Source organism: Neoarius graeffei, chromosome 13, assembly GCF_027579695.1.
Source record: "Neoarius graeffei isolate fNeoGra1 chromosome 13, fNeoGra1.pri, whole genome shotgun sequence".
Classification (NCBI taxonomy): Eukaryota; Metazoa; Chordata; class Actinopteri; order Siluriformes; family Ariidae; genus Neoarius; species Neoarius graeffei.
In genome coordinates, this window is record NC_083581.1 from 23,543,887 (window position 1) to 23,615,975 (window position 72,089).

The window sequence follows — 72,089 nt, forward strand, 5'->3', positions numbered from 1 at the left end:
CAAACTCCGCACAGAAAGGCCCTCGCTGGCCACGGGGCTCGAACCCGGACCTTCTTGCTGTGAGGCGACAGCGCTAACCACTACACCACTGTGCCGCCCTGCACCAAACATACTTTTTGGAATTGTGGCCAAAAAGTTCAACCTTGGTTTCATCAGACCAGAACACATTTGCCCACATACTTTTGAGAGTGTTGATTTTTTTTTTTTAGCAAAAATTTAGCTGGGCCTGGATGTTTTTCTTTGTAAGAAAAGGTTTCCGTCTTGCGACCCTACCCCATAGTCCAGACATACAGTTGTGGTCAGAAGTTTACATACAGTGACATGAATGTCATGGTAATATTTGGACTTTCAGTAATTTCTTTGAACTGTTCTTTTTCTGTGGCAGAATGTACAGCATACATCTTTAATAAAGAATTTTTGAAAAACCCTATAATTTGGTGCACAAGTTTTAATTTTCTTTGGGTTTTGTGAAATCAACACGGTCAAGAATTTACATACACTCACTTAGATTATTAATTCAGAGGTGCTGAAACTTATTAAATATCTTATCTCATCAAGGCCAAGGTCTCTTAACTTCTTGTTAGTGATCATGATTGACTACAGCTGGTAGCTTATTTGTGCCTTCATAAAAAGGGTTTCTTTATAGCACTCATTCAATTGACCAGCACACAGTAAAATGGGAAAGTCTAAGGAGCTAAATGCAGATCTGAGAAAGAAGATCGCAGATATACACAACTCCAGAATGTCTCTTGGAGCCATTTCTAAACAACTGCAAATTCCAAGATCAGTTCAAACAATTGTATCCAAGTTATTGTGCGGTGTAGTCACTTTGCTTCAAGAAAACCCAAACTGTCACCCTCAGCTGAAAGGAAATTGGTTTGGATGGTCAGGAACAACCTGGAAACCACCATGGCACAGTCCTGCCATGAACTGGAAGCTGATGGACCACTGTCTACAGTTCAGATCACCATGGCTGCTATCCAAGAAATAACCCCCTGCTCCAAAATTGACACCTTCAAGCTTAAAGTTTGAAGCTGACCACACGGGCAAAGAAAAAGCCTTCTGAAGGATAGCTGTATGGTAAGATGAGACAAAGATTGAGTTGTTTGGCCACAATGACCACCATGTACAGAGGGACACTGTACCAGCTGGTGATGGTGGTAGGATCATCATGCTCTGGGGCTGTTTTGCTGCCAGTCAAACTGGTTCATTGCACAAAGTGGATGGAATAATGAAGGAGGACTACCTCAGAATTCTTCTGCATAAACAATCACAAACTTGAACACGACTTAGGACTTACAACAGGATAATGAACCCAAACACGCATCAGAGCTGGTTGTGGAGGATAAAGCAGGCGAACATTAAGCTTATAACAAGTCCTGACTTCAACCCTATTGAAAATTATATGGACCGTGCTTATAAGTCGAGTCCATGCCAAGAAAAAAAAAATTTAATTGAACTCTACAAATTCTACCATGAAGAGTCATGAAATATCCAACCAGAATTCTGCCAGAAGCTTGTTCATGGTAAACAAAAATGTTTGGTCAAGGTGAAGCTTGCGAAGAGACATTTTACCCAAATATTAGGTGTGCTGTATGTATATTTTTGACCCTGTATGTATATTTTTGACTCTGTGTTGATTTCAGAAAACCCAAAGAAAATTAAAAACTTGTGCACCAAATTCTAGTGGGTTTTTTTTAATTAAAGATGTATGCTGTACATTGCTATGACATTCATATCCAAGATGACATTCATGTTACTCTATGTAAACTTCTGACCACAAGTGTATGAAAAATACAGGATATTGTTGTGACATGTAGTACACAACCAGTACTTGCCAGAAATTCCTGCAGCTCCTTCAGTGTTGCTGTAGGCCTCTTGGCAGCCTCCCTGACCAGTTTTCGTCTTGTCTTTTTGTCAATTTTGTAGGGACGTCCAGTTCTCGGTAATGTCACTGTTGTCCCATATTTTCTCCAATTCTTGATGACTGTCTTCACTGTGCTCCATGATCTATCTAATGCCGTGGAATTTACCCTTCTCCTGACTGATACCTTTCAACAATGAGATCCCTTTGATGCTTTGTAAGCTCTCTGCGAACCATGGCTTTTGCTGGAGGATGCAACTGGGTAAATGTCAGGAAAATCCTACTAGGACAACTGAACTTTATTTGGGGTTAATCAGTCATTTTAACTGATGGCAAGTGTGAACCCAAAAAGACTGAATGCTGTAATTAAATCAAAAGGTGCTTCAACAAAGTATTAGTTTAAGGGTGTGCACACTTACGCAACCAGCTTATTGTACTTTTTTTTTCAACTGTCCTCATGGGGCCATCCTCCACAGGAGCGATGCGATAAGACTCCAACCAGACACAGGGCACCAGGATGGATCAAGCAGGTCCGAGGGGCAGAAGAGGTCAGCATCTCGATCCCAGGACCGACATGTAACTCAGAGGGACAGATTGGGGGGGGAGAACAGGTTGTTAGGTATGCCCTAAAAATGACAAGTATTAAGTCTGTGTGGTAGGCTCGCAGAGACGAGAGTCTTGACATCAGGCATAACACACAACAATGGCATGTTCTCATCTCATTCTCATTATCTCTAGCCGCTTTATCCTTCTACAGGGTCGCAGGCAAGCTGGAGCCTATCCCAGCTGACTACGGGCGAAAGGCGGGGTACACCCTGGACAAGTCGCCAGGTCATCACAGGGCTGACACATAGACACAGACAACCATTCACACTCACATTCACACCTACGGTCAATTTAGAGTCACCAGTTAACCTAACCTGCATGTCTTTGGACTGTGGGGGAAACCGGAGCACCCGGAGGAAACCCACGCGGACACGGGGAGAACATGCAAACTCCACACAGAAAGGCCCTCGCCGGCCCCGGGGCTCGAACCCAGGACCTTCTTGCTGTGAGGTGACAGTGCTAACCACTACACCACCGTGCCGCCCAATGGCATGTTAATATGGTTAAAAAATATCATGACCTGCTCTGGCTGGATGCTTGATTGGGTGATGGGAGCACTCTCCTCAGCAATGATGGGATGCAGATGGGACCCTTAGGGCTGGCCAAGACAATTCAGTTACATTTCACCGGGTCTGGGACATGCGACAGAATGTCTGACGGCCAATTCCCTGCAGGCTACGATAGCCAGTCGAGGTCTCCACCCTCTCCACCAAAAGATTTCCTGTTGACTCCATGTAACTCAGAGGGACAGATTTGGGGGGAGAGAGAGAGAGAGAGAGAGAGAGAGAGAGAGAGAGAACACAGGTTGTTAGGCATGCCCAATGCCACCTGAATAAGTAGGAACAGTATACATATTGCACTGAGTACAAGCAGAGATTCTAGCAACTAACTATGACAGCATAACTAAAAGGGGAGAGCCAGAAGGTAACACAGGCATGAGGGAGCTCCGGGACGTAAAGCAGCCAGCCACTACACCGTCAGCAAACTCGAGTGAGCAAGCGAGTGGGGACTGACAGCATCCATACATCCCAGTTTACCAAAACACTGTCCGAGGACCCTCCAGATCTACTCCTCTACCTCATAAACACCATTAACAAAAGGCTTGACTAAACAGATATGTTTTCAGCCTAGACTTAAATGCTGAGGCTGTGTCTGATTCCCAAACACTACTTAGAAGGCTGTTCCATAACTGTGGGGCTTTGTAAGAAAAGGCTCTGCCCCCTGATGTAACCAGCAGATAGCCTGCACCTTTTGCTCTAAGTAGGCGTGGCGGGTCATAGAAGACCAGAAGTTCACTCAGGTACTGTGGTGCAAGACCATTTAGTGCTTTAAAGGTCAACAGTAGTATTTTATAATCAATACGAAATTTGATTGGGAGCCAATGCAGTGTGGATAAGACAGGGGTGATGTGGTCATATTTTCTAGTTCTAGTAAGGACTCTTGCTGCTGCATTTTGAACTAACTGGAGCTTGTTTATGCACTTATTGGAACATCCAGACAGTAAGGCATTACAGTAATCCAACCTGGAGGTAACGAAAGCATGAACTAGTTTTTCTGCGCCATGTAGTGACATTAAATTTCTTATCTTAGCAATATTTCTGAGATGAAAGAAAGCTATCCGGGTAATGTTATCAATGTGAGTTTCGAATGAAAGACTGGGGTCAATAATCACTCCGAGGTCTTTTACTGCTGCACGTGAAGAAACAGAAAGGCCATCCAGAGTTATTGTGTAATCAGAAAACTTACTTCTAGCTGCATGTGGTCCTAGTACAAGTACTTCAGTCTTGTCAGAGTTAAGCAGAAGGAAATTAATAAGCATCCAGTGTCTAATGTCCTTTACACATTCCTCAATTCTATTAAACTGGTGTCTCTCATCAGGTTTTGCAGAAACCTACAACTGTGTGTCATCAAAATAACAGTGGAAACTAATACAATGTTTACAAATAATATCAGCCAGAGGTAACAAATATAGAGAAAAAAAGCAGTGGACCCAAGACAGAACCTTGTGGAACACCAAACTTTACCTCAGTACGTCTAGAAATATCACCATTTATATCAACATGCTGATAACGATCAGTTAAATAAGAGCTGAGCCAGGTGAGGGCTGTTCCCTTAACTCCCACAACATTTTCTAGTCTATCCAGAAGAATGGAATGATCAGTGCTATCAAACGCTGCACTAAGGTCAAGCAACACAAGCAGCGAGACAGCCCTGATCAGACGCCAACAGTAGGTCGTTTACTACTTTAACCAGAGCTGTCTCTGTGCTGTGATGGTGTAAATCCTGACTGATACATTTCATGGATGTTATTCCTATGTAAATATGAGCATAACTGCTGTGCCACAGCTTTTTCAAGGATCTTGGAGATAAACAGGAGGTTTGATATTGGCCGATAATTGGACAGCTGACAGGGATCAAGGTCAGGTTTTTTAATCAGGGGTTTGATAACTGCTAGTTTAAAGGATTTGGGTACATAGCCAATCCTAAGAGAAGAATTTATTATTTTTAGAAGCAGTTCAATTACTTCAGGTGTTATCTGTTTGAATAAACGTGTAGGTGAGGGATCTAGTACACAAGTTGAGGCTTTTGATGCCAAGATTAATGAAAGTAATACAGTTTCTTTAAGTGGAGTAAAACATTCTAATTGATGATCTGATAGAGTTATATGGTTAACTACAAGGTCACTTTCATTGTCTGACCTTAAATTAGTAGTTTGAATTTGTCGGATATTCTCAATTTTGTCATTAAAAAATTCATGAAATTGTTACTATTATATACTGTAGGTGTGCATGTGTCTATAGTGGACTTATTCCTGGTTAATTTTGCTACAGTATTAAATAGGAATCTAGGATTATTTTTATCTTCTATTAGGGAGGAGAGATATGTTGATCTCGCAGCACTAAGAGCTTTTCTATACTTCAGGAAGCTCTCCTTCCATAAATTCGAACGCTACCAATTTTGTTTGACACCATTTACGTTCCAAATTACGAGTGGTCTGTTTTAATGTGCGAGTGTCATCATTATACCAGGGTGCTAATTTTTTGTCTCCGACCATTTTCCTTTTTAGAGGAGCTACATTATCTAAGGTATGGCGGAATGTTGACTCTAAGCATTCAGGTGCCTGATCAAGTTCTGCAGGGGCTGACAGTGACCCAAAGTTCATAACTCTGGGAGATCATTTATAAAGCTCTGTGCAATAGTTGACGTGAATGTACATTTAATACAGTAGCGTGGTGAGGTGCATATATTATTACTCAGACATAGTTTGAATGAGATAATGATCTGAGATAACTTCAGACTGTGGAAGTTAGTGTGTGAATGGCTGTTCATCTCTGTGACTGATTGGCCACCTGTCCGGGGTGAAGCCTCTCTCCCAAAGTTAGCTAGGATTGGCTGCAGCTTCCCCCATATCCCTGACAGATAAGTGGAATGGATAATGGCTAGATTGGTTCAAGATTTATTTCTGGAATTTATATATTTCTGTCATTCTGCTTTATGAGGTTATCTCATCTCATCTCATTATCTCTAGCCGCTTTATCCTTCTACAGGGTCGCAGGCAAGCTGGAGCCTATCCCAGCTGACTACGGGCGAAAGGCGGGGTACACCCTGGACAAGTTGCCAGGTCATCACAGGGCTGACACATAGACACAGACAACCATTCACACTCACATCTACGGTCAATTTAGAGTCACCAGTTAACCTAACCTGCATGTCTTTGGACTGTGGGGGAAACCGGAGCACCCAGAGGAAACCCACGCGGACACGGGGAGAACATGCAAACTCCACACAGAAAGGCCCTCGCCGGCCCCGGGGCTCGAACCCAGGACCTTCTTGCTGTGAGGCGACAGCGCTAACCACTACACCACCGTGCCGCCCCTTTATGAGGTTATCTATTGTTAAAACAATACCTACTGTTCAAAGCACTATACAAATAAAATTGAAATGAATTTGCAGCATCAAAATATTTTTGCAATTTGTGGAAGCATCAGCTATACAATTCACTGAACATTTGCATATTATGTAACAAAAATACCATGGGTGGTACAATGGTGCAGTGGGGAGCATTGCTGTCTCACAGGTCCAAGGTCCCTGGTTTTAACCTGAGCTTTGGTTACTGTGTGTGGAGTTTTGCATGTTCTCCCTATGTTTATGGAGGTTTTCTGTGGGTTTCCTTCCACTGTCCAAAAAACATGCTGGGAGGTGGAATGGCGATGCTAAAATTGTTGGTTGGATGGATGGATGGATAGTGCAATGGACTGGTGTACCATCCAGGGTGGTTCACCATGACCCTGCTCAAGATAAAGTGATTACTGAAGATGAACAAATGAAAGCAAATATAACCTCCCATCTCTCCCCCCCACCCATGGAGCTGAAATACTGTCATCAGAAGAGGGACACGTACGAAAATGCAAGTATTAAGAATTAAATGAAAAACCTTAACCTTGGTAGACGATGTGGCACCATGCAACAATGGGAAAAATCAAACACCAGTGTTTGAGAAACCATGTGCTCCTTGCTTAAAATCATTTAATTTAGAAAAAATAATGTATTGAAATGGAACAAAGGATTTTGGCCAAACATTTGAGCACATCGTTTGGTTTGTTAACAGTGTCACTTTTACTGGCTGCCTGTATGAATACTGTACATACCGTACATGAAGTTCAAGCCAGTATCTGGATAAATTACAATTTATCTGAAATCTACAGTATAAAATGTTAGCATTAATTAAGATATTGCAAAGTGTGGTTGGAGCAAGGCTGACAAGCAAAAACGTGTCATGAGTAAACTGTTTTAATTGTTGCACTGACATGAGAAAATGAGGAGGAGACAGACAATTCTTCAGTGACTGCTATCTTGCATACATCCAACACAGCAAACTCGCTCTACCTTCACAAGCACTTAAAACATGGATGTGTTTCACACCAAACGGATTTGCATTGCAACGATCACAAAAAAAAACAAAAAACAGTCCAACAATGATGACCAACACAAAGCTGTTTGTTTACTGATGTAAAACATGACATGAATAAGAAGAAAAGAATTCTGGTCTGAACAGATCTTTGTAAGATCCTGTATTTAAGAAGGAAATAAAAATATAAAAGCACACACACAAAAAAAGAATCTGGAGGAGGTAATGGACTGGTGTTGCCATTTAAGCCCACTGTCTGAACAATATAATGGAAGATTGAAGAATAAAAATGTAGTGTGACCACACTGTTGTGAATTAGCAACTGAATTAATGTTACTCAGATTGAGAATACGTGTCAAATTAGAAGAAATACTACATTTCCAAAGAAAGGATTCGTTACTCTGCGGAAAACGCTTATTAATAAACGAGCTACAGAAAAGCAGAACCATCGTGCAGCAGGGATGCTTTTCTTCCTGTAGACAAGTCAGGAGAAGTTGCTTAAAAAAATGTATTTTGACAACATAAAGTTAACAGGCATTAGCCTACTAATGGGACATGTTGAAACTACTTTTTCAGTAGGGCATCAGTAATAGAGGCCTACGAGGTGTAATTATTGATTAGACGTTTACTATGACTTGCCCATCATGATGGATAATAACTTGCAATGCTGACAAATAGTGGGATCATGGTGGGACAGGATGCAAAAAAGAGCTAGTCAGACACTGGCTGCTAATGCTAATTCTACAACAACCCATTCAGTCTCTCTCTCAGGCAGCAGGCTCTGGCGTTTACCATTGCTTACAACTAACGTACAGACATCACAGGGAAAAAAAAAAAAAAAAAAAGAGGGATTTTTAAAAAGGAAGGCTAATTAAAGCAATAAAATGCAAAACAAAATCAGCTGTCTGATCATACTGGTAGCACAGACACTCTGGAGAGTAAGACAGTAAGGTATCAGAACAGGCCAGATGCGTTTCCACTTTTCCACAGTGGCCTATATTGCCTGAGCAATACAATTGTAAGAAACAATCGTAATCATAAGATCCAGGAAGAGTGAAGGCAGTGGCTGTGGGGAAGCATACTGATCAAGAATAATCTGCTGGAAAATGGGTGCCGACTCTCTTCGCGTGGTTTGCATTCTCACTTCAAGATGATGTGATAGCCATCGTTCGTCTCAGCTGCGAATTCAGGAACAGACAGGAGAGAGCGATAACCGATGTTACTAAATCAGGACACGATTACATATTCGATTAATTATAGGTTCTCAGTACCTTTCATTGTGTCCAACACAAAACACATCTCGTCCTGAAAGTTCTGAATCATCTGTGGGGGAGAAAATTAAAAATGAGGTCATACTACAGACGAGCTGGAATGCATTTCTTTGTGCTCAGAAGACACAAAGGAATCTTTGAGGAACATACAGTACTACTATACATGTCTAGGAGTAATAATGAAGGCAATGGAGCTTGAATTCAAGGGAAACTTTGAACTTCAATCGCAAAATATCTACTCATTTTAATAGCTCTGCACCATCAGTTTTCCATGATGTACAAAAGTATTGGAACGACAGGGCCAACGATTTTGCTTTTGTTATAACACTGAAGACATTTGTATATTTAAGTATTTGGACAGTGACAATTTTCATAATTTCCCATCTGTACACCACTGCAATGGATTTGAAATGAAGCCATGGAGATGTGATTGAAGTGTTGACTTTCGGTTTTAATTCAAGTCGTTTAACAAAAACACATGAACCATTTAGGAATTACAGCTGTTTATACATTCCCTCCATCTTAGGCCACATCCACACGACAACGGCAACGTGATGTTATTTAAAAAAAATATCGCCTCCAAATGGGCAACGATCAGTAGAAATCAGGTCCATATGGCAACGCAACGCTTGCTGAAAACGATGCAATACACATGCCACACCTCTAGGGGCGCTGTAAGACGGTCCCTTCGGACACACCAGAACAACCCATACGAAAAAGAACAGTAAAGAACTTATAAGAGTTTACCACTGTCTTAGTAGTAAATCCTTATAAATATAAATAAATATATATGCCATGTATGATTTACTCCTGAAAGTGGCCCATTTTGCATTTTCCTCATACAAATTTTTTATGAAAATCTAGTATGTATGAAGTGAACATTGTGCATGGTTTTTACAGATAATGTGTATGATGAATTACACTGTCTTTGTATGCTTCATGTAATGTTTGTAGTTTTAAATTATATTTTACAGTTTAAAATGTACATGCCTTTTATATGTAAATCCAACACAAACATGTGGATTTACATATAAAAGGCATATACATTTTAAACTGTAAAATATAATTTAAAACTACAAACATTACATGAAGCATACAAAGACAGTGTAATTCATCATACACATTATCTGTAAAAACCATGCACAATGTTCACTTCATACATACTAGATTTTCATAAAAAATTTGTATGAGGAAAATGCAAAATGGGCCACTTTCAGGAGTAAATCATACATGGCATATATATTTATTTATAAATCATTATAAGGATTTATCCTTATATTTATAAGGATTTACTACTAAGACAGTGGTAAACTCTTATAAGTTCTTTACTGTTCTTTTTCGTATGGGAATAGAAGTAAGGACGCATGCGCATAAACTATTATGCGTGAGACTTCATATTAGCCACAAAGTCAGGAAAATCTGTTCGTAAAATTACATTATAATGACCAAATACAATGAAAAGTATTTTTCCAGTCTCACCTGTGAAAGGTAATCCCATGTGATCTCCTTTGGACGGTAAACCTGTTGGTACAGTTAAACGCAGCTAATCTTTATTCTCCGCTTTGACCTTTCCAATATGGCGGCGAGGATGACGTACGCGGAAGGCGGCGTCTTTAATGGTCCGGAATAAATTGAATACTACACGTTGATGGATTAATTTGCTGTTTCTCACCTGTGAAAGGTAATCCCATGTGATCTCCTTTGGACGGTAAACCTGTTGGTACAGTTAAACGCAGCTAATCTTTATTCTCCGCTTTGACCTTTCCAAAATGGCGACGAGGATGACGTACGCGGAAGGCGGCGTCTTTAATTGTCCGGAATAAATTGAATGATACACGTTGATGGATTAATTTGCTTTTCTACGCCCTTTTTTGAGGAATGTATTGTAGGACTTAAACCATCATCTGAAGAGGTGAGATCGCTCCTTTTTTCCCCTTATTTTTGCTGGCGGGATTGACTCTGCCCTAAGGGCTATTCTCTCTCTCTCACTTTGCACCAGGCATTACACAATAAATATTCACAGTGAAAATATTTTGTAAGCGCGTTTCATGAACCAAGTTATAGGATTTCTTGACAACTCGCATCGCATCGCAATGAGATCATTGGCACTACTGGTGTTAAGAATCAGACCATTTCATAAATGAATATTTTGCTGTAGAGCTGCAGTGTTTGTACAATTGCATGTTTTTGCTTCACTATTACTGTCACTATTCTGCTTCTTGCCTTACTACTGTGAACTAACACTGAACATAATAATAATAATAATAATAATAATAATATCCAAGCTCGTGTTTCACTCTCACTAGTGCTCTGTAAGGCTTTTTCCTGGTGATATTCGTTACAATTCTACCTGGCGTGAAGCACTCACAGTCATGTGGTTGTGACGTCATCGTAAACAAATCCGTTTTACTCATCCAGACGACTTCACAACGGCAACGTTGCCAGATCTTTCCACTCTGGAACCCGTTCTCAAAAAGATTGCGTTTTGGGCACCCAAAACGCCGGTGCCGTGTGGACGCCAGGCCTAAACGATAAGCAATTGTATCGGAGTCACCTGAATCCGCTGCCGTGTGGACAGGGCCTTAGAGGCTCAAAAGTAACAGGACACTTGACCGATAAGCAGTTTCGTGGCCAGGAATGGCCCGTTTCCTCATTATTTCATAACAGATTAAGGAAATAAAAGGTGTGGAGTTGATTCAAAGCGTTGAATTTGCATATGGTAGCTGTTCACGAGAGCTCTTAATATGCGGTCCAAAGAGGTGTTGATGCAAGTGAAGGCTGAAAAAACAAGGAGCCCAATCAGATAGATGATAGCATTTTTAAAAGGAAAGAATGCACTGGTGAGCTCAGCAACACCAAAAGGCCTGGAAGACAACTAAAGTGGATGACTGTAGAACTCTTTCCTTGGTGAAGAAAAACTCCTTCACAACATCTAGCCAAGTCAAGGACAAACAGCCAAGATTAACTTAGCAGAAAGATGGGAAGAGAAGAGTACTACACTTCAAGGCTTCATTTTTAACACCACCATAATGGGTTTAACAACTCAGAACATGGCACCTTTAGCGGAAGACCATCCAACCACTTCTTGAGCAAAAGTACTGGAACAGATATTTTACCTGAAGACTAACACTTAATATTTGGTTGCATGCCCCTTGCTTGCAATAATTGCATCAAGCTAGTGACCCATGGACATAACTAAACTGTTGATGCTTTGCCAGGCTTGTGGCACAGCTTCTTTCAGTTGCTGTTTATTTTGGGGGATTTGTCCTTTCAGTCTCCTCTTCAGGAGGTGAAATGCTGCTCAAACGGGTTAGGGTCTCATGATTGTCTAAGGCCCTGTTTACATTATTTCGAATCAGCGGATCATCAGGTTAACGTTTTTAAAACGAGTCGCGTGTACACAGCAATGCCAATACACGATTCGTGTGCACACAGCAACGCCAATACACGGATACGCTAATCACATGACTAATTAGACGGCACGTCACATGATCCCAGTGCATATCGGGCATGCGCAAGTCACTCACCACTTGCAAGTGGAAGGATGGCAAGCGAACACCTTCTCCAGCAGATAAACACACCTGGCTGTGATGTTCATGTTCTCACTGAGTTTAAGCGCCTGAAGGAGGTTGAAATGTGTAAATAAACCTCAGTGCAGCTCAGCGCTTCCTCCTGCACTCCAAATCACTCCGCCCTGAACAGCGAGTGCCCTCTGGAGGGTGCGCACTCCGGCCCTGCGCAGCTCACAGAGCGCGCGAGTGAAGCGCACGAGCAGTGATTCGGGACTGAGCCGCTGTGTGTGTGATCCCAACGCCAGCGAATCAGGAAGGTGGATGTCACAGTGACGTTGTCCAATGACGTCAGCTAGAGCTCAGCACAGCGTATCCGCGTATTCTCAATGTTTACACAGCACCGGACCAGACACGATCTGGATTGAATATGTGGACCCTGGCGGATTCCCGTTTCCCGGCGTTTTAATGTAAACGGACAGTGCATCCGCGAAGAAAACGAGACAGATACGGTCTAATGTAAACTTGGCCTAAAACCTTCCACTCCCCACCCCCATAAATAAAGTCCTTTATTGTGTTGGCAGTGTGTTTTGTATCTTTGTCTTGCTGTATGATGAAGTTCCTCCCAATCAGAATGGATGCATTTCACTGTAAATTGGCAGTCAAGGTTTTTGTAGACTTCTGAATTCTTTCTGATGCTACCATGAAGAGTTAAAAGTGCATATCACGGGTAAATTCAGGAGCAAGATCAATGTAATTCTCCTATTTTATATTAAACTTTGGTCAAATATCTGTAACATTATTCTCTGCAATTTTTTTACCTTGCTCAATACCAGAAAAATTCAGTTGAAAATCAAGCCATTTGAGGCAAATTGGTCCGCCTCTGAAAAAACTTGGCATTTGAATTTCCCGGCAAACATTGACTTTCGTGACGTCATCTGTGGGACGCCTCCTTCTGAATCCTACATCAGCGCTGGTTTGTTTCTGAGAAAACGACCTGGTGATTTTCTGCAAATTTCTTCAACGTTATCACGTAATTATTAAAATGGTTAACAGACGTATCGTAGGAGGGTGTAGCAACACCAATCATGATGGGATTAGTACTCATCGTTTCCCAAAAGACCGGACAATGAGAGAGAAATGGGAGCGCTTGGTCTACACAGGCTGTGCACTGAAACTGCGCAAGCTCGCGCAGCCTGCTGGCGCTTCCGCAGATAACGTCACGAATCTGGCTCCAGACTCCCTTGGGATTTTTCCAGACGCGTTGTGTTATTTAGTTTTTCTCTGCTGTAGCCAGATGGCCTTGTGCAAAATTACCCTTCTGGATAAGTGTGTAAAGGGACATACTTTCATATAAAAAAAAAAAGAAATTGGTCCGGAATATGCCCTTTAAAACTAGTAAGCCTGTTCCAGAAGCAGTCATGCATGAACAAGCCATAACAACCTCCTACCTATTGGGCTTGACCTATGAGCTCATAGATTTCAGATCACGAGCAGATTGTCCTCCTCACTTTGGCCTTTCCATCACTTGGGTACAGGTTAATCTTGGTTTCATCATTCCCTAAAACTCTGTTCTCCAACTTCTGTGGCTTATCTCTGTATTTCTTTGTAAATTCCAATCTGAACGTCTGATTTGCACTGCTGATGAGTGGTTTGCATCTTCTGGCATGACCTCTATATTTCTACTCTTGAATTCTTCTTCGAACAGTGGATTACGATTCCTTCACCATTGCCCTCTGGAAGTTGTTGGTAATGTCACTGACTTATTTTGGGGTTTTTTTTCATAGAAATGACGTTTCTTTTATCAACTCCTGTTATTTTCCCTCCACTGACTTGTTTGATTTCTGGTTGTTAGTACACCAGTGGTTTCTTTCATTTTTAGAACATTCCAAATTGTTGTATTAGCTATGCCCGATGTTTGCGCGATAGCTCTGACTGATTTTCCCCTTTTCTCAGCTACAAAATAGCTTGCTTTTCTCCTAGAGAGAACACTCTGGTATTCATATTGGTTTGTTCTCACAGCATTCCCCTAACTGTATGCTATACATACTGTGTGACAGGGTAGGAAGGGGAGTTGCATTTATACAGAGATGTACGAGTTCAATAATGTAAAAGCTATGTTAGTTTACATTCTTTGAATATGTTGCTTGTGTAGTATGCTAAAAACCTTCAATGACACTGCCTCACCAAAATAAAAAGTTGCCATTTTGATATAAACAAACACACACTTAAACCTTTGATTGGATGGTTACTGCAGTGATTAACGTGTTTCAGCTGGCAACAATTCTTTTAACCCGAACTGATGCAGTGAGTAGCTTCTCATTTCTAAAACAAAATCACTTTTAACACATTAGTACCATTTTTTTTCCGTTTCCGGTTGAGAGTACGTCGTGCGCGTTCTGGCTGCCGCGTCTCACCGGAGCTTCTTTATTTTATTTCTTTTTCTATTTTTTTTTTCTGTGTTTGTGTAGTTTGATGTTTGAGTGTTTTGTCCGCTGGTTGTGGTGTAGCTCCGGACCCAGTTTGGGCGTCGGTTCCCTCCAGGCCTTGGTTCGCCATGGGCGATGCCTGCGCTCCCCCAGGTGTGGACTGCAGTGAGCTCGTTGCTCATTTTACTTCATGGTTGTCCAGCGCGCCGTGCTTTAACGCTCGGCGTGATGTTCCGAGCAATGTTGCTCGGTGGTGTCGCGGCGGCTGTGCAGGCGGTTTGGGACACACCAGCGCTCTGCGTGGCGGAGCTTCTCTGCTTGCTTTGTGGATCCATGGCGAGGTGTTCGAGCGATGTTGCTGGCGGCGTCACGGCGGCAGTGCTGGAGATATGGGACTTGTTTTCGTGCGCCTTTTGGTGGGACTGTGGCTGCTACACCACGAGAATTACATCCTGACCCCTACTTGGTGGACTTTTTACTTTTTATTTATTTATTATCTATTTTTTTTCTTTTGTTTATAATTGTAAAGCGTCCTTGGGTTTTTTGAAAGGCGCTATATATAAATTTAACTTATTATTATTATTATTATTATTAATTATTATTAACAACATAACTTTTTAACAACAAATGCAGTCTTCACAGGTGAAACCTGGGACTCAAACCAAGAACGCAAATTCAGAGCTATTAACTGTTTAAAATCAGTCTGTTTAATTAACACATCTAGATGCAAACGTCATGAAATAAAAGCTGAAATTATGATCCATCCCCAACCCTCATATTCACCTGTTGATCTCGAACCCAAATGTCTTCAGCGGTTTGCAAAAACGAAAGAACTGGCGCTGATGTTCCAATACTTTTGGAGCCCATTGTGTGACCCCATGAGAAACTGTACCTCATCGCTGACCAGCACATGGATGCCTGTGGGTCCCTGCTTGAAGATCTGACTGATCTGGCGTGGAGAGATGTTGAAAAGCTGAGCTAATTTCTCAGTCAGCTCAATGGCTGTTAAGTCCTCCAAGTAAATAGCATGGTACACTATAGAGATTAAACAAGGGAGAGGGGAAAAAAAAAAACTCGTCATCAGCTGTTTTGAGTTTGGTTTGATGAAAATATATATATTTACCCACAAGATTTCCCCATAATCAAGGACACACCAAAAAAGGTATTGCTAGCACCATCTCCGTTCTCATGTTTTTGTTGTTGGTCTCGGGCCTGCTGAGACTCCTGGCACACATAGATGGTGAGTCTTGGGCGAACCACCCTTAATATTCATTAAAGAAAAAAATTTAAAAAAATAAGTAAATAAAGTCAATCATCTATGTGTGCACAAACTTTAACACTAGTCACACTCATGAGTGTAACTAAACTGATACAAAAAAATTAATCACCATGAATAAATAAATAACCAACGCAACAGCTTGTATAGTTACAATCTAACCATAGGTATTAACACACTAAAGTACAGCAGAGTCAAATTTCACTATAACGCCAGCTCGCTGTATATTGTCCCCAACATACAACTCATTCTCACAAAAATGTTGCGTCTGTGTTTATGTACAGAAAACATCACAACCTTCCTTTTAGTGAGTTGAACAATCGTATGCCATCAGCTGGGCCACAGATCTGAATGACGTCCTCTCTAGTTAGTTTCAGCAGGTCTGACCCTGAGGACCATCCCAACAAGAGAATGCATACATTTCAGCAATAGACCTCGATAAAAACACATTATTTTGTGTTAAAGAGAAACATTAGCTAACTGAGAATAAAATTTATTTTAAACGTTAACGATATGACATTTCTTTAAACCCGCAATAAGCTCAACTTAGAGTTGCTGAGTGACAAAAAGCACAGACGCAAGAGCTATGTAGTGCGTTATTCAGCAGGGATATAGACTTACCTGAGAAGTTTGTGAAGAGACGACAGAATGGCGAAAAGCGGTTTCTATGGAGCCACTGCTGTGCTTCTTGTGGTGTTGCAGTGGGCAGCAGATTCTGTTTGTTTGAGATGGAGTGAAAGGAAATGGGTCAGGTTTAGGATTATTATTCCATTCAACAGCACTTTCCCCTTTGCAGACAGACGTGGACTGATGCCTCTTATTTTAACAAGATTTCAGAGTCAATCTCACAAGGCTAACAAATGTGACTGTGAACAGAAACAAACAAACAATCAACGAAATGTTGTTCTCCCTTCGCTCAGCAAAACATTGACAACGCCAAAACATAATGAATGCTATTGGGTTTTACCTGCGAAAACAAAATCTCCTGACAGAGCTATATAAAGCGGTACCTGAGATTACTGATGCATTTTCAAAAAGGCTCATCGCACCTAACATTGACTTGTGTATTTCTGTTTCGTCCTCTTTATACTAGATTTTTATTTAGAAATGTTTAATTTCATCGTAATCCTGTTAATCGTGTTACATTTATTGACTTATTTACTGTTGTGCAGCATCAAAATGAGCTGTGATCTGAGTACAAGTGATTAATCAGTGAATCACAGTTACCACTGTAAAGGTGGTCACCTCTGCATACTCAGATGTCTGAGGAAAGCCTGCATGTTAACCATCATCCTGAAGAGTTTTATACCGTAGGTGTGCTGCTGAACCAAAAGTCACAGGGTGTAGAATATCCGGATATGGCAACTGCATGACAGGATGGTAAAGTACTGGTTGACTGATATGGGGTTTTCAATGGCCGATACCGATATTTAGAGAGCAAGGTGGACGATAATACAGACATCATGTTTTGTTTTTTCATCTGTTAAAATACATCATTTCAATAATAACAAATGAAACAGAATTGTTGAATTTAAATGAACATTTATTTAACACTGCTGTCTGCGAGTAAATCTGCACTTGTGGTTATCTTAGTAGTAAAGTTAAGACATCCTACCTGTCCAGTGTTGTTTAGGTATTACAACAACAACTAATCACACGTACACTTAAGCACAGTGAAATTCCTCCCTGCGTTTAACCCATCTAAAGCAGTGAAAAAACACACATACCCAGAGCAGTGGGCAGCTCCAGTGCCCAGGGAGCAGTTGGGGGTTAGCAGACATGAGGAGAACATGCAAACTCCACACAGAACGGTCCCCGTTGGCCGCTGAGGTCAAACTTAAAACCTTCTTGCTGCGAAGCGACAGTGCTAACCACTACATCACCGTGCCGCCCACACCATTTACAGGTTCGATGGAAATTATATGGAGACAATGAAATCGGCAAAGAACTTGGCTTTTGTGTCATTTAGTAAGCTAGTAATTATTCATGTTAGGGACCTTACCAAGTACTGTAGCTTCATGTGATAATGGTAAGCTCAAAATCTTGCTGTAACCGTCACACTGTCTTCACTCCTGTTCGTAGTCGCTGTCCGACATCATTCGATATTTATCATCTCGCTCCCATGTAAATGTCGGGCAAACATGATACTTTTTTCCTGTAGTGTCAAAGTATTTACCATCCCTCACTACAAAGAAGTAAACCATAGCCACTGTAAAAAATTAGTGAGGAAACAGTGTAAAACAACCTTGATACTTTCTACATGTCTCGCAACGGATATAAGAATACTGGTTAGATAAGTAACGTTATTGAAGCAACAATATTCACAATATATGCTAGCTGCATTTTCTCACTGTAAGACTGGAATCAATGTAATTATACAGACAGTAAACACTATGTTATTAAGAGTGGTCAAGTAAATATATTGAGCTTTGAAAACTAGGAATCGAGTCTTACCATTTCCTTTCGGGTAATGTTACATCCAAGATTGGTGCGTTTCACAGTACCCGATGTCAAAATGGCATCGATTAGCCCGATTAATCAGCTGATTGATTAATGGGGTCGACCACCATTTTAAAAGCACTGGAGAAGATGGTTATATCTGAGAGGATCACAGGCAGTCAACTCCCAACTGTGCAGGACATTTACACCACACATGCCCCTTTTCCACCAAAGCAGTTCCAGGGCTGGTTCGGGGCCAGTGCTTAGTTTGGAACCGGGTTTTCTGTTTCCACTGACAAAGAACTGGCTCTGGGGCCAGAAAAACCAGTTCCAGGCTAGCACCAACTCTCTGCTGGACCAGAGGAAAGAACCGCTTACGTCAGCAGGGGGGGCGGAGTTGTTAAGACCAACAACAATAAGACCGTAAAAGATCGCTATTTTTAAGCGACGAGAAGCAGCAGCTGTATAAACGCGAAGTCATCCATTATTGTTGTTGCTGCTGCTGCTGCTTCTTCCGTGTTGTTTTTGCTTCGATATTCGCGCCAAGGTTTATGCAAACGTGGAGCGCAGGTGGCCAAGTGGTTAGAGCGCTTGACCGCTAAGCGAACGGTCCCTGGTTCGAGCCTTGGCTCGACGGGGATCTGGGGCTCGCTCCCTGTCCACCCAGCAGTGAATGGGGACCTGGTGGAAACACTGGGGAAGTTAAAAGGCGGCGAGGAAAGGAACTGGCCACCCTACCTCACTATGCCGATGGCCCAGGACAAGTGCGCTCTCTAACAGGCACTCCCCCAATGTACGAATCGTATATGGGACTCCCCTTTTTTTTTTATGCAAACGCAGCGACGTAACTGATGTATACGGCGACGTAACTGACGTATATAGTGACGTAATGACGTGGCTTACCTTAGCACTGCGAGCTATGGAAAAGCAAACTGGTTCTCAGCTGGCTCGCAAGTTGAACGAGTTGTGAACCAGCACCAGCGCCGAACCAGCCCTGGAACTGATTTGGTGGAAAAGGGGTAACAGTGCCTCAAAAGTACTGTGCGCTGCACCATGAAGGACTAAAGTCACTCCTTCCCCCATACGTCTCCTTCAGAGCAAATTCATCAGAACACACGTCCAGGGTCAGAGACATCTTCCCAAAAACAGTAAGACTCGATCAATCACTTGCCTTGCCTCATGCACTGCAACCGTCACACAATAATGCTACAGACACCGTCATGGTCTACTGTTTTGGGGTTTTTCACCACAGCTCATGTTTTGGTCATCAGCTATTGCTGTTTTCCACATGCCGACCTATTCGATGTCTGGTTGTTAGTACACCAGAACATTCCAAATTGTTGTCTTGGCTATGCCCATGACTTGCTTTTCTTCCACAGACAGCTCTCTGGTCTTGATGTTGGTTTATCCTTTTAACAAATGCAGTCTTCACAGGCAAAACCCAGCACTTTGTTTGCGAAGAGTAGACATTCAGCACTATTACTTGTTTAAACAATCAAACTAACAGGGCACACCTGGACAACAAGAAACACCCGTTAGTCACATGTTCCAATATTTTTTTTTAATCACTTGCCATAATTTAAGTTGTTTAGTACATCTACATGTAAATACCAGGAACTTGGCTTGGAGGAATTTTAGCCCGTTCCTCTGTATAGAACAGCTTCAGCTCTGGGATGTTGGTGTTTTTCCTCACATCAACTGCTCGTACAACATTTCTATTGGATTAAGGTCAGGACTTTAGCTTGGCCATTCCAAAACATGAACCGTATTCTTCTTTAACCATCTTTGGTAGAACGACTTGTGTGCTCAGGGCTGTTGTCTTGCTGCATGACCCACTTTCTCTTGAGATTCAGTTCACATACTGTACAGACATCCTGATATTTTCCTTTAGAGCTCCATGTTCCATCAATGATGGGAAGCCATCCAAGCCCAGATGCAGCAAAAATAGGCCCAAACCATGACACTACCACCACCAGTTTCACAAATGAGATAAGGTTCTCATGCTGGAATACAGTGTTTTCCTTTCTCCAAACATAACACTTCTCATTGAAACCAAAACATTTTATTTTGAGCTCATCCAGCCATAGAATTTTTCCAAAAGCCTTTTGGCTTGCCCATGTGATCTTTAGCAAACTCTACTTGGGCAGCAATGTTCTTTCTGGAGAGCAGTATCTTTCTCTTTACAACCCTGCCATGCACACCATTGTTGTTCAGTGTTCTCCTCATGAACATTAACACTAGCCAATGCGAGAGAGGCCTTTAGTTGCTTAGAAGTTACTCCGGGTTCCTTTGTGAACTATTACACGCCTGCTCTTGGAGTGATCTTTGTTACCCTTGAAATACTTAGGCGTTTACATCACCTCAGATCTTAAAGAGCTTGCTGAAAAAGAACACTTTTCTCTGAGTTGAGGATATAAAGCATGAGCTTACAATACGAGAGCCCCCCCTCATCTCCCTATTTGGTAGGATAAATGTAATAAGAATGAAAACTCTACCCTGTATATTTATTAGAACCAATTTCTTATGTGATATCTAAGATTTAGCTAAACCTCTATCAAAATTTGTGTGGAATAACAAAAGGCCAAGACTAAAAGTTCCCCAAATTACTGTGGCCCAAACAAGGTGTGTGTGTACCTAATCTGCCGTTATATTATTGGTTATCTCAAGTTAAAAATCTGATCAGCTGGGGGCGTTGTGGCTCAGGTGGATAAGGCGCCATACCATATATCCGGGGACCCGGGTTCGATTCCGACCTGAGGTCATTTCCCGATCCCTCCCCGTCTCTCTCTCCCACTCATTTCCTGTCCTGTCTCTACACTGTCCTATCCAATAAAGGTGAAAAAAAAAAAGCCCAAAAAAAATATCTTAAAAAAAAAAAATCTGATCAGCTGGACTCCAGTTGGGTAACTATGGAATAGGAGGCATGTCTGCCCAAACCCCTTGAATACATTTATTAATATTATGAAAGAAAGAAGGTACGAGGGTACTTCAAAAGGTTCTTGGCCTCACCCAGAAAGTGTCACAGGAGAAAGATTGTTCTTGCATTAGTTTTCAACATCATCTCCTTTAACTTCAGTGTACTTGGTCCACTCATCTTCAAGCTTCGCTATTCCTTCACAGAAGGTGGTCACATCTTGAACCTCCAGATCCTCCTCAACAGCATGGACGACTTCATCATTATTCTGAAAATGGTGACCACGTGAGTGGGATTTCAGTTTGGGAAACAGACAGAAGTCAGACGGTGCCAGGTCGGGTGAGTAAGGTGCATGGGGCAACAGTTCAAGGCTGCTTCTGTCACTGCCTCCTGTGCTGTGTAGATAGGCGCACTGTCCTGGAGCAGGCTTGAAATACTTCCCCTCTCCTTTTTTCTTTGATTGCTTCTTTCAGTTGAGTTTTTGTGGACAGTGATATAAGGATTTATAGTACACAGTGACGCAGCAAAATGAGAGTCACGCCCCTTATTTCTGGGTGAGAACTTTTTGAAGTACCCTCATATCTTTGAAAAATTTTGCTTGACGCAACACCAGGCTTGGACTACCTAGGGCTCTCAGCACATTTTTCTGCGTCTTCTCTCAAAGCCTCCAGTCCTGAATTCCATTGGACTGGACTACAATCTATACACTGTACATGTAAATCAATCAAACATGCTTTCAGAGCTCTGACTTTAGGGTGAATATAATCCATTTTTCCATTACCTGCACTTGAGTTAAGACTGATGAAACTACACCCTGAAATATACATTTATGGCATTTGGCAGATACCCTTATCTAGGGCAACTTACATGCATCTCATTTATACAGTTAAGTGGTTGAGGGTTAATGTCCTTGCTCAAGGGCCCAGTAATGGCAGCTTGGCAGTATTGGGATCTGAACTCATGACCACCTGATCAGTAGTCCAAAATGTTAACTACTGCGACACCACTGAAATGGTGCATGTGTGCTGGTATTGGGTGGGATGTACTAATTAATCAGTTGCTGTTTTCGTACATTTAACAAATGTGCAGTAGTAAACCAAATACTGCCATATGCAATATAGTACCTTAAATATTAAGTGATTGTGTAGATTCCAATAAAATTGTGAAAAAGTAAATTAAATTCTTAGACAAGAACAGCAACACAAAGAATTAAAAAAAAAAAAACTAGAACAACAAGATCAACTGTGAGCTACTGTTCACTTGCGTATCCTCCCACTCTCACTTGTATCAGAATGCAAGCGATCGAAGGAATAGGACACTTATTATGAATGTTGACTTCAACAAATAATTAACCCTGAAACAAGTAAGTAAAGAGCAGTGTTCTCCCCAGGTATTTCAAATAGCATCCTGGTAAACTGTCATTTTGAAATAGCGTCAGAATCCACCCTATACGTTCCGTAAATACATTCAGTCGGTAAACAGGAAGTTGATGTGTGACAGACCTGAAAACGGTATACACGGTATAGAACCCCAAGCTGAAGTTTGGTACCAAGTGGCTATGATTTGTAGTTGTTAAGAAAAAGGGCGTTTCGGACAGACAGAGGTAAACCAGTATACCTTCCAACTTTGGAGCGGGGGTATAATAATAACAAAGGAACACAAAAGCACTCACATCTACTACCGGTGCCACTGGCTCTGGCTGATGATTTGGCGATCCATTCCTGGACACACACACAACCAAATTAGGAGCTTTATGAAGGAAGAGACACAGACAAGCTGTAGGATGACAAAATTTCAATTACATACTGGCCCTTATTTATCAAAGTTGCATACAACAAAACTACAGCACAAATTCCACTGACTGTTTCCTTACTCAAGTTCATCTTTATGAAGCTCTCAGAGAAACAAATGATCTGCAGTTAAATTGTTAAAACCATGTGTGGCAGCAAGGGTGTGGTCGAGCGTCAGCTGTGAATGGCGAGGAGTCAGGTGGAACCAGCAGGTAACATGAGGTACAACCGTGTCTAATTACTGGCTGCCTATTAATGTGTGTTTCCGTGCGTCTTTCAGATAGCCAGTAACAGGAGGGAGAGAGAGAGAGAGAGAGAGAGAGCTGCGTCACCCCATTGAGTATGTATGTATGTATGTGTGTGTGTGTGTGTGTGTGTGTGTGTGTGTGTGTGTGTGTATATATATATATATATATATATATATATATATATATATATATATATCTCCATATCCTTCATCTGTAGCCGCTTATCCTGTTCTACAGGGTCGCAGGCAAGCTGGAGCCTATCCCAGCTGACTACGGGTGAAAGGCGGGGTACACCCTGGACAAGTCGCCAGGTCATCACAGGGCTGACACATAGACACAGACAACCATTCACACTCACATTCACACCTATGGTCAATTTAGAGTCACCAGTTAACCTAACCTGCATGTCTTTGGACTGTGGGGGAAACCGGAGCACCCGGAGGAAACCCACGCGGACACGGGGAGAACATGCAAACTCCACACAGAAAGGCCCTCGCCGGCCACGGGGCTCGAACCCAGACCTTCTTGCAACTGTGCTAACCACTTACACCACCGTGCCACCCTTGCACGTGTGTGTATTTTATATATATAATTTTTTTATTATAGTGTGCCTACATGGTAGTCAAACTCACTGAAATATTAATAAAATGAATACAATTTGAATTGCTGCGCCTGTCTCCAGTTCCTCATTGCCCACTCGCATCAAGTTGCCAGGCCATGTCAACATCATCAGTAATTATTATGGCAGGTACACCAAGCACAGAAAATAGGATCTTGCAATATGTAAATAATGCAGTTTAATCTGCAAATGTGAATCTGAATTAGCAGAATTGGATCACCATCAGCTCATTAGTCCAATTAAGGAATAGCCACATTTGTGCACAAGAGCTACTACAGAGACCTGCACTGGCCTGCTGAAAGGCATATGGCTTTGCATGGAAGTTGAAGGTGGTATCTCTATACGCCATGAAGAGGTCTCTCCCAGAAGCTATTCCACAACCTGAGGACTTGCATGTCCAAAATATATGCTTCTTTAATTTAAGACCAACAAAAAGAAGAAGAAACCTTTGTCACATGCACACTTCAAGCACAGTGAAATTCATCCTTTGCATTTAACCCATCTGAAGCAGTGAACACACACACACACCTAGAGCAGTGGGCAGCCACACTACAGCGCCCAGGGAGCAGTCAGGGGTTCGGTACCTTGCTCAAGGGCACCTCAGCCCAAGGCCGCCCCACGTCAACCTAACTGCATGTCTTTGGATTGTGGGGGAAACCGGAGCACCTGGAGGAAACCCACGCAGACACGGGGAGAACACGCAAACTCCACACAGAAAGGCCCTCGCTGCCCGCTGGGTTCGAACCCAGAACCTTCTTGCTGTGAGGCGACCGTGCTAACCACTACACCACCGTGCCACCCTTTTATTATTATTTTTTTTTTTAGAAGACTTTCATAATGAGAAAGATTTTACACACAAATATCAGGACAAACACCAAACCGATAGACTACCTGGGCACTTCACAAAGATATTTTCAAACAAAACACTAGCCTTAGAATAGGAAACAAGCTAACACTACTATGACTGCGACATCACAGAAACAAGAGCTAAGCGCAATAGCATGTTACTGTAACCATTACAGTCTAGTTGTGTTTTGTTTTTTTTGAAAATCAAATCAAACCTAAATAAAAACAGGGGTAATTACCAGTCATGCAGAAATGTGGCTAACTTGGCAGGAGTGCTGCCCACAGCTTGTCCATGAGCAGTGATTGACACTCCATCAGACACTCCTCCTGCCTCTGATTGGTTGTTTTGAGGGTGGCGGATTATTTCAAGTGGCATTAGCAGCACTAGGTGGAGCTAGTGGGACAATTTTGGACATATCTTATGGGGTGTTACCGGTATGCAGTGGTTAATAGCTCCCAAAAGCGGTCCAAGGAAGGACAACCGGTGAACTGGCGACAGGGTCATGGCTGTCGAAGGCTCACTGATTTGCATGGGGCATGAAGGCTAACCCATATGGTCCAATCCCACAGAAGAGTTACTGTAGCACAAACTGCTGAAAAAGTTCATGCGGACACCTTTCTGTTTTAGCCAGCATTAACTTTTTCAGCAGTTTGTGCTACAGTAGCTCTTCTGTGAGATTGGACCATATGGGTTAGCCTTCATGCCCTATGCAAATCAAATCAATGAGCCTTCGACAGCCATGACCCTGTCGCCGGTTCACCGGTTGTCCTTCCTTGGATCACTTTCGGAAGGTACTACCCACTGCATACCGGTAACACCCCACGAGATGTGCCATTTTGGAGATGCTCAGACCCAGTCATCTAGCCATCACAATTTGGCCCTTGTCAAAGTCGCTCAGATCATTACGCGTGCCCATTTTTTCCTGTTTCCAACACATCAACTTCAAGAACTGACTTCTCTTGCTGCCTAATATATCCCACCCCTTGGCAGGTGCCATTGCAATGAGATAAATCAATGTTGTTCACTTCACCGGTCAGTGGTTTTAATACTATGGCTGATCGCTGTATTCTCCCAACACCTCAGTCAGAACCATGTGGGATCGTTTGCAAGGCCTGATGCTACATGGCATGTCTCCAGCACCTTTAAGCTGCTGCACTAGCAGAGGGTTCAGGACAGGAACTTGACTCACCCATATTTATTAATAACTTATAAGATCTAAAATCAGTTAAATTTGACCTATTATTCAAGTCCGGCAAATGAAAATATAGCACGTTTTCACAATTGCTCATTAGATGAAATAAGGACAGTAAAACTAAAAAGATATTGAACCCTCCATTCCTTTGCTGAAGCAGTGTTCACAAATTTTTATTTAGGGTAATGGTTCACGATTAGTGTTACCTTTGAGGCTACAAAAAGTATATTTGATATCAGATGACTGTTTAATGCGTCAGATGTAGTCATTCATACAGCACTCTTGCATATATCCAAATGTTTTTATGCAACTTTGGTGAATAAAGGCCATGAGTGCTTAATACGGTAGATAACAAATTAGCTGTTACGTATTATAGATTCATCATTTAATAGCGAGTAGAGGCATGTGATCTTACCCTTCATTAGGGAAGCTGTTGTGGGTGCTGCTGAAGCCTGGAGATGGAGAGTTGTTGACATAAGTGGCTTCGGGCCATGGCGAGCACTAAAGAAGAAAACTATTTCAGGTTATTCATATTCAGTTTAACATGAGCGTTACAAAGTCTTACATTTAACTGCTGACATGAGGCAACCAGGTAACTGAAGGATTAGATCTTGATTACCTCAAATAAGCTACTACACTAAAAGCATGGATATAAAACGCACAATAATGATATTTAACCAAGAAGCAAGAAGACACTAATTTCTGTGCTTGGAATAGAGAGGTAGGATGATGCAATATGATCTATACTGTCACCTCTAGCAGCTATAGCTGTACACAAATCAAACTGGGCGGGACAGCAGGGAAAAGAAAAATGAAATTCAGAAATCTCTGAGAAGGCCAACATTTTTCTTTGTTTTGTAGCTGATACTAAATTCCAGACAGGAGGCAGCCAAGTAAGAAGCTAATTACTTTATTAAAAAAAATTAAAAAGGTGACTGGGCTTTAAATCTCTCTAGGCAAAATGAATTCCACTCTATAAAGCAATGACCCGTGTGCAGAGAAATAGCCCCTCCAAAAGTATTGGAACAGCAAGGCCAATTCTTTTGGTTTTTGCTATACGCTGAAGAAATTTGGATTTGAGATCAAAACAGGAAACATGAGACAACAGATCAGAATTTCAGGTTTAATTTCCTGATATGAATATCTAGTTGTTAAACATCAAACATGGCACTTTTTTTTTTTGGAACCCACCCATTTTTCAAAGTGATCAAAAATGTCGGAATATGTGATTGCCAGATGTTTTGTGTTGCCCATGTGTGTCCTGTTAAACAATTAATAGCTCTGAATGTGTAACTCTTGGTCTGAGCCCTGGGTTTCACCTGTGAAGACTGCATTTGTTGTTAAAATGGATAAACCAACATGAAGACCAGAGAGCTGCCTATGGGGGAAAGCGAGCCCTGAGAAAAAGAGGGAAAAATCAATCCGAGGCATTACATAAGTGCTGGGCACAGCCAATACAACAATATGGAATGTCCTGAAACAGAAAGACTGGTATACAGTGGAGTGTCGTTATAATAAGGATCGCTATGGCGGCACAGTGGTGCAAGTGGTTAGCACGGTCGCCTCACAGCAAGAAGGTTCTGGGTTCGAGCCCAGCGGGGGCCTTTCTGTGTGGAGTTTGCATGTTCTCCCCGTGTCTGCGTGGGTTTCCTCCGGGTGCTCCGGTTTCCCCCACAGTTCCAAGACGTGCAGTTAGGTCTTGGGCTGAGGTGCCCTTGAACGAGGGCAACTTCCAACTGCTCCCTGGGCGCTGTTAACATGGCTGCCCACTGCTCTGTGTGCGCGCTCATTGCTCACTTGTGTGCACACGCACGCACGTGTGTGTTCACTGCTTCACATGGGTTAAATGCCGGGAGGAATTTCACAATCAGGCAAAAACCGTTGTAACATGGCCAACTCATGGCTCCCAAAATTTAAATTTAATGCCGCTGCATTCGAGAATTCAGCAGTTTCAGACTCAGAAGAGTGACCTGAAAATGCATTAAGATGGTTTGAATGCAGTGATACTTCTGCGGCGAACGACACGCATCTACGAAACATGCTTTATTTCGTCCAATTACAGGCTCGCACGAGAATTCAACAAATCAAAAAGTTGCAGACTTTTAAATTGTGCTGCGTTATTCACTACGCCTGAACTGGGCTTACTGCACAATAATCGTTGTTTTATTCTTTGAACACTTTTCGCTTACTTGTTATTACATGCAGTTAATTATTACTTGCAGCGCAACATGACCCTTCACGCTCTGAAATCTCCCCCCTCTCTACATGGTGCTGGGTAGATTAACAGACAGAGTGTGAGACATGGTTCAGTCCGGACATGTCAGAGTCGGAACGGTGTCGATATCTCAAGAGCTGTAGGAGTAACAGTGCCAAAAAGAAAAAAAAAAAATTAATAATAATAAGTTAACTTAAGAACAAAGTGTGTTTCACGCTGTTTTGTGCTTAGCAAGCACACTAATAACTCTCCTTACTCTTTTCTCCATGTAGCCATGAGTCCACCAAGTGAATTGTCTGTAAGCTGAACCAGTGTAGTGTGCTTGTATACAGCTTTTGGATAGATGCACCCATTCTTGTCGTTTTCCCGTCATTTTTTTCTCCCATAGAGAATGAACAGGGCTCACGAATCGAATCATCCTGCTTGGACACGCTTCATCGGAGACCCACCAAACTTCATGATACCTCAGGCCAACTCCCCCGACACACACATACAATCGGTTCTGACCCGCACTCATCTTTTCCTTTCTTTTCACTGATCCCTTCCCCCATTCACTTCCATTCATTTTTACCCATTCAAATGAGATGAGTTTCAGGAGAAAAACTTGGTGTCATGTCACGCTACGTGCATCGCGCACAAAAATCTCGTTTTAAATCATGCCACTCTGTTAATCTATCCAGCACCATGTAAAAAAAAAAGATTTTGGAGCACAAAGTGTCATGTCGCACTGCAAGTTGAACCATTTTAAATGGAGATTTTAGAGCACGCAGACACATTTTCTGTAGATCATGTTTATTGTAGTTCCAGTCTATGCTTTCTTTATAGCATCATTGTGGCATTTATACGCTACATAATGCGGCATACTTATTTAAAAACTGAAATTCGGTAAAATACTTGTAAAATTAGCAAAACTACGATGTAAACAGAGAATATAAAACAGCTGTTGCTCCAAGTGACCACTACCTGATGTCATCGCATACGTCACCACCGCAGAAAACCCATCTAACATCTCATCTCATTATCTCTAGCCGCTTTATCCTTCTACAGGGTCGCAGGCAAGCTGGAGCCTATCCCAGCTGACTACGGGTGAAAGGCGGGGTACACCCTGGACAAGTCACCAGGTCATCACAGGGCTGACACATAGACACAGACAACCATTCACACTCACATTCACACCTACGGTCAATTTAGAGTCACCAGTTAACCTAACCTGCATGTCTTTGGACTGTGGGGGAAACCGGAGCACCCGGAGGAAACCCACGCGGACACGGGGAGAACATGCAAACTCCACACAGAAAGGCCCTCGCCGGCCACGGGGCTCGAACCCGGACCTTCTTGCTGTGAGGCGACAGCGCTAACCACTACACCACCGTGCCGCCCCCCATCTAACAATTTAAAAAAAATTAATTTCTCTCAAACACTATTTGGTCTCCGAAAATTAAAAAGTTTGATTTTTGAAATCTGCGACTACTTTTACTTAAAATAAGTCTGAGAATAAATATACTTATAATGAAATTATAATGAGAATTTCCATTAAAATGTATGATTTCTTCAAACACATACCACTGTAACTGGTTTTCCTTGAAAAGAACAACAAGTCTTATGTGGTTTTGAGGTGTATTTGTACTTCTCCAAAATATTTACATGTACAGTTGGAGTTTTTAAAGTTTACATACACAGACGTGAATGCCATGGCAATATTGGGCTTTCAATGATTTCCTTGAACTGGTCTTTTTCTGTAGCAGAAGGATTGTACAGCGTACATCTTTTCAGAAAAATGCAATATAAATTAACTTATGCAGCAAGCTTTTCTTTTAATCAAGACGGGGTCAAAAATATACATACAGCACATCTAATATTTGGTTAAACGTCTCTTAGTAGGTTTCACCTTGGCCAGACGCTTTTGGTCACCATCAACAAGCTCCTGGCAGAATTCTGGTTGGACCATTCTTCTTGGCAGAATTGGTGGAGTTCAATTAAAATGTGTGCGTTTCCTGTCACAGACCCGACCTTTAATCACAGTCCACATACTTTCAATTGGGTTGAGGTCAGGACTTGTTTTAGCTTATTGTTAGCCTGCTTTATCCTCCACAACCACCTCTGATGTGTGTTTGGGGTCACTGTCCTGTTGGAACACACAACTGTGTCCAAGTTTGAGATAGTTTGAGGTTATGAAGAACCTCAGAATTACTCCATCCACTTTGGGCAATGCACCAGTTCAACTTGCAGCAAAACAGCCCCAGAGCATGATGCTACCACCACCATGCTTAACAGGGGGTACAGCATTCCTGTCTGTACCTCTGACCATTGGGGCCAAACAACTCAACTTTCCACCTCTTTTACACAGCTTGTTCAAGGTGGGAATCTTGCACCTTTATTCTGTCTGACGAGCTGCGTAAAAAGTCCAAACATGGAACAGGGGTGAGAGGAATCTGTGCCGTTCTGCCTCTGAGCTATAGCGACTGATAGTAACAGAGGACAGGATCACAGTCTGTGTAAAAGGAGCAGTCGGCATTACGTAACGGAGTGAGAGGTTTTGACACTGATGTTCTTCTTTCCAAGATCAGCGCAAATTCAAACATCTCAGTCGACGGCATCTACAGTCCGAGTGCCTTTCTACCTCAAATCGAGTCCTACTTCCTCACTTTCACCTCCGACATGCTTCTGATTGGAGAGCAACTTTGCTTGCATTTGAAGAGCTGTATAAATGTGCACGGCTAACAAAAGCACTCCAAAACTCAGTTCACCGGCTGTTATCGTTCTGAAAGCAACACTGGTTGGTCAATCTAATGAGTGCCAATCAAACCTTTTTTGTGTTGTGCACAAAGAAGCTATTAGCTGCACTACCAGGAAGTTAAAGTGCATATCCTGGACCAATTTGTTGTTGTTGTTGTTTTTTTAAATATGAAAAGTATGTCCCTTTACACACTCATCCAGAAGGGTAATTTTGCACAAGGCTATCTGTCTACAGCAGAAAAAATAAAAAACGCATCTGGAAAAATCCCAAGGAAGTCTGGAGCCAGATTTGTGACGTCAAGTGCGAATCCGCCAGCAGGCTGCGAGAGCTTGCACGGTTTCAGTGCACAGCCTGTGTAGACCAAGTTTAGCAGCTAGCAATTTTGAACTGAAATATGGAATGGTCACCTGAGCGCAATGTTACTTCACCTTTGGATGAAGAATATAATGAGGTGTCAGAATTGGGGCTTCATCTGTTTGGATTTGATGAAGATTCAAGTAGTGAAGACGACGGAGACAACACCGGGGATGTAAATAATATGGTCGTTTTCTCATAAAGAAACCAGCACTGATGTAGGATTCAGAAGGAGGCGTCCCGTACGCGACGTCACGAAAATCAATGTTTGCCGGGAAATCCAAATGCCAGGTTTTTTCAGAGGCGGACCAATTCGCCTCAAATGGCTTGATTTCAACTGAATTTTTCTGGTATTGCGCAAGGTAAAAAAAAAAAAAAATTGCACAAAATGCACAATGTGACAGATATTTGACCAAAGTTTAATATAAAATAGGAGAATTACATTGATCTTGCTCCTGAATTGACCCGTGATATGCACTTTAAGAGGCCTTAGCAAGTTAAAATATTCTGGAACTACAAGCACTGCTGAATTAATCTGAGTGGGTATATATAAATTTGACTCTCCGTGTACATTTTTGACCCTGTTTTGATTTCAGAAAACTTGTGCACCAAACTCTTTTTTTTTTTTTCTATTAAAGATGTACAATCATTCTACTGCAGAAGAGAGAGAAAAAAAAAACCCCACAGTTCAAAGAAATCACTGAAAGCCTGATACTGCCATGACATTCATGTCCATATGTGTAAACTTCTGACTTCAACTGTATGTATATACCAATCCAGGGTTTCCCCTAAAGCATCATATCGCAGCGGCCCCACTACGCTTAATTTATTGACCGATATGCTTAGTGACATGCCGCTACCCTTTAAACCATCGCCGCGACGCTTACAATTTAGACCTATCAGGGATAACATTAACACAGAAATCGTGCATTTTTACACAGAAAAATGCCAAACAATGCATGTTCAGAATTTTAATGCGTCCCAGCAGAGCCGGCCCGTGGCCTAGGCAATATAGGCAAATGCTAAGGGCGCTGCGTCCATCCAGGGGCGCAGAAACGGGGGGAGAAAAATTATGACTTCCACTATTCTGAAAACGAGTTAGCATTATAATGTCTTAGCCTAATTTAATTGTACAGCAAAGCATGTAGTCAGGGTGCGATTTGTCAAAAAAAGCGGGGTGGGGTGTGGTGGTGGTTGTTAATCATGAAACAATAAGCGCTCAACAGTAGTTCGCCCTGTCTATACTGTGTCTTCGGGCGCGGAAGTGCGCATCCGCGGCTATTCTCTGTTTTGGCCATGTAATAGCCTAAGTGCAAAGTGTGCCCAGGGGCGCCAAGGGCGACCAAAACCCCACCAAAAAGGAGGGATGGAGTTATTGAATGGAGATGTTACCAAGTGCATCAGTGGTGTACAGTGTTTTCAACCACTGTGCTGCCGAACTCTAGTACCGCGGAACACTAGCGTGCTGTGAGAGATCACCAAGTGTACTGTGGAAAATTATAGAATGACTGTATATTGTAAATATTGGCAACAGCGTTTTAGTTTCAGTCAACATTTTCTATTGGTGATGTGCCTTGAGATTTTTTCATTGAAAAAAGTGCGCCCTGGCTCAAAAAAGTTGAAAAACAAGTGTAGCCTACACAGTAGTGGTCGGTGATTTCCTTATGCCTACTAAAAATGCACAATGATAGGTTATAAGGGGGGCGGGGGGAGCGGTGTTCATCGGGGAATGAGAATGGCTATCCACTGCAAAAAGTAGCCCAGACTACAAGTGCTTAAATGAAGAAATCCAAACTCTCGGGTGCGCAAGGGCGCAAACGAAGGCTACAGGAAGAAACAAATAGAGCAAAGTCGTAAGTCTGATCTAATCTCTCATATCATCCATTATAGTGGCAAATTAATATTTTAGACGCCTGAATCAATGTCTGCCTAGCTAACTAGATGTGAACAGCAATAGACTTCAATAACAAAGTACCCATAATAGCACTTTTGTTTGAAAATACAGCCCATTAATGTCCTAACAGGGTGCTTATTTATTATTGTTTAATTCTTATTTTCTTTTAATTCTTTTAATTCTTTTAATTAATTATTTTAGAATAAAGATAAAATTATTTTATGTAATTTTATTTCTCTATTGTTTACTGTTTTTGTTTTTATTCTGTAAAGCACATTGAACTACCATTGTGTATGAAATGTGCTATATAAATAAACTTGCCTTGCTTAAGTTTGCACAATTTAGAAATGTAGAATTTTTTATTCATTTAATTTGTTAATTCTTCAGAGATGACTTAACTTTTAATAGCAAAAAAGAAACTAAAAATAATTTCTTGTTTATTGTCCATGCACTACACTTTGAACAGGGTGCGGAAGAGTTTTTGCCCATTATATGGAGATATGTATTGAATTTGTGTGGTCATTTTACTTTGTGACACTTTATGTTAATAATGATAACAATAATAACAATAATGAAAAAGATAAAAATGACTTCTTGTTTATTGTCCATGCACCGTACATTGTTTAATAGTAATAGAATAGAGTGATTAGATTAAAGGTGTTATTTAGATGTTATAAGAGGGTTTTTTTTCGGGGGGGGGGGGCGCCAAAACTCAATCTCGCCTAGGGCAGCCAAAGACCTAGAGCCGGCCCTGCGTCCCAGGACGCAGGACTCCTACCTGAATTTTTCCTGACTGCTTTGGCAAATCTGTTAAGATTACGTTGGTGAACAAACAAAGCAAACGTGAACAGAACGAAAAGGTCACAGCATCGTGGTCGCTTTTACATGGCGTCATCGCAACTCCGGATATCTGGATGTGGGCTTTGGACGGGATATTTTATTAAACCTAATGCTTGGTGAGCTGAGCAGCATGTTTGTTATGTACTGATAATGTAGACTCAGCTAAAGACCATAAAATACGCGAGCTCTTGGCTCTGGCTTGTTTACTGCTGTTAGAAGTCCATGTTTGAGCTTACCGGTCATAATAAGGTAATTCTTTATCAGGAATTTCCCATAACATTCCGGCACGAAACCTGCCTCGAAATATCAGTAGGCATCTGTACTTCTGCCTGCCTTTAGCGTTTCCATTTCCAGTGTATTTAAAAGTCCCAAATACTAAATAGTTCAGGGTGTCGTAGTGTCCCAAATCCGGTAACTGGTTTGCCAAACACTTCAAGTGGAATAAATACATTTGTGGGTAAATTAAGAAGAAGCCTTAATTTTTTTTTCTTGTCTAATGTAAACTCAAGCACAGCAAAATTCCTCCTCTGCATTTAACCCATCTGAAGTGGTGAACATGCACATGAACACGCACAGAAAGAAAAAAAGTGTGTAGAATAAATAAATAAGTTTGTGGGCAAATTATATGGATCTGTGATGCCTGTATATTTCAGCTTTTAAATGTAACACGATCTGCTGGTATAAAATAAATTTATCGTTTCAGAGAGATTGTACTGACTGCAGTCGTCTTGATTATTGCACTGTTGCCAAATATGCCATCCACACTATTGCCAAAATCTAATGATCAGTATTTTGAACAACTTGTGCCATGTTGCATCACCATTCACTTTCTTTGACGGGAAATAAACTGCAGTCTCCTTTGAGTTGCAAGTGGGTATTGTATTGGCTTATTGCCTCGCCTGGGACGGAGTCCACCAGGGGGCGAGGTATTATTTTCGGCCTTTTTTATTTTATAAACGATATTACGGGAAAACGACTGGACAACCTTCATGAAACTTTTTCAGGACAGATGGGCATTGGTCTCAAACAGAACCTCCAACATTTTGAGGGTCATCCAGTCAAGGTGACCAAAAAGGTATAATAAATAAATAAATAAATAAAAACACAGTTGTGATTGAAAGTTTATGAACCCTTTAGAATTTTCTATATTTCTGCATAAATATGACCTAAAACATCATCAGATTTTCACACAAGTCCTAAAAGTAGATAAAGAGAACCCAGTTAAAGGAACAGTCCACCGTACTTCCATAATGAAATATGCTCTTATCTGAATTGAGACGAGCTGCTCCGTACCTCTCCGAGCTTTGCGCGACCTCCCAGTCAGTCAGACGCAGTCAGACGCGCTGTCACTCCTGTTAGCGATGTAGCTAGGCTCAGCATGGCCAACGGTATTTTTTGGGGCTGTAGTTAGATGCGACCAAACTCTTCCGCGTTTTTCCTGTTTACATAGGTTTATATGACCAGTGACGTGAAACAAGTTCAGTTACGCAAATTGAAACGTAGCGATTTTCTATGCTATGGCAAGTCCGCACTATAATGACAGGCGTACTAACACCTTCTGTGCGCTTCGGCAGCGCATTGATATCTGAGCTCCGTATCAATGCGCTGTCGAAGCGCGCAGAAGGTGTTAGTACGCCTGTCATTATAGTGCGGACTTGCCATAGCATAGAAAATCGCTACGTTTCAATTTGCGTAACTGAACTTGTTTCACGTCACTGGTCATATAAACCTATGTAAACAGGAAAAACGTGGAAGAGTTTGGTCGCATCTAACTACAGCCCCAAAAAATACCATTGGCCATGCTGAGCCTAGCTACATCGCTAACAGGAGTGACAGCGCGTCTGACTGCGTCTGACTGACTGGGAGGTCGCGCAAAGCTCGGACAGGTACGGAGCAGCTCGTCTCAATTCAGATAAGAGCATATTTCATTATGGAAGTACGGTGGACTGTTCCTTGAAACAAATAAGACAAAAATATTATACTTGGTCATTTATTTATTGAGGAAAACGATCCAATTGAGGTTTTTCACCTGACGTCACAGGGTCACGTGACGCCCCGGTGTCCGCCATTTTGAAGGTCAAGCTAGCTAATGTCAACAACATCATAGCTGGTATGTTACTGTAGCAATGTTTACGTTCAGTCATTTGGATGACTGTTAAAACCTTTCAGTCTCAAGTTTTTCCTTTACTGTATTTACTAGTTTACTGTAATTATGATCCGGCAGCTATTTACACCGGATCCAGTGTAAATAGCTGCCGGAGCGCGCTCCGGCTTGCTCCCCCTCAAATTAAGCAGCGTGATGGGTTTTTAACGACATAGGTATACAGATCATGTGGGCCGAAGTCAGGTAAAGACAAGGGCTTCATGTACTTCCGTACGTCAGTGAACAATCCTGGTGGAAGCAGGTAAACGTCGTTCTCTAAGCCTGCTAACCTCAATTTTTGCAAATACCTCTCCCTCTGCTCGCCCTGTAAATGCCCTACGTCGCTGGATAGTGAAGGTGTTTTCTGCATCTCACTCCTTTTTCTTTTATGTTTTTCGTTTGTCGCCTTCAAACTGATTCAAGCCGTGACGTCCAAAATGGCAGCCTCACATGACTTGGTCACGTGGGTGAAAAACCTCAATATTACATATCTGTGAGTGGCAAAAGTATGTGAACCTCTAGGATTAGCAGTCAATTTGAAGGTGAAATTAGAGTCAGGCGTTTTCAATCAATGTGATGACAATCAGGTGTCAGTGGGCACCCTGTTTTATTTAAAGAACAGGGATCTCTCAAAGTCTGATCTTCACAACACGTTTGTGGAAGTGTATCATGGTACGAACAAAGGAGATTTCTGAGGACCTCAGAAAAAGCGTTGTTGATGCTCATCAGGCTGGAAAAGGTTACAAAACCATCTCTAAAGAGTTTGGACTTCACCAATCCACAGTCAGACAGATTGTGTCCAATGGAGGAAATTCAAGACCATGGTTACCCTCCCCAGGAGTGGTCGACCAACAAAGATCACTCCAAGAGCAAGGCGTGTAATAGTCAGCAAAGTCACAAAGGACCCCAGGGTAACTTCTAAGCAACTGAAGGCCTCTCTCACATTGGCTAATGTTCATGTTCATGAGTCCACCATCAGGAGAACACTGAACAACAATGGTGTGCATGGCAGGGTTGCAAGGAGAAAGCCACTGCTCTCCAAAAAGAACATTGCTGCTCGTCTGCAGTTTGCTAAAGATCACATGGACAAGCCAGAAGGCTATTGGAAAAATGTTTTGTGGATGGATGAGACCAAAACAGAACTTTTTGGTTTAAATGAGAAGCGTTATGTTTGGAGAAAGGAAAACACTGCATTCCAGCATAAGAACCTTATCCCATCTGTGAAACATGGTGGTGGTAGTATCATGGTTTGAGCCTGTTTTTCTGCATCTGGGCCAGGACGGCTTGCCATCTTTGATGGAACAATGAATTCTGAATTATACCAGCGAATTCTAAAGGAAAACATTGAACTCTTGATTTCACCAGAAGCCACGAAATGAACCTTTGTCCTCAGACTCCCCTCTTTGTACCTCGCTATGCTTTCCAGTTTTTCTAGGGGAAACCCTGCAATCAATCAATCAATCATGAGGCAACGGTGCAAAACAATACAGATGCAAGTCAAGAGCTTCACTTAATGTTCTGAAAAATGTAAATAATTTAAGTATCACTCAGGATTTAAAAAAAAAAAAAGCCTCAATGAAGCTGTAACTCAGGGGTGCCCACACTTTTCGGCATGCAAGCTACTTGTAAAATGACCAGGTCAAAATGATCTACCTGCACTTTATTTATTCATAGAGCCCACCCAATTATTTATTTATTATTTCCGGAGTATACTTTATTTATACAATATGTGTTGACGTACATTGCAAAACTGAATGAACCTTTATGGCACAATACAATTCAATACACTTATGGTCACTACCTTACTCTGATGACTTGTACTGCATGGAGCCAGTCAGGGTTGCATAGTCCAGACAGTAGCAGCTGGTTGTCAGCCTCAAGCAGACTTCCAAATGATCATCAGTCATAGTGGAATGGTATTTGGACTAGGGTTGGGCGGTATCCAAATTTTGATACCTTTAAACTGTCTCTGTGTTTTCCCGGGGTATACGGTATTACCGAGAAAAAAAATATTTTGTTTCGGCCTACTGTGTAACGTGCGCCTATACCGGCGGACCTTGTCCAGACCTGCGCCTATGCCTCAAATGTACTATTTAAAAGCAGCATAGCGAATTGTGTGCATTGTGGTATGGATTAAGCAGCAAAGCGAATTTTGTGCATTGATGAATGGATTAAGAGATATTTCAAAGCATCACGCAACTCTTCCTTCATCTTGAAAATAGCATTCAACTGTCGTTTACACATGTCTGCGTTGAAACGCCATTTGCAGCACTATTTCACCTACTCCATCAAAAAAAAGTACACGATGAGCAGGATCATACCCTTTCAAGCATGGGAAATAAAAAAAAAGAAAAAGAATCAACCAACACCCAAGTCCGTTTAGACTGTGCGATAAACCATATTCTTCAGCGCAAATGAGGCGAACCTAATTCAAATGCGTGATAGCTGCACAAGGCAAAATCATATGGGCCCACGTCATGCCATGGCGGGGAAATTAATAATCAAATGGCCTTACCTTGCTTAAAACGTTGTCTTGATCACATAACTCCTTACAATTATTCCACTTAAATCCATACGGTTTAACACACCCAACAAAGATAGCAAGCGCATTGCTAATTCCCACCAGAAACCTAACAGTTTACGCTACGATGTTTTCTTCCGTTTCTTCAGTAGATGACATTTCAAACGTTTATTACCCACATCCCAAATGTCATACGTTATATTATTTTACCTTGTTGTTACTCATGTAACCTACTCAAAACACAACTCATTGGAGAGATCTCATGGAAGTGGAGTACCCCAGGCTATGGTGTGCCTTAGGGGACATATTAGATTTTTCGTTTGGTTTGAAACCAAAATACTGCCACACTGCCGATGTTGTATTTTTTTTTGCCACTAACTCGTTATCTTGACTTGCCATCTTTCAACCGCGGTCTCAGTCTCTTTTTTTTTTTTTAGATAGGACAGCATAGAGAGACAGGAAATGAGCGGGGGAGAGAGAGACGGGATCGGGAAATAACCTCGGGTCGGAATCGAACCCGGGTCCCCGGATTTATGGTACGGTGCCTTAGCCATCTGAGCCATGACACCCCCGGTCTCAGTCTCTTGCGAAGCTTTCTGTCAGACTGCAAATGTCACGCAGGGTTGCCATGGTAACGACATAAACAACCCTGCACGCGATGAGAACTTCTTTAGGAAATTGATAGAATTAGTGAAAATACGATCACACAGATATTCGGGATGATCTTCAATTTATTATTTTATATTATGACCTCATGTACTCCATATTTATTTAGATATTATATATTTTTTTAAAATGACGGTAATGAGACCGATACCGTTGGTACTTTTGGATACCTCGGGATACCTTCTTACCGTAATACCGCCCAACCCTAATTTGGACCTGATAATCTTCATGTGAGAAAAGGCTGACTCGCATAAATAAGTGGAGCCAAATAATGCAGTCAAGGAGGTAGCACATTTCCTCATGCTTGGGTAATTTTCCTCTGCGAGCAAGTTCCAAAACTCTCCATGAGCCTTGGACTTCAGCTGAATGTCAGCCAGTAGTGTCAAAATCTCATCCTTCACTGTAGACAAGTTCAGGTGAAACAGTGCTGCAATTTTTGATGCAAGTGTATCAACCTCAAAATCTTCCCTAAATGGGTAGCACATAAATGTAGCTACTGGCTCAACTAAAGCAAAAGTCTTGAAACCGTGCGTCAAAGTCTGACAGACATTTTTCAATCTCCTCTGTGTAGCGCGCACCGTCAAGTTGCGCACGTGCCTTCTGTTGCATCTGAAGCTCCCATGATTTTGGAGGTTCCCCAAATCATGCCGCTGCAGCTCTGAGGACAGATGCTGCATTTTTCGCTTGAAAGCATTAACAGAGCCGATCATATTGACGACTGTTTTGTTTTTTTCCTTGCAGCCCAAGGTCATTCGACATGTTGGTCAGATCGGTTAAAAATGCCAGGTCTAGTAGTCACTGCTCGTCATTAAGTTGCTTGTATTCTGCAATGTTTAATGTCAACGAGAAACTCTCATCTCCGGACAGAGCTCTCGAAATCTCTGGAGGAATTTTCCTCTACTAAGCAATCTTATGTCCGTGTGTAGCAAGATCTCAGAGCTGTCGCAGTCAGCCAACTCCAGATGTGCACGGAAAAGCCGTCTTTGAAGAGATCTCGCACGAATAGAACAGGCGATTTTCGTTACCACGTCCGTTGTCTCTTTCATGTTTAGCATTTTTGCACATAATGCTTGTTGGTATATTATGCAGTGGTAATTAAGGAAGCCACAGTGTCCTCCCTGCACTTGGCGATAAATCCATTTGAGCAGCCCCACCACTGAGGGCGTACCATTCGTGGTGAATGATATCAATTTGCAAATTGGGAGCTGGGTTTTCTCCGAAAAGTTTTTGAAAGACTGAAAAATGTCCTCTCCCCGTGCGTGTCTTTTCATGGGCAGCATCGTTAACAGCTCCTCTTTTGCAGACATATCTGCAAACACCATCCGAATAAAAATGCACAGCTGGGCTGTATCACTTATGCCTGTGGACTCGTCTCATTGCAGTGAAAAACACTCGCAGTCTGTGATGTCTCTCCAAAGCTGCTGTGTCACATTATCAGCCATAACTTCACAACGCCGTGTATAGTAACTGTACTTCTTGATAGTTGAAGAGATTTAATTGAAGCTAATATTTCTTGTTTGTTTTTAAAAGTTTCGAAACAACGAGTCAGCTGCCTCAACGAAGGATTCCTTCTTCATCTCTCCATCTTGGAATGACTTTTTTTTTGCTTAACGATGGAGTGGCTCACCCGGAACGATGCTTCAGTGGATGCCTTTGCTTTTGAAGTTGACTGTGTGAAAAATGACTGCTGTCTGAATAACTGATTTTAGTTCCCTCACCTTTCTCTTTTCTCAGCTGACTTTTCAGAGAAAAGTCAGTGTCGTAGTTTTTATGAACAGTCCGAAAATGCCTCTCCACGTTTCCTTTCTTTGGAACAGCAACGGTAGATTGACAGATCAGACAAACGCACTCCGAATGTGACATAATGAAATAAAATTCCTCTTTCCATTCCACATGGAAGTGGCAAGTTTTTGGTTTCTTACTTGGTCCAGCTCCCCCACTCATTTTTATACCCCTTCTATAGTAGATATTAAGCATGCACCGATACCGATACTGGCATCGGCCCCGATACTCCACTAATATACTCATACTCGTACTTGTCAAACAGTTGCCGATACCATGAACCGATACCAGTGCCGATCCCATGCGCCGATACCAATGTTCCCCGCAGCGCTTTTTGTTCCATTCGAGAGAGAAAAAAAAAACTGAAGCACTGTTGAGCTCAGGCTTGAGCATAATATGATAGGCTATAACATGCGCCGATAGTGTTCCGTGAAGCGCCTTTTGCCAGCGTCCGTTCGAGGAAAAAAAGCCTCTCCCAGGAAAAATTTGTAAATCTCAAGCATTGAGCGTAGGCTAATTTCGTCAGAAGACAAAAAAAATTGTTCGACAACAACCCATTTTTCCATGACGAAGATGTGTTTGCGTAGTCATGAAACAGTGCCGTCACAACATCTGTCCCCAACACTGTCATTTTAAACATCTCTCCACACTCCACTCCCTTTCGCTGCCATATGCAGATAGGCCTACGCTAAGATCCCCAACGTTGTCCTTTTTTAATGTTGGCTATTCACCTAGGTAAGGGTTTTGTAGGACAGGCTACTCACTAACAAACAAATGAAAATCGGATTTTTGTATAGGTGAATCCAACCGGCAGAGTTTTTAAGTACGAGTCCAACCGGGAGAGTTTAAGAGTGAAGAGTGAGAGAGAGAGCTTTAAGAAATGGCTGATTGAGTTTTCCAACTTGTTTCAGTTGAGGGCAACGCTAAGACCAAGGAAATTGACGTCCCATCTACAGGTATGGAGCTCCACGAGCACGGGACGCGATGTTGCGAATGGACAGCAACAGCGTCTGCCTAACAAGTTCTGCGACTGAACAAGAGCGTGCTCGAGGCATTCAACTCTCCTGCAGCACACAGCAGGATGTGCGCACATGCGAGGAGGGGGGGCATATTTTAGTCTGCATTACTGGCGATGGAAATTAAATAATACATCGTCGCCGGCCGCCACTGTTATCTTGTGCGCTCTCTGTGATGTTGCGATGGTCACTGCTCCTCCCTTTCACGCCCTTGTCTTGTTGCTAAATGTAATTGGAGTAGTTTAAGCGCACCACCAGAACAACCCTTAAGTCAACCAAGACCGCAATGTTGCGGAAGGCCGATGATAGAGGGGGTAAGTGACCAGCGGAGTGAAATGATCACGCTGCATGTGGTAACTCATTGCTCTCTCCTCCCTTCATCAACAATCGGTCTTACATGTTGCAAGAGTGGAAGTCATTCTTGACTTCGAAAGTTGGACATTGTAATCTAATCCAAATAAATAGCAGCCTTTTTCAGAAATTGCAGCAGCTAAAAATTTAATTCTTTGTGTAGGCTATTTGCAATGAGTGTAGTTTTCTGGGAGTGAATGTTGCGCGACAATCGAGAGAGGTTGCACACGGAAGCGCAGATAGCCTTGTAGTCCACGTTACACTGCCAGCAGACAGCGCCTCTTCATTTCACGGTAGCGCTTCTTTTGCAACATTGTTATGTAGGCCTAGTGCAGCAGCGCTTAGGTTTTGCAACATTATTGTAACAATGTTGCAAAAGATAAGCGCTACCGTGAAGAGGCGCTGTCTGGCTGTGTGACGTGGACTCAAGGCTACTCTGCGCTTCTGGAGCAGCGGAGATTGTCAATGTGAACCCGTGTGCATGATCACTCCAGTTAGAAAACAACATTCACGGGAAATAGATAAAGTAGGCCTATTAAATATTCAAATGCTGCAATTTTTGAAAAATTATATTTTAATAACATCAACAGTATCGGTATCGGTAGTACTCGGTATCGGCAAGTACTGAAATGATAGTACTCATACTCGTATCGGTTTTCACAAATGTGGTATCGGTGCATCTCTAGTAGATATAAATGGGAAGGCTAACGAGATCATAAGTTTTGCAGCAGCGCATTGGAACGCGCATGCGTGACGACACGGATCGACGTTTTGGGCACCCCTGCTGTAGCTTATCCCGGCCAAGACACCCATAAAATCGTAAATGTGGCAGGTAGAGCCACCATCTTGACGATTTTTATGCACACCCACCTGGGGAACATTGTATGCGAGTTTGATCGAAATCCGATCAAGCCTGTAGAAGGAGTAGCAATTTTTGTAAATTGTGGACGGATGCATGATCGCATGAGCTCATCCGGCCTGGATGAGCTAATAAAAACCAGTTTATTCTCAGAAGTACACTTCAAGATTCAGTACAATGCTACCGTTAGTCAGTCAATCTACTGGGCCAAGTGTTGGAAATGTAGAAGGTGGACCCTGACATCCCTTCACCTCACTCGAACATTGGACTGGTACTGGCTTACTGTATTTACACTCGATCTGATGCACGTCGTCACTACCGTTATTGCTGTGTTGGTGACTGCATTAGTTGCAGCCTTAGACTAGCAGAAGTACAAAAAACAATGTTATCGTGCTTCAAATATGACTCCGTTCTCATGCACAAACCTCAGTAAGGATGGTGGTTTCATACGATGGCTGATATTTCTCTTTTTCCTGTGGTGCCCTCTTCTCCATCTTTTCTCTATCGGTCTTCTGCTTTCTGTCAGCACCTTTGGGCTACAAACACAACAGTCGATATATAACCAGCTTTGGTGCGTGATGGTTTTCACCAATTAAAAGCAAATGAATATGGTGATGTTACCAAACAAGTACAGTTAGGTCCATATATATTTGGACACCGACACAAATTTTCTTTTTTTACCTGTTTACTGAAACATATTCAAGTTATAGTTATATAATGGACATAAAGTCCAGACTTTCAGCTTTCATTTGAGGGTATCCACATTAAAATTGGATGAAGGGTTTAGGAGTTTCAGCTCCTTACCATGTGCCACCCTGTTTTTAAAGGGACCAAAAGTAATTGGACAATTGACTCAGAGGCTATTTCATGGGCAGGTGTGGGAAATTCCTTCGTTATCTAAAAAAAAAAAGCATCTAAAAAAGCCAGCACAGTTCTGGAAGAACATTCTTTGGACAGATGAAACCAAGATCAACCTCTACCAGAATGATGGAAAGAAAAAAGTATGGCGAAGGCGTGGTACAGCTCATGATCCAAAGCATACCACATCATCTGTAAAACACGGCGGAGGCAGTGTGATGGCTTGGGCATGCATGGCTGCCAGTGGCACTGGGTCACTAGTGTTTATTGATGATGTGACACAGGACAGAAGCAGCCGGATGAATTCTGAGGTATTCAGAGACATACTGTGTGCTCAAATCCAGCCAAACTGATTGGTCGGCGTTTCATAATACAGATGGACAATGACCCAAAACATAAAGCCAAAGCAACCCAGGAGTTTATTAAAGCAAAGAAGTGGAATATTCTTGAATGGCCAAGTCAGTCACCTGATCTCAACCCAATTGAGCATGCATTTCACTTGTTAAAGACTAAACTTCAGACAGAAAGGCCCACAAACAAACAGCAACTGAAAACCGCTGCAGTAAAGGCCTGGCAGAGCATTAAAAAGGAGGAAACACAGCGTCTGGTGATGTCCATGAGTTCAAGACTTCAGGCAGTCATTGCCAAAAAAGGGTTTTCAACCAAGTATTAGAAATGAACATTTTATTTACGATTATTTAATTTGTCCAATTACTTCTGAGCCCCTGAAATGAAGGGATTGTGTTTTAAAAAATGCTTTAGTTCCTCACATTTTTATACAATCATTTTGTTCAACCCACTGAATTAAAGCTGAAGGTCTGAACTTCAACTGCATCTGAATTGTTTTGTTCACAAGTCATTGTGGTAATGTACAGAACCAAAATTAGAAAAATGTTGCCTCTGTCCAAATATTTATGGACCTAACTGTACATCATTTACCCTGGATTAAATTGAATGCCTTCCCCATCCAGGGGTCAACACTCGCTATGTACACATGTGCTCTGTTCCGTTCCTACCTTGAAGACTTTGATTTGGCAGCTGGCAGAGTGCAGATGTTCTGTGTAGTCCCCTGCTTCGTTCTCTTTGAACGTGTCGATTTGGATGCGGAACGGCACCCCCTTCTCACCGCCATGCTTGCGCATTGTGAACTCTGTGCTGATGCAGTGAACCTAAAAACAAGCAAACACATTTTTACCACTACCGTGATTATTCCATGATGATGGAAGCCCTTATATTCTTACTTGTACAACAGAGTTCGATAAACACCACGAAGAAATAAGACACCTGGATGAACACCGAAGTCCGTTTTGATGGGTCCCATAGGAACTCCACTGTGTTGAGCTGCGTAGGGTTTGCCCTGGGATCCACAATACCAACAGACATAGGAATATCTGAAAAGAATTTCAACCGAAACGTATCACTGCTAAAGCAAAAGCTAAAATGATCAGTAAGACATCAGCCTGCATTTTTGACCCAGCATCATATCCGAAGGCTCCACTGGTACACTACCGTTCAAAAGTTTGGGGTCACTTTGAAATGTCCTTATTTTTGAAAGAAAAGCACTGTTCTTTTCAATGAAGATCACTTTAAACTAATCAGAAATCCACTCTATACATTGCTAATGTGGTAAATGACTATTCTAGCTGCAAATGTCTGGTTTTTGGTGCAATATCTCCATAGGTGTATAGAGGCCCATTTCCAGCAACTCTCACTCCAGTGTTCTAATGGTACAATGTGTTTGCTCATTGCCTCAGAAGGCTAATGGATGATTAGAAAACCCTTGTACAATCATGTTAGCACAGCTGAAAACAGTTGAGCTCTTTAGAGAAGCTATAAAACTGACCTTCCTTTGAGCAGATTGAGGCTACATCCACACGACAACAGCAACGAGATTTTATAAAAAAAAAAAATATATATATATATATATATATATATTGCGTCCACATGGGCAACGGATCAGTAAAATATCAGGTACATATGGCAACGCAACACTTGCTGGCAGATTCTACCGTAACTGGATCCATTAACCACTTGCCCACAAAATAAGAAATTTTTCTTGTCTTTTTTTCAGTGAGGTAATATTTTCAAGATTGAAAATATGGTATTTGGTCTTCTAAAACAGCACGTCATTTAAAAATACACTGAGTATATCAATAAAAGATTTTTAAAGAATAAAGTTCTATTTCTTTGACATATCTGACAGACATAACTCCCATTTTAAAAATCACTTTCAATATCCCTGTTGCTATCGTCAGTGAATTTCTGTCAGATGACCTGACGATAGACTCAGCCATTATGGATCTTTGGTAGTTATCGTGTGGAAGCAGGCTTTATAATTTTTGGGTGTCAACAGAGAGAGTCGAAATAGATTAACAGCGAAAAAACTATTTCGTTCACGAGAGAAGCCCACAGTTATTTTTAAAAAATGCTATCGTCAGTCTGTCAGTCAAATGCACCTGACGACAGCAAAATTCAAGCCCTCACCACGCACATGTTGACTGACGCAAAGAGGAAATTCTACAGCGTGTGATTTTTGTGACAGCAGACGTTTACTTCCGGGCAAGACTTGGAGTTCTGACAGCTAGATTTCATCAAATAAATCAAGGTAAGATTTTCAGTCAGCTATCCTGACGATAGAAATTTTTGACGATAGAAACATTGAGAATATATTTGTGCATTCATATTTAAATTTTTCTGGAGGAAAACTATCGTAAGTTGAGATAAATCAGAGCCGCTTGCGACCCTTTCAGCCGACAGGCCATTTCAATGTGTTATTTCCCCGCGAAAGTGACACAGTCGTGTCTATCGTCACTGTTCTGACAATTATTGTTGATATTTCAATTTTGAAAATAAAATTTATCTTTATTTCAATATTTTATTTTATTATTTGGTTCTAGTGATGAGGTATTTAATAGTATTACTAAATTTGTCAGATTAATAATGTAAGAAACAGTTTTGTTGCTATCGTCATCGAGAGTGTCTGTCAGAATATGATGGTAGATGTTAGTTTGTCTGTCAGATTTTGATGATCGAAACCGATGTGTTTCTATTGTCATTTAGCATGTCTGTCATGTCAGGCTTTTATTAATTAGTTACCAGGACTACTGTCCTAAAATTTACTGTGAATGTCCAAGACCCCAAATGCTACTAGAAAAACTTAATAGAATGATCAAAATAATCAATTCAGCAATTTAAGGAGATGGGACTTAACTGGCCTCTGTTATGGTAGAATCTGCCTGCTGAAAACGATGCAATGCACATGCCACACCTCTACGTGCGCTGTAAGACGGTCCCATCGGAGATACCAGAACAATAGAAGAAGTAGGACGCATGCGCGTAAACCCCTTCTTCTACCCGGCATGAAGCACTCACAGGAACAAGCACACAACAACAAGAAGATGGCTGCGACTACGCGAGGAAATCGCGCTCTCTGTGTGTACAAATTAGTTTTATTAGTGTGCATAGTTTTATATAACTTAATTTATATAACTTAAGTGACATTTGATTAACGGTGGTATAGAGGGTTAGGATTGGATAAGTTATTACTTCTTCCTAATCCTTTCTGAACATTGTTATGTTATTGCCTTGTGGCTACGCTATTCTGTTATGTTTATGACGATGTTTTGATTATTGCATTTTTATTTAAATTTTTATATCTTCTTTATTGTTCAGAATATAATTTATATAACTTTTTATATTGTGTGAGAACATTTTGAAAAGCAGTCTTATCCAATAAAAAAAGAAATTCAAGAAATGATTCAGTTACTTGTTTATTTAAAAGAAAAGCTGTATACAAAAAAGTGAATGCAATGCAGTGGTTCATACAAAACAGCGAGAGTGCTGCTTGTTCTAGTCATGTGGTTGTGATGTCATTGTAAACAAATCCGTTCTACTCATCCAGACGACTTCGCAACGGCGCTGTTGCCAGATTTTTCCACTCTGGAACCCGTTCTCATTTTGGGGCACCCAAAACGCCGGTGCCGTGTGGACGCCAGGCCGAAACGATAAACAATTTTATCAGATTCACCTGAATCCGTTGCTGTGTGGACAGCCTCTGAGTTTCTGGAGCATCACATTTGTGGGGTCGATTAAATGCTCAAAATGGCCAGAAAAATGTCTTGACTATATTTTCTATTCATTTTACAACTTATGGTGGTAAATAAAAGTGTGACTTTTCATGGAAAACACAAAATTGTCTGGGTGACCCCAAACTTTTGAACGGTAGTGTACATCAGTGCTCATAATCGTATGGAAAAATAACCTACACAGCACTCGAAGATTCCTGACGTAAGAAATGTACAAAGCACTTCAGGAAATGCACAGACCAAAGCATGGGTTAACTGCAGGTCACAGAACTCACCCAGGTCAAGGATTCGGTCTCCTGGTCTGTTCCAGCGCCAGCCCTCCAGCTGCTGGTGCTCAGTGTACTGCAGACGCCGGTCATGAAAAACCACACGAATGATGCTCTGCATTGACCAAAACCAACATGGGATGAAGTACGCCATCAACACAGATGGCACTGTCCTGTATCATGAACATCAAAGTAACCTCGTACCTTCACCATTTTGCCTGTGATCTCCGGAAGCTCACCCATTTTCCGATTGTCCAGCATTCGAATTTCGTAAGACTGCCCTGCAAATACAAAATTGACAACTTATTTCACAGATATCTCTCTGGCAATGATTTTGTTGGGGAAAACCGTTTCTCAGTAAACAACCAACAAAACCTTGTCATGTATTCTGTACGGTTTTAAAATCGTGTAGGCAGGGCTTTAAAAAAAAAAAAAAACCAAATATTACAACTCGTGATAATTTTCTCGATCCTACATGATGTTACACTGCCATGATACCCAGTGACATTTTCTCCAGTTATATTACCAGACCTATCTATCTTTACACATTTTGCCTCGGAGCGCCGCGGTTTAACAGTAGTATAAGCTACCGGTCAAAAAAAGCGCAGTCTTTCTCTCCTCAATAAAATAAGAGCTGAGCCAATCAACACGCGTGTCTTGAATGATTTGCACAGCTGTTTTTAATTCAGAAATATTGATTAATATTCTCTTTTTGGCCAAAAAGAAAAGGACAAAAGGTTTTCACCTACAATTAAGTGTCAAATCCAAACACTTCACAAATAACGCCAAAGCTGATGACTATTCCAAAGAAATTAAGTACTTTTTTTTTTTTTGCTGCACCAGCAAACAGTTCACATCTACATAGCTAATGCCGCTTTTCCACTACAAACGCGGCTGAGCCGTGCCGTGCCGAGTCGAGCTGAGTCGAGCTGAGCGGGGCTGTTGGAGTTGCATTTCGACTACAACCGCGCTGAACCGTGCTGGCTGGAAGTGGGTGGACACATTGGGTGGAGTTAGCGAAAGTGGGTGGACGTCACGTGATGTCGTTAAGCAGCGCAAACAGTGACATCAGTGACAGTGGCGGAACAAGTCAGAGCCGGGCCGGGGGCGGGGCAAATGACCGGGCCCTTTATTAAAGCTTATCATAACATCATTTTAGGCTACAAAATGTCCGCAACTGCGGTGTTTACCAATTTCAACACTACCGGGTGCAACTATGTTATTTAGTACATCAAGTCCTTCAAACGAACATGTAACTCAGAAACAAAAAACATTAGGATACTGTACATGGCTCATAATAAAACATCAATAGCCTATACTGCGCACATTATTTGAAGGGCATACGAATGAGCGCTCAGAGTGGTGACAGGAAGAGTCAGAAATAAAAGGAGGGCGGTGCAAACCTCACTGAATGCACTGTGTTTACCAATTTCAACACTACGGGGTGCAACTATGTTATTTTGTACATTAAGTCCTTCAAACGAACATGTAACTCAGAAACAAAAAAACATTAGGCGACATACTGTACATGGCTCATAATAAAACATCAATAGCCTACTGCGCGCATTATTTGAAGGGCATACGACGAGCCTTGCGCTCCGCGAACTCGTCCACGATGCTCTGTATGTCACTGATTCAGTGAGCTTTTAAGCGGTAGTCTCACGACCCGGATAGTAAACAATAAACATGGATGACATGGAGTCGTTAGTGTTGCTGGCCTTGGTGCTGTGGCTTGTTGTCACCGACAACGCGGACAGATACTGGCAAGAGCGTATAGATGAGGCGAGGCGCATAAGGCTTCAGAAATTCTCGTAATTCATAATTCTTCTCCTTCCGGGTTTGCGGTGTTTACAGATCCCAGCGCGCTCGCGGGGCGTGTGTGGGCATGTGAGGACACGCCTCCTCACCAATCAGTGCACAGGGGAGTGTCTGCTCACGCCCCCAACCTCAGTCGGCACGGTTTGGCTCGCTTCAGCCCCACTCCAAAACGGTGCGAGTTTTAGGGGCTAAGCAGGGCTGAAACGAGCTGAGTCGTGCTGGTTTTTGGTAGTCGAAACGCGAGCCGTGTCGGGCTGAAGTGAGCTGAAGCGAGCTGAAGTGAGCTGAAAAAGGGTAGTGGAAAAGGGCCATATGAATGTTATCGCACTCCCATACTCGCCTCGAACCTTTTTCCTGTCTTATTTTTTTTTAGTCTATCTATTCTGTATTCTGGGTGATTACCGTATTTTCTGGACTATAGAGCGCACCTGTATATAAGCCGCATCCGCTCTATTTTTTAAAAAAAATTTAAAAAAAGATATACAAGCCGCACCGGGCTATAAGCCGCAGATATCTATGTTGAAAAATTAGATATTTACTGCATGTACAGAACGATTTTGTACTGTAAATGTACATGTATGTACCTGAACAGATTCTTTCCGAACAGTGCCTTTTAACACGGCAGCAACTTTGCTGATTAAAACGGAACAGAACCAAGAGAAAATAACCGGTATTTATTTACCTTCATTTCTCCTGTGTTTGAAACCACAAGTCACTTTAATCATCTTCGCTGGATTTGAAAATAATTACCAGTTAGTAATTTGTCGTGCGTGTTCTATCTGCTAAAGATCTGCTAATTCTTCTTTGCATTGATTTTTCGTCTATCTTATTTTTGATTCTACTTCCGGTTAGAGCGCCCCTAGCGGTGGAAGAAAAATCCACAGAATAGCCGCACCTTTGTATAAGCCGCATGGTTCAAAACCTAGGAAAAAAGTAGCGGCTTATAGTCCAGAAAATACGGTACATTTTTATTGAGATTTTAGAAAACAGCTTTATTGTATTACATTCTACCCAGAATTATAGGCCTCTTTCCAACACTTAAATCTATTATACTAGTATACAATTGTAGAAGAGTAATCATTTGTATTCTCTAGTGCTGTCAAAAATGTCGCGTTATTATCGCGTTAACTTGACTCAATTTTAACGGCGATAATTTTATCGCGAGATTAACGCTCTGTGACATGATGTAGGTTTTTCATAAGCTTTTGAAACTGCCAGGAACTTGGAACAGAGACTTTGCTTAGAAAAATGATAGCAGCTAGACTGTAATGCGACGCCCCGCACAGCCAGAGTCCTCTGCCCTCCCCCCAAAGAACCAGCGCGGGCAAGGCGCGCTAGCCCCACGCCTCGGGACGAAGAGCCACGGTGCTCGGCTTAGGTTTTGTTTTCCCATCAGCCCGACTTTGCAGTGGCTGTGATAAGACGTGTTATGCTCTGCAATAAAATAAAAAATAAAAAAACATTGGTACAAAGCAAGCCCATTCACTTTATGCTGATAAGAGAATTGCAATGGTTTTTCATGTGACAAAAATGTGCGATTAAATTGCGATTAATCGCGAGTTAACTATGACAGTCGCGACATTAATCGCGATTAAATATTTTAATCGCTTGACAGCACTAGTATTCTTACAATCCCGTGATGCCCAGAAGAGGATGGATTCCCTTTATCTTCATGTCGTCTCAGAGTGTTTCTTTGCCACCGTCGTCTCTGGCTTGCTCAGTAGGGATCATTCTAAAGCTAGACCTAAATCTGCATCTCTCTAAAGCTGCTTTGTGACAACGTACACGGTCATTACAATTCAAGATTTTTTTTTGGATTATGTTAACTAATCACTGCAGCCTTATATCAGGCAATGTCATCATGAATGGGGGGGGGGGGGGGGGGGCACATCATCATACTCATTTTATGCAGTAATGTAGAAGGAACAGACCTTGGTTGAGGTAGGTGAGTGTCTCATCATGTAGTTTGACAGCTGGTGACGTAGCAGCACAAAGAACATACTGGAAAGGAAGGATCTTGTTGTCATTATCAGGTGGCAGATTGGATTCTTCCTGCTTAAAGATAGGGAGTGCCAGCACATCACTGGGGGGACGGCAACAGAAAGAGACAGAAATAGTTAGTTCACTACATTGAACACTCACTAGGTGATAAAGGACCAAAAGCTGTTACAGGGTGTCTACAGGTTTGTCCAAGTTAAATTTAAGACTTTTTCATACCATGTTCCAAAAAAAATTAAGACCAAACCTAACGTCACGCAATAACGTACTCTTTTGAAAAAAAAAATATATAATGTAACTTCTTGTTCTTGTAAACATTCACCAGAAAACACTATTCTAGTAGAAGTACTTCATTTCTTTTCCTTGACAGGCATTCACACACTCGGAACACAATATAAGGATCGGATAAACTTATAACTACGTGACAATCAGAATGCAGTGACAACGTTTGAATCCAGTGTAACAATGTGAAAATGTGAATGAAGTCTCACACACACAGAATCCAATGCAACAGTTTTTTTAAATTATTATTTTCTCTGCTTGGGGAGTCACATTGTAAGCAGAATTGTTCAATTCAATCTTTGGTCAAACAACAATGCAGAAAACAACAGTTAAACAATGTGAATGCACATACTAGGGTTGGGCGGTATTACGGTAAGAAGGTATCCCGAGGTATCCAAAAGTACCAACGGTATCGGTCTCATTACCGTCATTTTAAAAATATATATAATATCTAAATAAATATGGAGTACATGAGGTCATAATATAAAATAATAAATTGAAGATCATCCCGAATAACTGTGTGATCGTATTTTCACTAATTCTATCAATTTCCTAAAGAAGTTCTCATCGCGTGCAGGGTTGTTTATGTCGTTACCATGGCAACCCTGCGTGACATTTGGAGTCTGACAGAAAGCTTCGCAAGAGACTGAGACCACTGTTGAAAGATGGCAAGTCAAGATAACGAGTTAGTGGCAAAAAAAAAAAAAAACAACATCGGCAGTGTGGCAGTATTTTGGTTTCAAACCAAACGAAAAGGGAGAGCCAGTAAACACAGATGAAGCTGTGTGTAAAGTATGTAAGAAGACGGTCACGGCGCGAGAGGGGAACACCTCCAATCTGAGTGTTTTGAGTAGGTTACATGAGTAACAACAAGGTAAAATAATATAACGTATGACATTTGGGATGCGGGTAATAAACGTTTGAAATGTCATCTACTGAAGAAACGGAAGAAAACATCGTAGCGTAAACTGTTAGGTTTCTGGTGGGAATTAGCAATGCGCTTGCTATCTTTGTTGGGTGTGTTAAACCGTATGGATTTAAGTGGAATAATTGTAAGGAGTTATGTGATCAAGACAACGTTTTAAGCAAGGTAAGGCCATTTGATTATTAATTTCCCCGCCATGGCATGACGTGGGCCCATATGATTTTGCCTTGTGCAGCTATCACGCATTTGAATTAGGTTCGCCTCATTTGCGCTGAAGAATATGGTTTATCGCGCAGTCTAAACGGACTTGGGTGTTGGTTGATTCTTTTTCTTTTCTTTTATTTCCCATGCTTGAAAGGGTATGATCCTGCTCATCGTGTACTTTTTTTTGATGGAGTAGGTGAAATAGTGCTGCAAATGGCGTTTCAACGCAGACATGTGTAAACGACAGTTGAATGCTATTTTCAAGATGAAGGAAGAGTTGCGTGATGCTTTGAAATATCTCTTAATCCATTCATCAATGCACAAAATTCGCTTTGCTGCTTAATCCATACCACAATGCACACAATTCGCTATGCTGCTTTTAAATAGTACATTTGAGGCATAGGCGCAGGTCTGGACAAGGTCCGCCGGTATAGGCGCACGTTACACAGTAGGCCGAAACAAAATTTTTTTTTTTTCTCGGTAATACCGTATACCCCGGGAAAACACAGAGACAGTTTAAAGGTATCAAAATTTGGATACCGCCCAACCCTAGCACATACACCTGAAACCTCGGCTCACTCACTTGAAAGGTATGCTCACTTGCACTTCTTAAAACACTTGGAACGATACCCACACACAAACGATACTATTCTCTCACATGCACGCAAGAGAATATATTCTCTCTCTCACACACACACAATATTCTCTTACATCTCGCAGATCTATCCTCTTCTCCACGACCGTTAGTGGTGGCAGCACTGAAGTCGGATATTTGAGTCTGATACTCGCGGCCTTTAGCAAAAGCAACGTGCTTGGCACTCTTCATACGAGAGTCCATCGCTCTGATCCCCATTGTGCCCAACTTAAAAGTCTTACAGCATGCTACACAGTATGCCTCGTTGGCATCTTTGGGTACAGCTTTCAGCCACCACGAGTATTTTGCATCTTGCAGCCAGTTATAATTAAATTTACATTTACCCATTGTGGCTTGGACTATCCTCCATCAACAGATCAGGCACTGAGTGGTTGTCAAGCACGAGTGTGTCTAGCAACCAGTGGATTCGGAGCCTGCGCGGTATAATCGTGAGCATCAAAAACGATTAAACTTTTTCCCCATCCAAAGTGTACCACATTTTAACGATATGACTGAGTAAAATCTCCATAAATTTAAGATTGAAAATTTAAGACCACGGGGTTTGAAATTTAAGACAATTTAAGACTTTTTAATGGCCTTATTTTAGGAAAATTAAATTTAAGACTTTTTAAGGACCCACGGCCACCCTGTGTTACTAAGTTTCAGACACTAGAGGGATGGAGATGTTACACTGCTACATAACTATCACCGGATATTCATCATCATCATTATTATTATTATTATTTCAGTCCCATGAATATAGACACCAACATTGTTAATTTTGGAGAAAGCCATGGCCAAATGGTTAGAGAAACAGCTTTGGAACCTAAAGGTTGCCGGTTCAATTCCCTGGACCAGCAGGAATGGCTGAAGTGCCCTTGAGCAATGCACCTAACCCCCAACTGCTCCCCAGGCTGATCTGGATGTCTTGTTCGCCGCTCTGGATAAGAGTCAAGTCAAGTTTGTTTGTATAGCGCTTTTAACAACAGACATTGTCCCAAAGCAGCTTTTCAGAATCTGAATGACCCAAGACATGAGCCAATTTTATCCCTAACCTATCCCCAATGAGCAAGCCCGTGGTGACGGTGGAAAGGAAAAACTCGAATTTGAGAGAAACCTCGAGAGGAACCAGACCCAAAAGGGAACCCCTCCTCACCTGGACGACAACAACAGACAACATGACTATAACATTAACAGTTTTAACATGAAGTCAGTTTCATTGATGTTATAACTCTTCATTAATGAAACTTGAGTGCAAAACTGTTCATGACAACCGCAGTCCCAAAGTTAGCAAGCCAACTATAGTCCTCAGCCACAAAAGCATTACTGTAAGAGTCCAGAGTGTCTTCCAAGTGTGACTTTCACCTTTCAAAAGAGCTTCTGCTAAATGCCTGTAATGTAATTTTTGTATACACACACACACATTGTAAACTGTTATATCTTTTCAAAACATTGAAAAAAAAAAAAAAAAAACCTTTAATTAAAACTCCGCAACTCATATGACAGGCTGTAATGCACAAGGATCTAACTTGACCGATGAAGGGTACAGCTACTGTACACTACGGCAGCGTTTCTCAACCTTTTTTCAGTCACGGCACCCTTCAGAAGTATGCAAATTCTCAAGGCACCCCCATATAAAATATACGCAGTCACGCTGACCATACGCTGACCCCGGCAGTGACGTTGTGACATGGTAAAGGAGGCCGTGAGACAAATTTTGATGATGCATGAGGCAGCAATGATCTGCATTAGTGTAACTATCGTTTTTTGGAATTTTAATTCATTTTATTTATTTCAACGTTAGAATATATAATTTTTTGACGGCACCCCGGTTGAGAAAGGCTGCACTACGGTGTGGCTCATGACAACTTTGTAATGCATCACGCAGTGGATGATATTCACAATTGAGAATTCGAACAGCACGACAATGAGGCTGATTCACAATATAGTGGACGAGTGGAGGCTCCAAACACAGCATTACACACAGAAAATGAGATTGTCCGACTTGTCTTATGGTTGTAAGGATATTGGACATAACTGCCTTAAAGGTTCTGATGATTTTATAACCTCTGCCAAGGAGGTTATGTTTTCGGTAGTGTTGGTTTGTTTGTTAGCAACATTACGGAAAAAGTTATGAACGGATTGCTCTGAAATTTTTTCCAGAGGTGTGACTGGGCACAAGTAACAATCCATTAAATTTTGGCGGTGATCCGGATTACCGTCTGGATCCCGGAAATTTTTTAAAGGATTCTCGGCGGAGGTCTGCGCTCTACAAGTGCTTTTCTAGTTTGTTTGTTGGTTTGTCTGTTAGCAACATTACAGAAAAAGTTATGAATGGATTGCTCTGAAATTTTTTCCAGAGGTGTGACTGGGCACAAGTAACAATCCATTAAATTTTGGCGGTGATCCAGATCACCGTCTGGATCCCGGAATTTTTTAAAGGATTCTTGGCGGAGGTCTGCGCTCTCCGAGTGCTTTTCTAGTTTGTTTGTTGGTTTGTCTGTTAGCAACATTACGGAAAAAGTTATGAACGGATTGCTCTGAAATTTTTTTCCAGAGGTGTGACTGGGCACAAGTAACAATCCATTAAATTTTGGCGGTGATCCGGATCACCGCCTGGATCCCGGAATTTCTTAAAGGATTCTTGGCAGAGGTCTGCGCTCTCCGAGTGCTTTTCTAGTTTGTTTGTTTTTTGGTTTGTCTGTTAGCAACATTACGGAAAAAGTTACAAACGGATTGCTCTGAAATTTTTTCCAGAGGAGTGACTGGGCACAAGTAACAATCCATTAAATTTTGGCAGTGATACAGATCACCGTCTGGATCCCGGAATTTTTTTAAGGATTCTCGGCGGAGGTCTGCGCTCTCCGAGTGCTTTTCTAGTTTGTTTGTTGGTTTGTCTGTTAGCAACATTACAGAAAAAGTTATGAACGGATTGCTCTGAAATTTTTTCCAGAGGTGTGACTGGGCACAAGTAACAATCCATTAAATTTTGGCGGTGATCCGGATCACCGTCTGGATCCCGGAATTTCTTAAAGGATTCTTGGCAGAGGTCTGCGCTCTCCGAGTGCTTTTCTAGTTTGTTTGTTGGTTTGTCTGTTAGCAACATTACGGAAAAAGTTATGAACGGATTGCTCTGAAATGTTTTCCAGAGGTGTGACTGGGCACAAGTAACAATCCATTAAATTTTAGCGGTGATCCGGATCATCGTCTGGATCCTTGAATTTTTTAAAGGATTCTCGGCAGAGGTCTGCGCTCTCCGAGTGCTTTTCTAGTTTGTTTGTTTTTTGGTTTGTCTGTTAGCAACATTACGGAAAAAGTTACAAACGGATTGCTCTGAAATTTTTTCCAGAGGAGTGACTGGGCACAAGTAACAATCCATTAAATTTTGGCAGTGATACAGATCACCGTCTGGATCCCGGAATTTTTTTAAGGATTCTCGGCGGAGGTCTGCGCTCTCCGAGTGCTTTTCTAGTTTGTTTGTTGGTTTGTCTGTTAGCAACATTACGGAAAAAGTTATGAACGGATTGCTCTGAAATTTTTTCCAGAGGTGTGACTGGGCACAAGTAACAATCCATTAAATTTTGGCGGTGATCCAGATCACTGTCTGGATCCCGGAATTTTTTAAAGGATTCTCGGCGGAGGTCTGCGCTCTCCGAGTGCTTTTCTAGTTTGTTTGCTGGTTTGTCTGTTAGCAACATTGTGGAAAAAGTTATGAACGGATTGCTCTGAAATTTTTTCCAGAGGTGTGACTGGGCACAAGTAACAATTCATTAAATTTTAGCGGTGATCTGGATCATCGTCTGGATCCTTGAATTTTTTAAAGGATTCTCGGCAGACGTCTGCGCTCTCCGAGTGCTTTTCTAGTTTGTTTGCTGGTTTGTCTGTTAGCAACATTACGGAAAAAGTTATGAACGGATTGCTCTGAAATTTTTTCCAAAGGTGTGACTGGGCACAAGTAACAATCCATTAAATTTTAGCGGTGATCCGGATTACCGTCTGGATCCCGGAATTTTTTTAAAGGATTCTCGGCGGAGGTCTGCGCTCTACAAGTGCTTTTCTAGCTTGTTTGCTGGTTTGTCTGTTAGCAACATTACGGAAAAAGTTATGAACGGATTGCTCTGAAATTTTTTCCAGAGGTGTGACTGGGCACAAATAACAATCCATTAAATTTTGGCGGTGATCCGGATCACCTTCTGGATCCTGGATTTTTTTAAAGGATTCTTGGCAGAGGTTTACGCTCTCAGAGTGCTTTTCTAGTTTGTTTGTTTTTTGGTTTGTCTGTTAGCAACATTACGGAAAAAGTTACGAACGGATTGCTCTTAAATTTTTCCAGGAGGTGTGACTGGGCACAAGTAACAATCCTTTAAATTCTGGTGGTGATCCGGATCACCTTCTGGATCCCGGAGTTTTTTAAAGGATTCTTGGCAGAGGTCTGTGCTCTACAAGTGCTTTTCTAGTTTGTTTGTTTTTTGGTTTGTCTGTTAGCAACATTACGGAAAAAGTTATGAATGGATTGCTCTGAAATTTTTTTCCAGAGGTGTGACTGGGCACAAGTAACAATCCATTAAATTTTGGCGGTGATCCGGATCACCTTCTGGATCCTGGATTTTTTTTAAAGGATTCTTGGCAGAGGTTTACGCTCTCAGAGTGCTTTTCTAGTTTGTTTGTTTTTTGGTTTGTCTGTTAGCAACATTACGGAAAAAGTTACGAACGGATTGCTCTTAAAATTTTCCAGGAGGTGTGACTGGGCACAAGTAACAATCCTTTAAATTCTGGCGGTGATCCGGATCACCTTCTGGATCCCAGAGTTTTTTAAAGGATTCTCGGCGGAGGTCTGCGCTCTCCCGAGTGCTTTTCTAGTTTTAGAGAACAAAGGTACCGATTCGTGTTTCTGACACCTTGAGAAGCGTGAACTATACCTCATACTGTAGGCTCCAGCTCCAAGCTCCTGACCAATCCCAGACAGACTGGCATCAAAATCCTGCACCAGGCCGGACTCGATCACCTCATCAGCGAGGGGCAGTTTCAGAGCCCACGCCATCCTGACTGGGAGCTTTTTCCGCTCGTGTGGACCCCGATGAACAGAAGTGGGCTGTAATCGTCTGGAGTTGTGTGCAGGATCACACACACCTGTACAGAGGAGACACTGAGTTTATGACACCTGCAGAGTCAAACACACAGGGTGTCATCCTCAGCGATTTGAAAGTTACACCATGCAACATTTATGATTATGTCAATCATTTAAAACTGGAAATAAGGTTCAACTTTGACTAGAGAGACAGCCTGGTGATGGTAGCATGGCCATTACTTTCTCATCCACACATCAGTCTCTGGTTCCCAACTGCACTGTGTGCTCGCGATGAGCAGTCAGGACACTGGAAGTACACACCTGCGTGATGCGCCTTTCATTTGGCTCAGGAAGAAGAGAAGAAGAAGTTAACTGCGGTCCTCTGAACTCATCCTCACGCCATGTTTTAATCTGCCTCTCCGTAGTGAAACAACCAGCTGCGGTCTGGAAAGGAAACTGTCACAGGAAGTGATATCAGAGAGCTCCTGCTGGCACGAAGATCAAGTTTTCAGAAAGAAAACAGCGAAAACTAACTGAACCAACACATAAAAAAGTAAATTTACACGAGAAACATGCTTGTTTATCTCTCCTGTTCACTAGCTCTCACGCCGGAGTCATTTTTCGTCGTTGATTGCATAAGACTTCATCAGCTGCAGCACAGTATCGCCCCCTATCGCTCTGGCGGCTAACTTTACCTTCTACTTCATGTTGTGTTGCTCACAGGTGGACAGTATTGTAATTGTACTGACACTACCGTTCAAAAGTTTGGGGTCACTTTGAAATGTCCTTATTTTTGAAAGAAAAGCACTGTTCTTTTCAATGAAGATCACTTTAAACTAATCAGAAATCCACTCTATACATTGCTAATGTGGTAAATGACTATTCTAGCTGCAAATGTCTGGTTTTTGGTGCAATATCTCCATAGGTGTATAGAGGTCCATTTCCAGCAACTCTCACTCCAGTGTTCTAATGGTACAATGTGTTTGCTCATTGCCTCAGAAGGCTAATGGATGATTAGAAAACCCTTGTACAATCATGTTAGCACAGCTGAAAACAGTTGAGCTCTTTAGAGAAGCTATAAAACTGACCTTCCTTTGAGCAGATTGAGTTTCTGGAGCATCACATTTGTGGGGTCGATTAAATGCTCAAAATGGCCAGAAACATGTCTTGACTATATTTTCTATTCATTTTACAACTTATGGTGGTAAATAAAAGTGTGACTTTTCATGGAAAACACAAAATTGTCTGGGTGACCCCAAACTTTTGAACGGTAGTGTAAGTACACTTTTTGAGTATCTGTTCTTGACTCAAGTATCACATCTCATCATCTCTAGCCGCTTTATCCTGTTCTACAGGGTCGCAGGCAAGCTGGAGCCTATCCCAGCTGACTACGGGCGAAAGCCGGGGTACACCCTGGACCAGGGCCGTGTTAACCCTTGCCGAGACCCTGGGCAGACCCCCCCCCAGGCCCCACCCCCGCCTGTTGTCAACTGTGCTCAGCAAATTCACCCCCTCAGACGTGCCTGTCTAACTAGACACAGAAACTTAAATAATGACAGTGGAATAATTAGAAATACTATTGAACGATCTCATCTCATCTCATTATCTCTAGCCGGTTTATCCTGTTCTACAGGGTTGCAGGCAAGCTGGAGCCTATCCCAGCTGACTACGGGCGAAAGGCGGGGTACACCCTGGACAAGTCGCCAGGTCATCACAGGGCTGACACATAGACACAGACAACCATTCACACTCACATTCACACCTACGGTCAATTTAGAGTCACCAGTTAACCTAACCTGCATGTCTTTGGACTGTGGGGGAAACCGGAGCACCCGGAGGAAACCCACGCGGACACGGGGAGAACATGCAAACTCCGCACAGAAAGGCCCTCGCCGGCCACGGGGCTCGAACCCAGACCTTCTTGCTGTGAGGCAACAGCGCTAACCACTACACTACCGTGCCGCCCGCTATTGAACGACAAAACTTTATATCCATCAACACCTATTTAATCGAGAAAAAGCAATGGTGAAATAGGCAATTGCATGATGAAAAAATCCATCAGACATCACGGTTAACAAGTCTGGTTAACTAAAGTTTAGCCTCAAGAAGCCTTTGAATGAGTGAGTCAATGAACAACATGTCAAGAACATAACCTAGGCCTACAACAGTTTCTTTAGTATTCAGAACAAGAACGTTCATTTGGTATATAACCGTTCGTTTTCATTTTGGAATCCAGGCGACTTTTAACTTGTGAAAACAAAGAGCGATAACAAAGAAAGAAAAATATCTTGCTTCTCAGAAATAAATCTCAAAATGTTAGGCTATGTGAAACATTTCATCCTTTCACACACGTAATGTCCCAAACAGCAGTGGCACACAGCTTTGCCCATTCAGTTTGACAGCCAATGGTCAACTTACAAGGGCACTTTCCTACTTTTCTGGAAAGCGAAGTCATTAATTAAATCATTGAACTCAAGCTGGCGTAGCGTGTGAAGACATGGTGGATAGTGATCATATTGACAATGACGGGTGATTTATGCGACGGGACAAGGTGGGTTTCCTTACGGGTGGCGAAATGCATCAAAAATATTATCAATATGGTCAAAACTTCTGAAAATATCGTTTCATATTTTCCGATCTCGCTACCTCTGAGGCCCCCTAGTGGCCGAGGCCCTGGGCAGCTGCCCATGAAGCCCATTAGGATAACGCGTCTTTGGGCGTTGGGCATACCTAACAACCTGTGTTTTCTCTCCCCACCCCACCCCAAATCTGTCCCTCTGAGGTCCTGGGATCGAGATGCTGACCTCTTCTGCTCTTTGGACCTGCCTGATCCATCCTGGTGCCCTGTGTGTGGTTGGAGTCTCATCGCATCACTCCTGTGGAGCACGGCCCCATGTGGACAGTTGGGAGTCACCACTCTTGCAGTGGTGCTTTTGTGGCTGGGGACTGCAGTTGACTTGCTGACTTTGGGACTACGGTTGTCGTGAATGGTTTTGCACTCGGGTTTCCGTCAGTGGGCGGTTTATAGCATCAATGAAGCTGACTTTATCTTAGAACTGTTGATGTTATAGTCATGTTGTCTGTTGTTGCCCAAATGAGGGTGGGTTCCAGGGCTTTACATTCACTTTTTTGCTCACCAGCCACTGTGGCTAGTGGTTTTCCCGAGTCACTAGCCATTCAGCCTTTTCACTAGCCACAATTTTGTTGCCAGGAAATCGCAGTTTTTTCTTCACCATGATATGTTAAAGTTCGGAAGATCTAGACTTAATTATGAATGGCAGCGTATAATATATCTCTACAGTAGCACTCAAGTATTCAGTGCTGTTAAGGTAGCTCCCTATATGAAAACATGCAACCAATTCAGACAAAAATATAAACAGAGTATTCTGTTTATTGAACTCAAATTCAAGCCCCTTACAATATGAAATATCGTATAATATGAAAAACTAGACAGGGACACTCTAACGAGTGCAAACCCCGCCTTTTCCCTATTAAAATACATTGGGCGAAAATTTCGAAGTTCTGCCATGACCTTGACCTTTGACCTCCAAAATTTAAGGGTTTCCTTCCTGGGTGATTGGCAACACATGTACAAAATTTGGTCCAAATCGATCCATTGGTTCTTGAGATATCTTGCAGACACACAGACAGACAGACAGATACACACACACACAGACTGACGCAGGTGAAAATAATAACCCCTCCGACTACTGTCGGCGGGGTTAATAACATTCAGTACAACTGAACTGATTCTAATATTAAAAGCCCAATTCAAAACATTTATCATTGAAAAACATTTGATGTTTTGATATGCAAGTATTATGTGTATTATCAAGTAGTATTATGTATATTATGTATTATCTATTAATATTGTGTGTGTGTGTGTGTGTGTGTGTGTGTATGTGTGTGTGTGTGTGTGTGTGTGAACATGTGTAGAAAGAGACATTAAATGTCCTCATTACATTCATCATCAGATGAGTCTGAATGGTCCATGAAAAATGGTCTTCGTGACCTGAGGCTTCCAGCAGGCCATAAGTTGATAGCTGGGGCGGGATCAACTTCTTTACAATCGTGTGAACGTTTCTAAACAGCAGCTCCATCCTCTCCAGCTCAGCCGACTTCATGACAGCCAGGGACTGAAAGCAATGCTGTCCTGTAGTGACCAGTGTTGGGCAAGTTACTTCAAAACTGTTTTGTGTTATTTATTACTTGTTACTGTCATTTTAAAGTAATTCGTTACATTACAATATTACTGTATTTAAAATGTAAGGCATTACACTACTATTGCATTACTTTTAAGTTACTCTCACCAAAATAACTGGAAGTATGGATTTGGCAATCTAAATGTAGCTCAAGACGCTCAATTAGCTCATCAAACATCCAGTGGAAGGTGATGTGGTATCTGACTGAGCTCGGCTTATGGTTAAAAACAGTAGAATATAATAGCCACAGTGATGGCTCATGGCACAATACAAGGAACAATCATCGCAAGAACAGACAAAAGGTCAAAGTCTGGCAAATTGTGATAGAAATACTGTAACTTTAGGCCTATTCATATTAACATTAATTGAACTGTATTGTATTGTAATGTCTAAAGATATGACAGGACACAAAATTAGCATTTCTATGCCTTTATTGTTTTCAAGTTTACAGCATTAAGCATAGTTTATGCTTCATTAAAAAAAAAAAAAGATTAGCCCTAAGGGATATGACTCCATCATTTCAGAAATTTAGCAAAAATGAACATATGGCAAATCATAGCCTACAATAAAACTGACCTGGAAAAAAAAAACAACCCACAAGCCTTTTTAATCACGGCTAGACAATGACTATTAGCTATATGAGGCTACCCAGTCACAATTTGAACAACGGAATTAGAAATAACAAAATCAAAGTGCTTTTAATGATATTGAAGTGCTTATGCCTATTAGCCCTTGAAGGAAAGGCAGCTCAATCACTTTAGTCTGACTTCCGACCAGAAAAAAAAACTCAGTTATACAGGACAAAAATGTAAACAAACTGTCAGCATATCTTCAACAACATACTCCGCCACAAGTCTCCTAACCTCTTGAGGCTGAAGTAGCATCTCAGAGCGGGAAAATGTTAATTTTGGCTGCTTTGTGATTTTATCGCCACTCTCATCCTCCGCTTGCTTCCTTGCTAACTTCATATTACTATGGCATCTCCGGAAATGCTTAGTTAAATTACTGGTGCTATTTCGGGAAGTGGACAGTTCTTTAGGTTTAGCACACAAAGTGCATTTGACTACGATGTTCTTCACATCCTTATTTTTCACAAACTTAAAGTAATGGGCGTATGCCCATCTGGAGAATGTGCTATCCGACATTAGATCAGCTGCAGGTTCACTCATCTCTCTCTTCTGTCTGACTAGCCTAAAGGAAAAGGAAGTGAAACATTTTGCGCGGACGTTTCACCTCTGCTGATCTCGCGGTGATTTTGGCAAATTTGTATGAAGGAAAAAAAACCCACCACTTCATTCCAGGTCAAAAATGCATTGTAACGCGCATTACTGACATTTGTACCGAGTAAAATATTACCAATTTTTTTTCTGTAATGCCTTTCATTACCGCGTTACTGCAAAAAGCAATGCATTACAGTAATTCGTTACTTTTGTAACGCGTTACTTCCAACACTGGTAGTGACCAGCCATCTTCGCCTGTTTTGATGTTATAGTACTGATGTGTGCATTTGACTTTTCGTGGTCCTTTATAGTTTCGAGTTTAAAATTACTGGTGCCTGTCTTTGCCAGACTTTCTACAGTCTTCGCAGTACAGGGTATTTTCGGTTTTGCTATGAACTAGCCAATCTCACCCGAACTTCCGTTTGTCATTGAACTGTCTTATCTTCCTATTAGTGTCTTGTTCATCTCCATGGCCGTAGCCAGCTCTGAGGCCCCCGCGGGCCGGACCTCGGTCATTTTTAAGAGCTGAAAATACATTTTTACGCTAAATATTCAACTGGATAAAAAAATAAAGAACAACATTAAAACATCTCCGTAAAAAGTGCATTGTTAATTATGTTAAACGTTGATTCTGTCTTCTGTGTCTGTTTCGCGCGCGCGGCTCTGAGGCCAAGAACACAAAAGCGAATGAGCGCGTGACTCAGCGGAGGAACGTAGTGCAGGAGACATGGGGTTTCCATGGTAACCATCAGTGCAGTTTCATGAAGCTGTTAAATTGACATTTTCGAAGCAGCGCAGTTGTAGCCTGCCTTGTTTGTGATTTTAAAAATAAATCATTCGATAAGCCAAAGCAATAGAGTGGAAAGTTTCAACTTACTGTATGTTTGCCTTGGATAACTTTGCCTAAAACATGGTGGTGTATACTGATTTTTTTCCCAGAATTTTTTTTTTGTGTAGGTGTAACGGATGCCTGATTGTTAATGTATCTTAGTTCCACAGGCTACATGGTTAGGGTATCTTTTGTCACAGCAAGATCAAACCATTAAACAAGCTTAAATTATTCTTACTCTTGCCACATACATGATTTTTTTTTCAAAACTGATGATATTCAGTTCAAACACCATTAAAAGTAATTTCAGGAATAGATCTCTTGTGTGACGTGTAATTCACCCCTCTCATTTAAATATGTCAAATATTTTTCGGTGGGCGCTTTGTGCATCACGGACCTCGGTGATTTTAAAATGCTGCTTCGGCCCTGTTCATCTCTGCCCCTTTTTTCCTGAGCAGCAGGGTTTGAAACTCCAGCTATATGCCACCACATTGTGTGCTTGTCAGTCGTCAGCAACTTTGTTGCTTCATTCATTAACCGCAGGTTACCGTATCACTGATTTTATCTGAGACGTTAAAGTATGTTCTCAACAATTCTAACATGTTGTCAGAATGTTTATGCAGGTGCTCATGGGAGTTGTAGGTGCGTAATATTACATTGCAATGCGTTTATTATATTAGTTGCCTTCAGAGAAAACTACAATTAAAATATATGTGACGAGTCATGGAATCCACGGACACATATCGGCCGAAACGAATCCGAGAAAATCGCAAAAGAAGCATCTCATCTCATTATCTCTAGCCGCTTTATCCTGTTCTACAGGGTCGCAGGCAAGCTGGAGCCTATCCCAGCTGACTACGGGCGAAAGGCGGGGTACACCCTGGACAAGTCGCCAGGTCATCACAGGGCTGACACATAGACACAGACAACCATTCACACTCACGGTCAATTTAGAGTCACCAGTTAACCTAACCTGCATGTCTTTGGACTGTGGGGGAAACCGGAGCACCTGGAGGAAACCCACATGGACACGGGGAGAACGTGCAAACTCCACACAGAAAGGCCCTCGCCGGCCACGGGGCTCGAACCCAGACCTTCTTGCTGTGAGGCGACAGCGCTAACCACTACACCAACGTGCCGCCCCCGCAAAAGAAGCATTAATTAATTAATTAATGCTTCTTTTGCGATTTTCTCGGATTCGTTTCAGCCGACATGTGTCTGTGGATTCCATGACTCGTCACATATTGTCATACCACAGAATAAACCACCTGCCAAAGTGGCTAGTGAGACTAAAGTCATTACTCGCCAAAGCCGAATTTTACCCGCATTTGGCGGGTGGGCGGGTGCTAATGTAAAGCCCTGGTGGGTTCCCTTTTGAGTCTGGTTCCTCTCGAGGTTTCTTCCTCATGTCTCTGAGGGAGTTTTTCCTTGCCACCGTCGCCACAGGCTTGCTCATTGGAGATAGATTAGGGATAAAATTAGCTCATATTTTAAGTTGTTCAAATTCTGTAAAGCTGCTTTGCGACAATGTTTATTGTTAAAAGCACTATACAAATAAACTTGACTTGACTTAAACTTCACTACATTTGAAAGACAAATATCGTACTTTTTACTCCACTACATTTCTATCAAGGTCCTCGTTACTATGAAGCAGCTTTGAAAGTGGATGTTTTTTCTTTTCTAAAACATGATTGATTTTTTCTTTTTTTTTCTTCGCATGTGACACTGAGACAACCTGTCAGTAATCACTAGGCTCATGTCACGTCCACAGACTGTATAAAATCAAGTTCACTGATTTCTCAGCAACTCGATCAGTTGATGGCAGAATGGAAGGAGGCAGTTCTTCTGGGGAATACACGCACCCATGGCCCATGAACCCATGTTTCAGTTTTCTGTACAGATTAACGATACATTTCGTTTTAATTGTTTGCAAGGTGTAGTGGTTAGCACTGTCGCCTCACAGCAAGAAGGTCCTGGGTTCGAGCCCCATGGTCGGTGAGGGCCTTTTTGTGCGGAGTTTGCATGTTCTCCCTGTTTCCGCGTGGGTTTCCTCCGGGTGCTCCGGTTTCCCCCACAGTCCAAAGACATGCAGGTTAGGTTAACTGGTGACTCTAAATTGACCATAGGTGTGAATGTCAATGGTTGTTTGTCTCTGTGTCAGCCCTGTGATGACCTGGTGACTTTTCCAGGGTGTACCCTGCCTCTCGCCCATAGTCAGCTGGGATAGGCTCCAGCTTGCCTGCGACCCTGTAGAACAGGATAAGTGGCTGCAGATGATGGATGGATGTTTGCCTAAAAGGAACCACATCACAGCCTACAAAAACTCACCGCCCTTCCTGCGGAAGCATAGAGATATATAAACGTTTTATTCCAAGAGAAAGCTTGTAATGAAGTTGTCTGTGCTTTTAGAGCTAGTGATAACGTTGCATTAGCTATGCAGTCTGGTCACTCAAATGACTTTCTATGGATTTGCCCACCAAGTTGCCATCGCCTTGTCCACGGCTAACGTTAACACACAGCTAGTTAACTTGGATGTGTGTAAAAATGGAGTTATCCTAACATGAATAACGTGAACTTATCTGAAGTCCTTTCAGAAATATGTTTTAGCATAATCTTGCCAAATAAACAGAATGTAGAAATCTGTGTTTAAAGGTGTTTATTCTATAGGTTCTACAAGCAAATCAGTAAATCTAGTCAGCTGATTCAGAGGCATTAGGTTTTGTAAGTGTTGTGGCAATAATACAACAATGTGTTGACAGAAAATGTACTTTTAATACTTAAGTATTTTTAAAAGCAAGTGCTTCGGTACTTAAGTAAAAATTTGACTGTACAACTTTCACTTGTATCGAGCAACATTTGACCAGTGGGATCTGTACTTTGACTTAAGTAATGAAGTTGGGTACTTTGTCCACCTCTGGTGTTGTTTAACAGTTATTCTACGAAATCGAGTTGTACATGAGCTGATAGCCTACAAGGTGCATAGCACCGAGTCGGCTATAAGCCATGTACAACGAGATTGAGTGGAATAACTGTTTTATTCTATCCACATTCACTGGATTTTGAGAAACAGTGCATTTTTATTTTTATTTTTTGCAAATTCAATAAATAAACACTTTATACAAAACATCCGACAAAATAATTTCTGCTTAGAATATAAACAAACCAGGAAAATGACAGTAGCAATTAAAAAATGCTATAATAATTATTATTGAAAAAATAAAAAAAGATATGTTCTTACCATCAGGATAAAGCAGCTAAAGATAATGAGATGAGATGTTCTTACCATCAAATACTTTTATTCCATATTTTGTTGCTTGTTTGTTTTTGTTTTCAAGTAGAGTTTTTATTTCGCCCTTGGTTGGTTGAGCAACACGCACCACCATTTTGTTTTTCTCGGCACATGATATATGAGCTGATAGCCTAGTAGTAGAGTAGCCAATCAGAGTGGGCAATTGCTCATAGCCAGTGAATGTGAATAAAATAAATTATATCATGTTGTGTTGTGGCGGCACGGTGGTGTAGTGGTTAGCGCTGTCACCTCACAGCAAGAAGGTCCTGGGTTCGAGCCCCGGGGCCGGCGAGGGCCTTTCTGTGTGGAGTTTGCATGTTCTCCCCGTGTCTGCGTGGGTTTCCTCCGGGTGCTCCGGTTTCCCCCACAGTCCAAAGACATGCAGGTTAGGTTAACTGGTGACTCTAAATTGACCGTAGGTGTGAATGTGAGTGTGAATGGTTGTCTGTGTCTATGTGTCAGCCCTGTGATGACATGGCGACTTGTCCAGGGTGTATCCCGCCTTTCGCCCGTAGTCAGCTGGGATAGGCTCCAGCTTGCCTGCGACCCTGTAGAAGGATAAAGCGGCTAGAGATAATGAGATGAGATGTTGTGTTGTGTTATATTACAGTATGTTGATATGTTATGTGTTGTGTTATGTTATATTATGTGCATTCCAGACTGCACGTGCGTCGAGTGGACTCTAGCATGCATGCCGTTAACAACGTGCACCTGAACTTAATTAAGGAGCTATATGTGCACCTATTTAAGGACTGTTCAGATGCAGTATCACTGCGAAGTATTACGCTACGTCAGTACGCATTACTGAGCATTTCTACCCTTGTTTCTGATTTCCTGATTCGTGTGCCTGTTTCTCGTTCTCGCTTTGCCTCTGATTTCCTGTTTGCGCCTCGCCCGACCCTTTGCATGTTTAATGTTTTGGATTTAGCATGCTGATTTGGACTGTTTGCCTGTGTGTGCTTGCACTTTGTGAATAAATATATATTTCTGCACTTGCATCCGCCTACCTCATACCTGACAGTTATGTTGTGTTATGTTATATTATGTTTAAATTGTGTTATGTTGTTATGTGTTGTGTTGTGTTATATTGGGCAGCATGGTGGTGCAGTGGTTATCACTGTCGCCTCACAGCAAGATGGTTCCGAGTTTCAATCTCACAGCCGATGGGGGTCTTTCTGTGTGGAGTTTGCATGTTCTCCCCATGTCTGTTTCCTCCAGGTGCTTCGGTTTCCCCCACAGTCCAAAGACGTGCACTTAGGCTAACTGGCTACTCTAAACTGAATGTGTGTGTGAATGGTTGAGAGAAGAAAACCTCTATAATATTCCAATAGAAGACAACAGGAAACCACTACTGTAATTCTCCTCTAGAAACTCTGATGGCTGAAAGAAAAGCCATTAGAGCGGCCATGTCACTGTAATGATAAGCCAAATAGATATATGTGTTGTGTTATATATAGGATATTACAACCCCAATTCCAAAAAAGTTGGGAGAAAGTACAAATTTTAAATAAAAACAGAATGCAATGATGTGGAAGTTTCAAAATTCCATATTTTATTCAGAATAGAACATAGATGACATATCAAATGTTTAAACTGAGAAAATGTATCATTTAAAGAGAAAAATTAGGTGATTTTAAATTTCATGACAGCAACACATCTCAAAAAAGTTGGGACAAGGCCATGTTTACCACTATGAGACATCCCCTTTTCTCTTTACAACAGTCTGTAAACGTCTGGGGACTGAGGAGACAAGTTGCTCAAGTTTAGGGATAGGAATGTTAACCCATTCTTGTCTAATGTGGGATTCTAGTTGCTCAACTGTCTTAGGTTTTTTTGGTCGTATCTTCCGTTTTATGATGCGCCAAATGTTTTCTATGGATGAAAGATCTGGACTGCAGGCTGGTCAGTTCAGTACCCGGACCCTTCTTCTATGCAGCCATGATGCTGTAATTGATGCAGTATGTGGTTTGGCATTGTCATGTTGGAAAATGCAAGGTCTTCCTTGAAAGAGACGTCGTCTGGATGGGAGCATATGTTGCTCTTGAACCTGGATATACCTTTCAGCATTGATGGTGTCTTTCCAGATGTGTAAGCTGCCCATGCCACATGCACTAATGCAACCCCATACCATCAGAGATGCAGGCTTCTGAACTTAGCGCTGATAACAACTTGGGTCGTCCTTCTCCTCTTTAGTGCAAATGACAAGGCGTCCCTGATTTCCATAAAGAACTTCAAATTTTGATTCGTCTGACCACAGAGCAGTTTTCCACTTTGCCACAGTCCATTTTAAATGAGCCTTGGCCCAGAGAAGACGTCTGTGCTTCTGGATCGTGTTTAGATATGGCTTCTTCATTGAACTATAGAGTTTTAGCTGGCAACGGCGGATGGCATGGTGAATTGTGTTCACAGATAATGTTCTCTGGAAATATTCCTGAGCCCATTTTGTGATTTCCAATACAGAAGCATGCCTGTATGTGATGCAGTGCCGTCTAAGCGCCCGAAGATCACGGGCACCCAGTATGGTTTTTTGGCCTTGACCCTTACGCACAGAGATTCTTCCAGATTCTCTGAATCTTTTGATGATATTATGCACTGTAGATGATGATATGTTCAAACTCTTTGCAATTTTACACTGTCGAACTCCTTTCTGATATTGCTCCACTATTTGTCGGCGCAGAATTAGGGGGATTGGTGATCCTCTTCCCAACTTTACTTCTGAGAGCCGCTGCCACTCCAAGATGCTTTTTTAATTCCAGTCATGTTAATGGCCTATTGCCAATTGGCTTAATGAGTTGGAATTTGGTCCTCCAGCTGTTCCTTTTTTGTACCTTTAACTTTTCCTGCCTCTTATTGCCCCTGTCCCAACTTTTTTGAGATGTGTTGCTGTCGTGAAATTTCAAATGAGCCAATATTTGGCATGGAATTTCAAAATGTCTCACTTTCGACATTTGATATGTTGTCTATGTTCTATTGTGAATACAATATCAGTTTTTGAGATTTGTAAATTATTGCATTCCGTTTTTATTTACAATTTGTACTTTGTCCCAACTTTTTTTGGAATCAGGGTTGTACATGGTTGCACGAAAATATTAAGTTTATCTTTCAGTAGTGAATGTACAC

The 72,089-nt window shown here is 41.8% G+C and overlaps 1 protein-coding gene across 2 annotated transcripts; it reads right to left on the minus strand.

Moving 5' to 3' along the window:
* Positions 1-7,245: 7,245 nt before the first annotated feature.
* tfcp2 (transcription factor CP2) lies at positions 7,246-60,080 on the minus strand. 2 transcript variants are annotated; one of them, XM_060937359.1, is made up of 17 exons: positions 59,993-60,080; positions 59,751-59,885; positions 59,281-59,491; positions 52,250-52,401; positions 48,705-48,781; positions 48,510-48,615; positions 45,434-45,540; positions 45,166-45,318; positions 43,717-43,827; positions 26,329-26,414; positions 22,890-22,938; positions 16,486-16,579; positions 16,162-16,252; positions 15,743-15,849; positions 15,481-15,623; positions 8,651-8,702; positions 7,246-8,557 (listed from the first exon to the last, which is right to left on the minus strand). In XM_060937359.1, the coding sequence occupies exons 3-17, from the start codon at positions 59,400-59,402 to the stop codon at positions 8,520-8,522; spliced, it is 1,488 nt and encodes a 495-aa protein (XP_060793342.1). In that variant the 5' UTR covers positions 59,403-59,491; positions 59,751-59,885; positions 59,993-60,080; the 3' UTR covers positions 7,246-8,519. The 2 variants fall into 2 exon arrangements, with proteins under 2 accessions (XP_060793342.1, XP_060793341.1); XM_060937358.1 differs by having other exon boundaries at positions 59,751-60,069.
* Between the last annotated feature and the right edge of the window lie 12,009 nt (positions 60,081-72,089).

Coding starts and splice junctions, on each gene's coding strand:
- tfcp2 (XM_060937359.1), bottom strand. CDS start 59,402: ATGGCGTGGGCTCTGAAACTGCCCCTCGCTGATGAGGTGATCGAGTCC. Junction 45,541..48,509: donor AGACCGAATCCTTGACCTGG/GTGAGTTCTGTG, acceptor AATTCTTTTCAG/ATATTCCTATGTCTGTTGGT. Junction 8,558..8,650: donor TGTGTTGGACACAATGAAAG/GTACTGAGAACC, acceptor CTGAATTCGCAG/CTGAGACGAACGATGGCTAT.